The following is a 71349-nucleotide window of genomic DNA, read 5'->3' as shown; positions in this document are numbered from 1 at the left end:
CTCACATGTGGCCTGAAATAAAACAAATATATCCTTTTTAAAAGAGAGACGTTTCCACAAACGTCTCTGCTTGGCCACCAAGAAACTACTCCTGCGCCCCACGGATAAAGCTCCACAGGTAACGCCAGCTATTTACAACCTTGGCGCATATGCTACTCCGACCCATGTGAGGCGAGCTTTGTGAAAGCAAAGGCTGAAGTCCCCAGAACAGATGTAAGAGCCAGGGATGGGGTGGGATGGAGTGAAATCCTGTTTGTGCACTCCAACACTATAAATAATTATTGTTCACCTCCGAGACGTCATCTGCTGCCAGTTATTTCTTTCAAAATCAAAGCTCTTCTCCCAACCCCCCCCCCAAAAAAATCTGTCTCTGACCATGCACTCAAGACATGTCGCTATTAAAGTGTACATCATTTCAATATCTGAACCTCTAGCACAGGGTTGGGGGACCTTGTTCACCCCAAGGGCCACATTATTCTTCCAGGGGCGCCACATGGTAGTGGGGGATGGGGCCAGAGCAACCAATGAACATTTTACCTTCTAGGTAGGTTCTACACCTACACACACACACACACACACACACACACACACACCACTCAATCCTCCAGCCAGGCAAGCAAATGGGATTATCCTAGGACACATTCTAGCCAGGCAAAAACACCTGAGGAAGGAACAAAGCAGAGCCAGTGAAGGAGGGCATGGCATGGGGAGAGGGTGTGTGGCTCAGGAGGGAGTGCAGAGTGGAGAGAGTCCCATGGGTCAGACAGAGAAGCTTGGAGGGCTGCATTTGGTCCCTGGGTCACAGGTTCCCCACTCTAACAAGCAAACAACACCTGTCGTAAGAAATCTTAGTTGACTGATCATACAAATTTACGAATATTTAGATGAGAAAGTCCCACTGTTCAATTGGGCTTACAAGATATTTAAATAAGAAGAAGAAAACAACAGGTTTTTTTGTGGGGGAAATATACTCCTTGTCAGTGCTATTTTTCTAGAAAAAGAGGTGCCAGAACTCACCAGGAACACCTCCCTTGTTCTCTTATGGAGTTCTGGTGAGCTCCAGCTAAAAAAAAGCCCTGCTCCTCGTTTTTAAAAACACTGTACTCATATTACTTCCAAGAGGCATTTCTTCATGTAAAACAGGAAAGGGGGAGGTTGTTCTTGTAATGCCTTGTATTATAATAAATGGATTGAAACTGCAGACCCATTGAAAGCTACAGACATGACCAACAATTTCAATAGGCCTGCTCTGGGTATGGCTTAGATACAATCCATTAACTTTTGTTAAACTCAGCTAATAAAAAAAATTAAATGGCAACACTTTTCAGTCGATTAAAATGTTTAAAATTGATTAACTGATTAATTGACTGATCACCGCAGCTTTCATTTTTCTCCCAGGAAAACCAAGAATTCAAAAGTGGCTCAGCACAGCCATATCAATCTTCAAATTAGGTATGCATGCAACCTTCTTTTAATATAACTCTTTGGGACATCAGAATAACTGGCTAGAACATGTGCACTACTTAAAACTGTTTCGGCAGAAAGAAGCATTACCACTGTAGATAAAACAATAATAAAACTAACCATACTATTATAGTCACTATCAAGTCAGAGTGAACTCTGCACTGTACATAGTTAACAGCCGGGTTAAGATCCAGGGGAAGGGCTATAGAAGGGAAGTAGAAGAGAAGGAAGCCACAGATTCAATCTCCAGGTAAGACTGGGAAAGTCACCCACTTCAAATCCTGGAGACCCACTGCCATCCAGTCACTGCAGACAATACTGACGTAGATGGACCTACGGTCTAAAGCAGACATGGCCAAACTTGGCCCTCCAGCTGTTTTAGGACTACAAATCCCATCATCCCTGACTACTTGTCCTGTTAGCTAGGGATGATGGGAGTTGTAGTCCCAAAACAGTTGGAGGGCCAAGTTTGGCCCCCGCTGGTCTAAAGGTATGGAGGCAGCTTCCTAGGTTCCTAGTCACTTAACTTGTATTTTTTCCCATACTGCACAAGGCTGGTTCCTCCATATCCGATTGTTGCAGGTGTTATTACTGCACAAGGTTCTCTTAGCATTATATTTCTCTATATAATAAAAATGTAAGAATGTCATCATGCAGCCCCCGTTGGAGGATTTGTAGTGCTGCATCACAATCCTGGAGTTGCATGAAGTCAGAGCTCAATAGGGGAGCAAAAAGTGAAGATAGATTGCATCATGGCATTGGCCATGGCATGGAAACGAGAACGGTTATTGAGAAGGTGGAAATGGCAGTTTAAGACAACAACAGAAGTTCGAATAAAGCGGAGATGGAGGAAACCGAAAGGAAAATTGTAGTTTTAAACCATGACATTGGTTCGTTGTATGGAAGAACTGAGGCATGTGCCCAGTATGCTTTACTTAAAGACTAAAATATTTAGTTGGTGGGTACAGGAAAACTCAGGTTAGGTGATCACAAAGACAACTGGCCAATAATAACGGTAACACTGTCTGCTCTGCAAGGCAATGGCGCTTGGTATTTTTTTGAAGCTGGGTTGTTCACAGGGAGTCAAGTTGTATTCTTCGTTGCTATCAACCAGGGGCGCAAGCCAAGCAATTGGCTTTTCCCCTCCTTTTTAATTAAAAAGAGATTGCATTTGGACACCAGGGAGGGAAGCAGCTTGACATTTGACTCTAAAAAGAAAAGGACCAGGCTTTTTAGATTTTTCTTTCTTTCTTCCCTCCCACCCTCACTTTGGTTAAGGCTAGATACAAGCAGGTAAAGTTTCTCAAGTCATAATATGTAGAGTATTTAAAGGAAAAACTGTCCCAAATTTACAAGCATTCTAGGTTTTTGCATCAATATGTCATTTAATACTATTCACTGCGTTCTACAGTTCAAACAATGTGTCTTTTTTCTAATTTGTTGTGGTTGTTTTGTGTTCCTTCTTATTTCTGCTGGTTCACAGTTTAAGCGTATACACATCTACTGAAACTGAATCCCACCAAATTTAAAGGTCCTTACTCCCAGGTAAGAGGGTCTATGATTTCAGCATCAATATCCTCCCCCCCCCCCGGACACATTAATGTGTCAAGCAAGCCATCCTTCTTATGGCAGCCAGATTTCTTCAGAGTTAAATCAGACCAAACAGCCTGCGTCACATGACTTAGTGCAAATACACAAGTTTAGTGTGAATGCACAGGCGCCTAAAGAGAAGACTGCAGCTGCTTTGCTTCATCCCAATTGTTCTGATGCTGCACTGTGCTAAACTATAGCATGGTTTGTCTTAATGTGCCCTACAAACCCTGGGCTCATGGTTTCGATCTCCCGCACAAACCATAAGCCATGTGCCAAACCTTAATTATAGCTCATGTAACATGTGGAAAGAGCTGCCAGGTGCTAAACACCTCTCCCCCTTCCCATTTTGCAACATGAAGTTATTTATTCTGGGGCAACAGATAAAACGGTGACATCCACAAATCAATTGAACATTAATATTTAAGCATCACCACCCATAGCTTGGTTTTATGACTTGAAGCAGATTTGATGGGACTGATTTCCAGGTAATTGTGCATCGGATTGCATCCTTGCGACATAACCTTAAACATGCTCACTTAGAAGAAGTAATTCTCGCTATTTTTAGTAGGTTATATTGCTTAGTAAGGCTGGAAAACAAGCCCACTTATCTTGAAGTGAGCCTCACTGGATTCAATACGGCTTATTTCTGTGTAGACATGGTTAGGGCTGCACTGTTAAGTGTGTTTAGGATGGTAGTCCTATACTAACATCTACTCAGCAATAATTTCCACTGGGTTCCACTGGAGTTGCTCTATATAGGGCCACAGCACTGCAAATTAAAACCAATGCTTAATTCGGGTTTACTGTAACCCACCTGGGCATGCTTTGTGACCCAGGTTAGGATCCACAGGTTAGGGAACACTGTTCTAAGGTACCAAAATGCTTTTCCCTACTGACTAGCAATAAACAATGCAAAACCTATAACTTTCTATTTACTTCTTAGGCGCTGCCAGTTTTATCCCTTCAATGACATTGCAATGAATTTGTAAGTTGTGTTGTTTATGCAGTGAGCCATGTTAAATCTAAAGGGATCAGGCACAGCAGAACACTATTAACAAGTATCTGCAAGAAGTGCCTTCTGTAAAGCTCTACAGAAGTACCAAGCAGATTTGTCAATACGTTGAAACAGGACCAGACTTGCTGAAGATGACCTACATCCCTCTTACTGCCACTAAGGAAGTCAAGTTTAACAAAACACAACCACTTGCAGGCCACTCCCTCTATGCATGCATGCTAGGATGAAGATGGAAGTTGCTTCTAGGTATCATGGGTGCACTTAAATAGGATTAAGAACTAGTAGAAACATGTCTACCTGCTTCTGAGATTTTAAGCATAATATATGAGAAAACAGCACAATTCAAACTACTTAATTAAGTCGCTAAAATAAGTTTGGGCATTTTGCACCATTGTCCCTAAGCAGCTTGGAATATTAGAAGATACACTGGTACCTCGGGTTAAGTCTTTAATTCGTTCTGGAGGTCTGTTCTTAACCTGAAGGACCACTTTAGCTAATGGGGCCTCCTGCTGCTGCCATGCCGCCAGAGCACGGTTTCTGTTCTCATCCTGAAGCAAAGTTCTTAACCCGAGGTACAATTTCTGGGTTAGCAGAGTCTGTAACCTGAAGCGTATGTAACCTGAAGCATATGTAACCCGAGGTACCACCATATATCCTTTCTAAATGTACCTCCCTTTGGTTAAAAAAATAAATTAAGCCTATCAAGAAAGTGTTGCATCAAGTTTTCTAGATACAGAACCATTAGATGGAGAACAGAAAGGTTAAGGATTTTTAAAGGTAGCATCTGGTTCGCATGACACAGTAAGTCAAACTATGAGTTTACTAGAACTGCATGAACATGCAGGCCTGATTAGATATCATTTGGCTTGCTGCATCATTCAAAGCAGTGTGCCCTGTTATCCCCCCCCCCTCAATTTTGGTATAGGAGGTCTACAAAGGCACACCATTCACATGTACTTATCTATACAGTACTACCTATCCAACAACCAAGATCAATGCTTCATAAGGCGTCATTAGCAGTCTTCATTCTATGTGTTGGTTAACAATTCTCAACACACACAAATAAGTGCATTGAGCTTAACGGACACCTGTTAATGGCAAAATTCACCCACCCAGAAACCTTAACCTTATTTTTGACGGGTCTTTGAAGAGGATTGGCATATCAAATAAACCTCCACATGAGGAATGTTTGTACTGGGAAAGGACACAAGGAGGCAGCTGTTAACCAATCTGTTTGCAGTAACACAAAACTTTCTGCTCAAGTGATAACTTAATGACTGCTTCTATAAAAGTAGATGGGTTGAGATTCAATCCTAAGCATTGGTTTAAAAAAAGAGGGAAGGAAAAGGGTCTTAATGACTAATGTGAAAGAATCTTATGTACAGTACCATACTTTGGGCTTATTCCCAGATTTAGAAAGCAAAAACTAAAATGAATCACTATTTGTGAAATACATGGTGAAATTTGATGACCAGTCATACAAATCATACAAAAACCTAGCCAGTTCTGGCTTTGAATGCTTAAAAATCTGGCCGCTTGTAACACAGGCTGAACTGAACACTCTTTCACTCTGTGCTTCCCTACAAGGGGTTGTGAAAATATCATGATACTCTGCTAAGCACTTGGTTAAAGGCTATATGTAGCTGGCTCAACATACAGTTTGAGCAGGAACATAGTAAAAGGTTTTTAAGATGCCACTGCACAGGGTCACGAATCTATCTTCAAAGAGCAACATATCTATCACCACTGCTTCCAGGCTGAGGACCTGACCTCTTGCTTCTCAGGTCTCAGGTGAGTGAGGCTTGATGAACAATCACTCCTTCTGTGGGAGTGCACAAACATCCACATATACATGTTCCAACCATGAGTGCACCAGGAGCCACAGAGAAGTCTAGCTTGGCTAGCCAGCCATTAGATACCTACAGGTAAACCTTGCATCCTCTCACTTCCTGTACTGCTTCTCCTGTGGTTTCCTGTTGAGGTTAAACAAGGATCCATGGTCCCATTGCTATAGTAGTATTATTCCTTCATGCCAGCTTCAATGACCTCAAACATCATTGCCATGGTGACAGGAGATGCAGTAGAATTTTAACTAGCAGCCTAGAGTTCCGGATGGATGGCAGATGCAACGGATAGTAATAATCATAATCATAATTTACTACTTATACCCCGCCCATCTGGCCAGGCCTCCCCGGCTACTCTGGGCAGCTCCCAACAGAATATTAAAAACATGATAAAACGATGTGAGGGATGCCTCAGTTGCCCCAATAGAGGCCAGCCCTGGCAACAGGCAGATATAAATACTCTAGGCCAGAGCATATGTTACTCTCACCTCAAGAATACAACTGGAAATAGCTTCCCTGCAGTTCCGACACCCACCCACATGCAAGTGCCGGTTCTAGCATAAACAATTATTAACCTCATGACTTGCAACCACTGAGCGGCCAGTTCCTGAAGGCTGGTGGGGCAGCGAATGTGGAGAAACTCACAAAGTATGTAAAGGTACATGGTCAGACCAGGAAACAGACTGTCACTGAAAGACCTTTGCTGCCAGTGTTCCCATGGCAACCACAACATGTGCTTTACAGAGATGTAGTTCTCCTGAAGTGCTCACTCTGCCTAACAGTAGGGCCAGCCCTGCATTCCATTCATACTCTTTCACAAGCACACCCATTTTATACTGCCTGCAATAAATCAATAATAAGGAGGAGGAGGAAGAGGAAGAGAATTAGTTACTATTTACCAACTGGAATCTAGAAAGAACACCCAGACAACTGATTTGGGATGGACCACTTAAAAAAAAAAAAGAGTCCTAATCAAAGTTAATAAATAAAATAAATAAGTCAACCACTTCACAATTTTCCCTATGAGGCTATACTGTTGAGGGGCCTCTCATTTCTAAAACTAGAAGTGCTAAGGCTCAGCCTCGCGGAATTTCCCCTTGACCCAGATATGCTGAGACATGCTGGGATTATTCAATTGGGGAGAGAGCACTTAGCCCATGTTCACAGCACTTCTGAGTCCACATTACATGTGGCGGGGAAGCTGACCCCCAGAATCAAAACAGATTGTGGCTCACACAGCAACGTAAGGGGAAGGGCCAGTACTACTCCCGCCCCACTAGTCCCATCTATGGATGCGAGTGGAAACCTGTGGGTTACATCCAAAACAAAGCAAATGCGAGGGGTGCTGAGCATCAGCCACACCGCGAGGACAAAGCCTTCTGCACATGATCGGAGGCGGCCTCGCCTTCTTCACACCTGTGCCACATGAGCCCCTTGCATCGACAACAGGTTCTGGGGCTGAACCAGGCTCGGGGTGGGTGGGGAGTCGAGACAGAACCCTAATAAAGCCCCCTGCCTCTTAGGTCCCTATCACGAGGCCCCAAAGAGTTCCAGGAGGAGACTCACAGTTTCCCGGTCGAGAGAAGAGACCCTGCTCCTCCTCCGAGGCTCAGCCACGCCGCCGCTGCTTTCCCGGGGACTCTCTCGCCGCTTGGCCTGGAGAGGGAGGCGGCCGGTGAGGAGGAGCAGCAGGAGGAGGAGTCCCCCGGCAGCACCTCCCCGAGGCCTGGACCGGGCTCCCCTTTCCCCCTGCCGAGCACGACGCCGCCCCCGGGCTTCCCAGGCGCCCGCAGCCCAGCGCGGGAGCCCCGAGGAGAAAGGCGCTCGGCGGCTCCGAGGCAGCCTGGCGCGCACCGGGCCCTGCGGCGGAGGAAGCTTCGTGGCGAGCGGGAAGGAGGCGCGCCGCCTCCGCCGCCGCCACCACCGGCTCCTGCGCTGCCCAGCTGCGGCCTCGCGCCCGGCAGACCCCGCACGCCAACCCGCGGCTCCGCGAGGCCCAGGCACCGCCCGCCTGCGCGCAGAGCATCCGCCTTCCCCGCGCGCAGCACGGCGGCCTCTCCGCGCTGCGCGCAGGGGCGACCACCGAAGCTGCGCGCCGCCCTTACCTGGCTTCTTTTCCAGCCCGGCACCTGCTTAGTGAGTCCGCATGGGTTTGCCTTCCCGGCGCGGCGCCTCTTTCCCCCCGGGCGACGTCTTCTTGCCGAGGCGCGGAGACGAGAGGCCCCAGCGCCTGCCTCCCTTTCGCTGCAGCTGCTGCTTTTGCTACTCAACTGCTGCTGCTGCTTCTCCCTCCCTCGCCGCTTCCTTAAGGCGTGTCTCCACTAACCGGCTAGCGAGGAAGCAGGTTCCCGTAAGGTCCCGGCTGGGCTTGGCGCGGGAGAAAGAGAGAGAGGAGAGACGTCGCCTGCCTTTGCAAACACGTGTGGAAGTCCCGAGGGAGACACCAGAAGAAGCACTTCTTTTTTGGAAACGTGCCCTCCTCCGAGGCCTCTCCTCTTACAGGCTCGCCTGCCAAGGCTAGGGTGCCCCCCCCCCCGAGAGAAATGGGACTCTGGGGTTTTCAGAAATGGCAAGGCACTGGCAAGGGGTTAGAGACGCACAGAACGGTTCCTCCGCCAACCAACGATCAGGTGTCTTTCTTTAAATGTGCAACACACTACTTTTTAAAAAATGTTTGTACTTGCTAAAGTTTTGGCAGGGATGGAAATGGGGAGACAAGATTGTCTTCCAGGCAAAAGAATGGGGAAATTGAACGAGGACAGTGTTGAGTAGTGGTTAGAGTGTCAGACTACGACCAGGTCATAGGAGAATAATAGAGTTGGAAGGGACCATGAGGGTCATGTAGTCCAACCCCCTGCAATGCAGGGATATTTTGCCCAACATAGGGCTCAGTTCAGTGGCTGCCCGTGGGCCATTTGCAATCCGTGAGCAAGCTACTCAATAGCATCCCTCAAAAAGAAGAAGAAGAAGAAGAAGAGTTTGGATTTGATATCCCGCCTTTCACTCCCCTTCAGGAGTCTCAAAGCGGCTAACAATCTCCTTTCCCTTCCTCCCCCACAACAAACACTCTGTGAGGTGAGTGGGGCTGAGAGACTTCAAAGAAGTGTGACTGGCCCAAGGTCACCCAGCAGCTGCATGTGGAGGAGCGGAGACGCGAACCCGGTTACCCAGATTACGTGACTACCGCTCTTAACCACTACACCACACTGGCTCTCAAAAGGAGGCAAGACATCATGCCTCCATCCCCAGCATGCCTTTTTAGAGGGAGAATGAAATACAGTGGTACCTCGGGTTAAGAACTTAATTGGTTCTGAAGGTCTGTTCTTAACCTGAAGCACCACTTTAGCTAATGGGGCCTGCTGCGCCGCCGCTGCACAATTTCTGTTCTCATCTTGAAGCAAAGTTCTTAACCCGAGGTAATATTTCTGGGTTAGCAGAGTATGTAACCTGAAGTGTATGTAACCCGAGTTACCACTGTAAAATGTAGTTAACCATCACAGAATAGCTTGTTGCCAGGAATTGCATGTGTTTATTTACTTCAGCCTTGTAAATAAGCCCTCAAAAGTTACTAGCCTGCCAAAAAAAAAAAGTTGCCAGCTTGCTAAGCAGTTGGCATTTCCATGCTGACCTTGGAGAAACAACTACCATTGAAATGCAAGCTGGTCACAGGTTAGGGGTTTATTGGGAGGGCGGGTTAAATGTACTCCCAAGTTCTACCAAGGCAACCGGCACAGAAGGACAGAGCAATCCACCCCTCCAACACTAGCCCACTGTTTCCATGCTGGTCATGAAGAGTTGTGTTTTCCTTCCTCTTCAAGTAGCATGTGGACTGTTGAAGAATGAATGGAGATACCCTTTCTTCTTCCCTCCCTTTCCTACATGAAATTTCTGTTTGCCTGTGAATATCGAACTCATTTTCACCCTTACATAGCCCCCAGGCCTGAGGTTTCCACACCCTTGGTATAAACTAATAGCAAGCTCCCTGGTGTGAATTTATGTTTGCAAAACATCACCAAGCACAAGAGGGAGGTAGCAGGTTTGGGGAAACAGGATTTCTGGAAGTACAAAAATAATGGAGTAGGAGGGCACTAAGGAGGTTAAAAGCCCAAGTGCAGCTCAGTGAGAACTGAGCATGTGTGGTGGCTACAAAATGCTGGCAGGGGGGCGGGGACAACTGGAAAATCAGTGACTGGCTGTGTCATAAAACAGGACCTGGCTGGTTGAAACCTTGAACAGAAGCAATCCACCCACTACAACATTTCCTGCAGCTTCCACTTAGATAACTAAGTTCAAAATCTGAACAGAGGTAAACTTGCTGACTATACTCGCCCTGCCCAGTGCTTAACCTTTCCTACAAAGTTCACCCTACCATTTCCACCCTTTTCCATTGTTCCCTCCCATCCAAGGGAGAGTTCCACTCACTTCGGTCAAGATGGGGAGGGTGCTGCGAAATTAGAAAGTTTGCAAAGCACTGGTCTGGTCTGGAATGGGAAGCAAGCCCAGGGATAGTCAAAACAAATCCTAGCTGGAATAAGCCCTGCCTGACTTCCCTGTCCATTGCCTTGACTTTTAAAATTTACTGTTTTTAGCTATGGTTTTATTTTATTTTAAAACTTCATGATTTGTTGTCTTATGCTTTTGAACACCGCTTTGAACATTATTTCCAAAGCAGTGTGTGTATGTGTGTGTGTGTGTTCTAAACAGACCCTGAGATTTAGAGGTATAGGGCGGTATGCAAATTTAATTTAAAATAAATAAATAAATACAATAAATATTTTGAATACTTCTTCTTTCTGCAAAGAACAAAAGCAAATTCAAGCCAGAATATCCCCAGACTTCATGGATATTATGTGGGCTGCATCCCTGATTCTAAGTACTGCACATTCACTTGCAGTCCAATCCTATACATGTGTATTGAGCAAGAACGTAGGAAGTGGTCTTATACAGATGAAATAAATAAAAAAATTGTTCAGTAGCACCATAGAGACCAACTTAGTTTGTTCTGGGTATGATCTTTTGTGTGCGTGCACACGAATATTTATACCCAGAACAAACTTAGTTGGTCTCTAAAGTGCTACTGGACAATTTTTTAATTTATTTCGACTGCGTCAGACCAACACAGCTACCTACCTGGGTCTTATACAGAGTTAGACCCTTGGTCCCTTTAGCTCAGTATTGTCAGTTCCAGTCGTTCCCAGCCATTTTTTCCCCATGGACCATTTGAAAAATTTTCCACGGACCACTTAATGATTTTTCTGTAAGGTGCGCTATACTTGATACCGTATGGTTTTTCACCATATTTCATTGCTGCTTTTCTTTGTTACATTTTTTATTTTATTATTCCATATACTGGAATTCAATAAAGTACAATATAAGAATTAAAAGAAGCAATAAAAAAGCAGTATGAATATTTAACATGGTGGATGTGCCATCTCATGACCATAAATCCACAGAGACGCATTGCACACCACCTGAATGAGGCTTGTGGACCACTAGTGGCCCACAGACCACAGGCTGGGAAGCCCTCATCTACTCTTGATGGGCAGCAGCTATTTAGGGTTTCAGACAGCCCCCTCTCCCAGCTCTTCCTGGAGATACCAGGGATTGAACCAGGGACCCTCTCCATGCAAAGCAGATGTTCTACCGCTGAGCCATGGCTCTTCCCCATTGGGGCTTCCAGAAAAGCGGACATAAAACAGCAGCCTTAAATGCAGTATGCCTCTGAATGCTAGATGCTGGTGGGAAACAGAGGAGAGCTGCTGCCTTCACGTCCCAACAGTGAATGCTGGATTAGATGCACCTTTGATCTGATAACAGGCAGTGGGGCTCTTCTTGCGTTCAATCTCATCGGCCTCAGCAGAATATTGCCAAAGCTTACAGTATAGTGTCATTGCACCAGATCGCAGCCATATCCTTTAGAAGTGTAGTGTTTTTAATGCATATTTTAATTTTGATTCCTTTCTTTACAACTCTCCAGGACCTTATGTGCAAGAGAGAGGAGGGGGGGGAGTAATGGAGTGTTTTTCAGAACAGTAGAAAATCCAAGAGCAGGTAATACCATGGGATATTCAAGGCCACCTTTAAAAGGCCAGTTCCCTTTGGAGCAGGGGGGAAAGCCCTGGAGACTTCTAATGTGTCTATAGCAATATGTTTTGCTTTAAAAAAAATAATGTGCAGGTTGTATCCTGGGAGCGCTGCTGAAAGCACGTACAGATAGCACGTCCCAGGAGCAATGACGAGGTCAGGGAGTCCCTAAACCAAACTAGTTCTTTTCATAAGAAAATATTATATACAGTGGTACTTCTGGTTGCGAACGGGATCCGTTCTGGAGGCCCGATCGCAACTCGAAAAGCCTGCAACCTGAAGTGCCGTATCTGTGCAGGTGCGTGGCGCAATTTGGCGCTTGTGCGCATGCACGAAGCACAATTTAGCGTTCATGCGTGAGCAGGGAAACCCAGAAGTAACCCTTTCCGGTACTTCTGGGTCACCGCAGGACACAACCTAAAAAAAGTAACATGAAGCAAACGTAACATGAGGTATCACTGTATATATATACACAGTGGAACTTAATTTGTTCCGGAGGTCCATTCTTAACCTGAAACTGTTCTTAACCTGAAGCACCACTTTAGCTAATGGGGCCTGCCGCTGCCGTTGCACCACGGGAGCATGATTTCTGTTCTCATCTTGAAGCAACGTTCTTAACCCGAGGTACTATTTCTGGGTTAGCGGAGTCTGTAACCTGAAGCATATGTAACCCGAGGTACATATGAGGTACATAGGAGAGAGAGAGAGAGAGAGAGAGAGAGACACACACACACACACACACACACACACACACACACACACACACACCTGTCTCCAAACTCTCTGAGCTGCTCCAGAGCCAAGCCAGGTAAATGTTCTCAGGCTTGACCTCTTGAGGAGGGCTGTGGTATTTAAATTTGAACAAATAGCTTCTATACACTAAGTATATTTGTGTCCTTCCTTCCTCCAAGGGTATTGTAATGCCCTTGGGGGTTGGACTAAATGGTTTTTTGGGGGATCCCCTCTACTCCCATGATTTTATAGTGGTACGGTAAGATTATGCAGAAAAACAGGACTGCTGGGGTAGTGAGTTCACAGGAGTTAAAGAGCTAGAGACATTTTTGGAAGCCCAGTATAAAGGAGTATTTCTTTCTTCCACTCCTCTTGTCCAGGTTATGATATCAAGGTGTGTGGGGAGGGGGTCGTTTAAGTGTGTAAGAAGGAAAAAAGTGCCAGTCTTGGGGCTGGGGCCCAAAAAAAGATGCAGATGCCTGGCTTTCTCTCTGCACAACATCATAAGCTATGGCTCCAGAGAAACCTAATGAGGAATCCGAATCTGTTGGGAGTGCCAGTGTTATGAGCCTTCCATCTTACGCCCATCAAATACATTGTAAAAATAATCTTATACTGTAGAAATTCCATAAGTCTCCAGTGACCTTGATCTCAAGGACATTGAACCAAATGACGTGCTGAAATCTGTCGCCACTATTGAGATTGAGGTGCTCATATCAGTGCGATCTTATTCTGCCCTCACAACAACAATGTGAGAGGGTATTAAATCAGGGTAAGAGGGAGTGATTGGCCAAAGCTCAACCAACAACCTTCATGGCTTAGTACAGATGTGAACCTGTCCCTCACAAGCCTACATCTGACATGCTGTACACTGCATGAAGGGTGAGGAACTGGAACTGACCAGCGGAACAGAGCCTTAATGCCCCCAGCTCCGTGCACCACCTTTGGCAGGTGAGCAGCTATGCCCACCTGTCAGAGTTCTACAGGGCTCACTGGAGCTGCCAGTCAGCTGATCAGTGGTTGCAGTGAGCCCCTTTAAAGTCCAGTGGGGCTTGCTCTCCCCGCCAATCAGCTGATGGGCACAGACAGCGAGCCTGTTCAGCTGCACTAGGAAGATATTGATAGAGTGCACACTCAGTGCTGATCAGCAAGCCTTGCCCCACTCAAATGGGTGTGAATTTCAGAGGTTGGCTGTGTTTCAGTGCACTTGCTGTTTCCAAAAGTGTGAGTTACGTAGCTTTGCCCTTAAATGTGAACTAAATCAGGTTCCTCCCCCATCCCTAGCTACTAAACCAGGGGTCGGCAAACTAAGGCCCACCAGCTGGATCAGGCCCAATTGCCTCCAGGATCCAGCCCACAGACTGTCTGTGGATCGGCGTGGGGATTCTGTTCGTTCGGGCTGCGCTATTCCATTCCTGCCCCCCTCACACCACGGCAGCGCCTCCTCCCTCCCTCCTCCTGGCTTCTCCCCGCCCTGCCTAGAGGAGGAAGGGGGCTGGCTGAGCGCCATTTTAAGCAGCCCCTCTCCGGAGCCAGCCCTTTCGGGCCACTCATCTTCCCTCCACCGCCGCCCCGGTGCTCCTGTGGGCCAGAGAGTGGAGCGGACGCACTCGCTTTGCCTACCCACAAGAAGCAGCCGCAGTGGCGGCAGCGGCTAGGGTTGGTGGGTGGGGAGGAGGACTACTTGCCCCCCTTGTCTTTTCTTCCAGCTCTTCCCCCCCCCCCGTGCCACTTCTCCAGCACACCATAAGGTCTGAGGGACAGTGTACCGGCCCGCAGCTTTAAAAAATTGCTGACCCCTGTACTAAACAGCACATAACTTGGAAAAAGAATTCCAATATGATCAAAATAACACCATTTCACGATACAGCTAATGGTGTCACACAACAAAAGTTAGCTGAGGCTTGGTTCAAGCCAATATAGGGCTTGAACATTCAGAAATGTTCGCATCTTCTGGGTGGAATGTAGCATAGACCTTCCTACGCACCTGACACCATGGTAGGGAGCAGAGTTTGGATAAGGTTTGCATGCATAGGTGTCCGATAATCCCAATTTCAACAATCCTATTTCAAAAAAGGCAGGAAAGCATAACAGAAAGGCAGCAGGGGGGATTTGCTCCACATTCAGAAGTTCCTATATTATTATTATTATTATTATTATTATTATTATTATTATTATTATTATTATGCCCATCTGACTGGGTGGCCTCAGCCACACTGAGTTGCTTCCAACAAATTAAAACACAGTTAAGACATCAAACATTACAAACTTTCCTATACAGGGCTGCCTTCAGATGTCTTCTAAAAGTCAGATAATTGTTTATTTCCTTGACATCTGACAAGAGGGAGTTCAGCTACTGAGAAGGCCCTCTGCCTGGTTTTCTGTAGCCTCACTTCTCACAATGAGGGAAAACCACCAGAAGGCCCTCAGAGGTGGATCTCAGTTTCTGTGCTGAACAATGGGGGTGGAGACACTCCTTGAGATATGCAGTGGAATTTGTATACAAGATATTCCACCCATAGATTAACAGATTTCTCTCACAATTGTGAATACGTCTGTGTGCAAGACATTAAGCAATGCAGATATATGGGATGATAATTAAGATTCCCTCCCTTTCCATCCATATAATCATTTTGTTTTTGTTTCACCATCAGCCCTGAACTAAAACATGGTATCTAGCCAGCAATCAGAAGATGTTTTTGTATTACAAAATATTACAAGAAAGAGAAATGGGAGGCTTGCCTTCTGTCAACATCTTGTTATACAATAATAAGTGGAAACAATTTTCCTTGATAAATATTAATTTATCAGCCCCAGAGCCACATGCAACCACAAACCAGTGTGTTTAGAGCATCCCTGTATCTAAAATTCCACAAGCCTCTCTAATATCCTTGCTTGGTATAAGTGGCAGCAGCACTTGTGACAGAATGTGCTTATTATATCAGTCCTGCTTTGCGACCTGTTTTTGGCTAATGACCCTGAGCTATGCAGATCTTGCTTGTACAAACCATTGTTGCTGCTTCAGAAATAGACTTTAAGATCTTAAGACTGAAACCCAGTGTCCATATACCTGGGAGTAAACCCCACTGATCTCAGTAGGACTTAACTTTGAGTCTTAATTTAGGATTGTACTGCAACACAGAGTTAATTGAAGAATGGACCCCTTTAAAAAGGGATTCCTTTAAAAAGGAATTGCACCAAGAGTCACAAGATGAAAATAAAAAGAAGCTGCAGTTATTTAATCGTTTAATGTAAAATGCAATTTTGCCAGTCTTTTTCACATGGCTGCATCACAAGTTGCACATACCCAAATCCCTCCCCTACTTAGCTGTTTTAGGGTACAGCCTGGGGACCAGCCTTCCTTCTGGTCACCACAACCATAGCCTAACCTAACCCATGGAAATTTAACATTCATCAGCACATAATTTAGGTTGTCTTGATAGAGACTTTATTTGTTGTTTCAGCACACACACAAAAATACACAGCCTGTCTAAAACTACCTAAAACAAATATTTTATGCTTCTTGACAATTTCTTTTTCGTGACCTTTAGCTTTACAGCACGATGCAGCTAAAAATAAATCAGAATAAGGAAATCCCAGTGTCCATTCAGTGAATCTTTGTTTTTTCTGAGAGAACTACAAAAGCAATTGCACAGAGAATGTCAATAGTAACATTTTTAGGCAGCGTATTAATGTATATGGCTCTTCTTTGAACTTTGATTCTTAGCAGTATATACCTGTTAGCTCTCTGACAAAGAGAGAAAATTCATTATACATTCTATTATACATTATACATTCTGTCATTCTAAGGCTGCAATCCTATATATATTTCCCTGAGAATAATTCCAATTGAATTCAGTTTGGCTGACCACTAATCAGACATAGATAAGATTGCCCTGTTGGCAGGTGTTAAAATATACCACCAGAAGACATACATATTACTGGTATCCAGTCCCAAAGCACGTTGATTTCAGTAGGACTTCACTTTCTCAATTTCATTAGAATTTACTTTCAAATAATATGTTTCACTCTGCAGTACAACACTGCAATCGTACACATTCTTAGTTGGCCCTAAGTTGCACTGAAACGCAGGAGTTGTTCCTAAGGAAGTGTATCTGGGACCAGGGTGTTTCTGACCTTTAACTGTTTCATAAGCCTCTGTGCTCTCACTGTGCTTTAAGGGACACCGTCAGAACAGGTAGGCCTTAAAAAGTTTAAACCACACTGACAAGTTTTCCTCATGATAAATTTTTGCTGTAAACGTTTGCTGCAATTGTTTTGCCGGTTCCCTTTGCAAAACCAGGCTTTACTACAGGCTCTGCAGGGTCTGTTTATTGTATTTTTGTCTACACGGATAGATACCTTTAAAAGCCTACCTCTCTTGATGAGCTGTTAAACATGAAATGGGTGTACCTGTACGGGAGAGAGGTTATTATGGTGTAGCTTGGTATTTGTGATTTCCACGAAACCGTGTCAATATAATGTTCTCGTGGAGGCCTTGAATAAATCTAATCACCGCATAACATCTGTGTCGTCTTGTTAAAAGATTTTATCTAGTAACTGTCTGCTTGAGCTTTGTAATGTGTGTCAGATCGAAGTGTCAAGACGGGAGAATTAATTAAACAAAAACAACAGATAATTAAGCTAGACTTTCAAAACACCTGCTACTCAGATATTGTTTCCAGTAGCAGGCGAAGTGCTCTGAGAACATCCCAGAATACCCACAAACCAGTGCTGTGCATGGGCAGGGGGGTTGCCAATCTTGGGGGGCCAGTGGACACATTTGCAAACCAGAGAAATGGTTGTGGGCATTACATGGGTACCACAACTCTCCCTTCCATAGCTGTAACACACACATACACACAGAGAGAGAGGGGGGGACCAAAGAGCACAATTAGACTTGGGGAAAAGTCTTCTTTTGGCTGCATCTTTCAGTGGAGACAAGGTCATGGGACCCTGTGGGGCCAGGAAAGGCTTTCGAGAACACATGTACCCCTGTAGTGCCACTTGGTGTCCAGGTAAAGGTAAAGGGACCCCTGGGGTTGCGGCGCTCATCTCGCTTTACTGGCCGAGGGAGCCTGCGTACAGCTTCTGGGTCATGGGGCCAGCATGATTAAGCCGCTTCTGGCGAACCAGAGCAGCGCATGGAAACACCGTTTACCTTCCCGCTAGAGCGGTACCTATTTATCTACTTGCACTTTGATGTGCTTTCGAACTGCTAGGTTGGCAGGAGCAGGGACCGAGCAATGGGAGCTCACCCCGTCGCGGGGATTCGAACCGCCAACCTTCTGATCGGCAAGTCCTAGGCTCTGTGGTTTAACCCACAGTGCCACCCACATCCCGATGGTCCAAGAAAACATGGCACTAAAGGCAGCCTGTAGCTCTGCAATCTGGCTGGCAAGCAAACATCACCTTGGCTTCCCTGTTCACGAGTTAATCTTCCCGTCTCCTAGTCTACCTGCTAGTTATTCTCTGTTGGCCCCTGTCTCACATCCTTTCTACTTCAGGGCTTTCCCCTTTCTAAGGCCTCCCTACTTCTCCCTGGCCTCTTCCCCTTTTCTCTCTCTACCACTTCATTGACCTCCCACCTCTACTGTCACAGTCTTCCCTCCTCTTTCCCCCCCTTTGGTTTCAACTTAGCTTTGTGGCATTTGTAAAGAGTGAAATAAAGGGAGACCTACCTTTGAATATTATCGTGGGTTGTAGTTATGATGTACACGGAATGTTTTATAAGTGAATTACTATTTGATAACTATATGAATCGGGTTGTCGGAGGCGTAGGTGGGAAGCACACCCGTGCTTGTGTGAATATACAGAAATGCAGAAGAGCAGGCACAGCCTAATTTCAAAATCCTAGTCTGCACTGTGCTGCTAGTGCTATTTGAGCTTATGAACGCTAAAGGTTAGATAATATATGGTCCTATGGGGAGGCACAAAACACCACTCAAAGATCAGCTCCTTGGAGCCCAAACAGATGTGATGATGCCGCATATCTGTGATCCGTCCCAACAATTTTTATTTTTATTAATAACAGGTTGAGGAAGCTCCCATTTTGATTGGATCAGTGGCAGAGGGGAAGGGAAGGGATGATTAATCCTTCTGTGCCATTTTCTACATCTATTCCCCATCCTGATCTTTATTGGTCTCACTAGGAGAAAATACACAAGTACCTGTGTTCTTTTCCCCAAGTGGAGCAAATAGTTGCTTCTTGGGGGTGGGTTTACACTGGGAAAGCGGTACAGGGAGGGCAAGGGTTAAAATTGCCTTCCACCCCTCCACCCAGTGGCGAAGCTGCATGCTCTGCTACCTAAGTCAGGCAATCCCATCATTGCTCTGCCACATCACAACAATGGCCACTAGTCATGATGACTAAATTTCCCAGGGTTAGAAGTGACATGCTGTTGAATAGTAGTTTCTGGGGAAGAACAATGGATCCTCCATGTTGTTAGGTTCTGCGTCAAACTTGGGAGAATGAGCAAATGCCATTCTCCCTCTTCTGCTCCTGTCATAGGCTGAAATTACATTTGCCACTATCACACACAACCCAGGAATTTTTCCAGTCAACACAGAAAGATTCCAAATAAAAATACCTAACCCAGTTTGCTGTGGGGTTTGGTTTGAAGTCATATAAGGCTGCTGAATTTGTACAGTGGTACCTCAGGTTAAGTACTTAATTCGTTCCGGAGGTCCGTTCTTAACCTGAAACTGTTCTTAACCTGAATCACCACTTTAGCTAATGGGGCCTCCTGCTGCTGCCGTGCCACCGGAGCACGATTTCTGTTCTCATCCTGAAGCAAAGTTCTTAACCCAAGGTAATATTTCTGGGTTAGTGAAGTCTGTAACCTGAAGCGTATGTAACCTGAAGCGTATGTAACCTGAGGTACCACTGTATAGAATTTAAATTTAAATATATACATAACCATTTCAAATAAAACTGGTGGCATTTTTTTAATTTACAAAAAAATTACATTTGTAACTTAACATAGTTTTTGCTATCCACATGAAAATCACTTTCATTTTTTTCTTTACTATTTTCTGTTTAGTTTTATTTTTTTCATTTGTCATCTTAGCACATTTTTTTTCCTGTCAGCTCTTCAACTTTTATTACTTTTTTTTTTTTTTTTTTGGAGGGCAGTTTGCCTTGCTTCCCATCGTGCATCTGAGGTAATTTCCCCTGTTATCTTCATGTGGAAAAGCCTACCAGGGCAGACTTCATTTAAGCAAGTAGCACAGCCCTTTTGTTGTAAAAGGAAATTAATACATCTTCAGGAAAAAGTTGAGCTGGAAAAAGCATCCTGCTACTTCATTATAATGCAGCGTGATCTGACATTGTAATGCCTTATCTCACAAGAGGATGTCTGTTTACTATGTGATTTAGATATGACAAAAAAAATCAGCTTCAATAAGATTTATTCTTACTAGATGACTCTGTGCCCCTTACAGTCTTATATCATTCAAGCCACAATTATATGGACATTTAACAATGACCAAATAAATAAAAAACCCTGTCTGAGTATAGTATATTGTTTGTACAAAATAACATCAGGTCGTTTCTCTCGATTCAGTCTATCCTATGCTATTGACATGGGGTCTGTAAATTAAATTAATTAAAATTAATTATTGTAAATACCAAACCTTACATGTACAGTAATGAGAACGGTATTTTTAAGGTTTGCATACTTATACAGCTGTAATCAGCATTTCCCCCACCACCATCTTGTATGTGTGTCCACTTAATTCCAGTTGTGATATTGGCCCTTAGCATTTCTTTTGATCTTTCTGAGTGTTCAGAGTACCTCATATATTTTATCCGAGTACAGTGGTACCTCAGGTTAAGTACTTAATTCATTCCGGAGGTCCATACTTAACCTGAAACTGTTCTTAACCTGAAGCACCACTTTAGTTAATGGGGACTCCTGCTGCTGCCGTGCCGCCAGAGCACAATTTCTGTTCTCATCCTGAAGCAAAGTTCTTAACCCAAGGTCATATTTCTGGGTTAGTGGAGTCTGTAACCTGAAGCGTATGTAACCCGAGATACCACTGTAATCCAAACCTGCAAGTATTATTATTTATTCTCTGTATACTACACATTAGAGGCTGAAGTCTAGCAGCTAGCCTTTGGGTTCCCAAGTGGATAATGTGAAATTTGAACTGGAAACTTTCTCCCTCACTGCTCAATATAGGCTGTTTGTAGCCTTTTTTGCTGGTGTTTCAAATATACGCAATTTCACTTAAACGCATGGCGCTGTGGAATGTAACTGCCGTGTAAATTGACTGAAAACTGGGATGCCACAGAGGGAAAACAAAATGGTTTCATGGATCAGCTAAGTGACTCACAGAATGCTGCTTGTTCATCCCTAATATAGGCAATATCTGCCTCAGCATATTCTAAAGCATTCTGACCTAGGTAAAGGTAAAGGTAAAGGTACCCCTGCCCGTACAGGCCAGTCGTGTCCAACTCTAGGGTTGTGCGCTCATCTCACTTAAGAGGCCGGGGGCCAGCGCTGTCCGGAGACACTTCCAGGTCACGTGGCCAGCGTGACGAAGCTGCTCTGGCAAGCCAGCACCAGCGCAGCACACGGAAACGCCGTTTACCTTCCCGCTATAAAGCGGTACCTATTTATCTACTTGCACTTAGGGGTGCTTTCGAACTGCTAGGTGGGCAGGAGCTGGGACCGAAAGACAGGAGCTCACCCCACCGCGGGGATTCGAACCGCCGACCATGCGATCGGCAAGCCTTAGGCACTGAGGTTTTACCCACAGCGCCACCCGTGTCCCTATTCTGACCTTGATTTGTGTAAATAAATAGGTTGTGTACAGTGGTACCTCGGGTTAAGAACTTAATTTGTTCTGGAGGTCCGTTCTTAACCTGAAACTGTTCTTAACCTGAGGTATCACTTTAGCTAATGGGGCCTCCCGCTGCCGCCATGCCACCACCACACGATTTCTGTTCTCATCCTGAAGCAAAGTTCTTAACCCGAGGTACTATTTCTGGGTTAGCGGAGTCTGTAACCTGAAGCATCTGTAACCTGAAGTGTCTGTAACCTGATATAATAATAATAATAATAATTTATTATTTATACCCCGCCCATCTGGCTGGGTTTCCCCAGCCACTCTGGGCAGCTTCCAACAAAACCTGAGGTACCACTGTATTCCAAAAATTCATACACTACATAAAACATACAGGTGTGACCACCACACTCTTTTGTGCATGGGTGTGTTTTTATGTAAGGCAGATGACAGGGTGACCTTTGGCCTCATACACATTTCCCACAGCAAATGTGTGATATCAGATCAGGGAGCTGATATCATAGGCCATTATGGATGCCATCACAATCTACTAGGCAAGACTTTGCTTGTGGTGTTCTTTCCTATGCCCTACACCCAATCCTCCTAGCCCCCAACTTTCAGAAACCATGGATTGACTCCAGCCCTGGTCCTCCCTCAGCAGTGGAAACCATGAGGTCAGTATGAGAAAGCTTCCTGTGTAAACTTGTGTGTTGGTCAACTCTGGTCATGTGTCATGCTGAAAAGGCTGGTGCTGCTCACCCACCTCTGCCTCAACCTTGATCCCAGGCATACTGGACACTGTCTTCGTTATCTGCCAGTTCTTTGCATCAGGCTCTCCATCTTTCTTTCACCCCTTGTTTCTCAACCCCGGAAAAGAAAAGCTTGCTGCTTTTGCCCCTTGCTCCATTACGTAGTAGTACTCTGACAGTCATCTACAGTGGTTTAATGATAAAAGTGTCTTCTCCTTTATTCCCTACATTTCTGCAACATGTTACTCAGCTTTGGTGATGGATTATTATTTTGTTTATCTAAGACAGATACTCCTTGCTACTGCGACTGTCTGCCCTCTAATTGGTTTGCCCCTTCTATATCAATATTTCCCTCTTATGTTTGTTTGATTCAACTTAGTTCATTTGTAACAAAGGAAAATGTAGTTGGCTTGGCCAAAACAACAAACTTCTAATTTCCGTAGTCTCGGCAAACCATATAAGCATTATAAGCTCACAGATGGACCCAATCTTGTATGACGTCTATAGACGTTGTACTGAGTTCAGATGCTTTTCAATTCAAAAACCCCTAAATTTCTCAATCTGCTTACAGAACATATTTTTTAGAAACCCTTATCCAGTATTGTTGCTGCTTAACATAACACACAGAACTCCCAAATGCTGCAAGGTCATTATTGTCTGGAATATCTCTCACTGCATCACCATCTTCCAGATGTCTGGCAGGAAATTCACTGTTTTATAGCAATGAGCAATTTACTCTCTCTCTCTCTCTCTCTCTCTCTCTCTCTCTCTCTCTCTCTCTCTCTCTCACACACACACACACACACACTTCTGTATACCACAGCACAAACCTAACATTTAGATTTCTCAACAGCGTTCTTATGGGTCAAAACTGACCTCTTTGTGTCTGGGTTTTGATACTGACATCAGAAGAAAACTATGTCTCTGCACTGAGCTGTAATCTCTACAGTTCCTTCCTATGATGAACACATTCCTGGCTGGCACCGTAAAAATATTTGACAAATGGTCAATGAATATTTGGTTTTCCTCGAAGGTAGGATTAAAAAACAAAACAAAAAACATGGCTAGCAACTCAAAGGCCAGGGTCTGGATCCAGTCCTCCAATGCAGGCATTAAGGAGCATCACAAATCCTGCCAGTAAAGGAGAGCATTTCTACACTCAGGAAGCTAGTGCAGCTGGCACTGTTCACAGAGCAGCATTAAGGGCAGAAAGGAGGAAGCCATTGGGTATAGTAAACCCCATTCTCCCTCTGCAATCCTCAAGACTAAAAGGAACAAACACAGGGGTAACCAAGGCGTTATCCTTCAGATGTTGTTTGACTACAACTCCCATCAGCCCCAGCCAGCATAACCAGTAGTTATGGATGATGGGAGTTTGTAAACCAGCAACATCTGAAGGGAGCCAAGTTGCCTACCCCTACCATTATACCGTATTTTTCGCTCTATGAGATGCACTTTCCCCCTCCTAAAACGTAAGGGGAAATGTGTGTGTGTCTTATGGAGCAAATGCGGGCTGCGCAGCTATCGCTGAAGCCTCTTCAACGACATTTGATTCAGAATATATATTTTTTTCTTGTTTTCCTCCTCTAAAAACTATGTGCGTCTTATGGTCAGGTGCATCTTATAGAGCGAAAAATATTGTATATGCCTGGGAAAGTTAAGCTGTTGAGGACTTGTGCTTACAAGACTGAAGTCTGGCTGCTAGGTTAGAAGTTGTGAAGTTTTTATCTTCCAGATATATTACAAGTGCATGGAGATCTGCGAGTAAAATGCAGAGGGCTGGGCCATGGCCCACACATTTTAAGAAATATGGAGGAATAGGAGGGTTCGTGGGGCGGGGGGGGGGCATTCCATGAAGGTGTTCTGCTTGAATCCATCAAATCAGGTAGCAATGTGTCCTGTTAGTCCCAGCTATAATATTGGAGCCCCCACATTTAATAAGGAGAGAACCAAAGAGAAGAAATGCAACCAAACTGGGGCGGGGAATAGCCTTTGGATGAAAGGTTATCCTTGCCCAGAGGTGCACTGAGTCCTTGACACACTCTCTCTGCAGGTCGAGAGGTGTTTCTGAGGCTTGTTCTGCAGCGGAGCTGCCCTGGAATTCCTTCTGCCTTATCTTGCAGATAGCGCATGGGCTAAATTCTGAAGCCCAGCCCCCAGTTTCTTTCAGCATTTTCTGGTATCAACAGAAGGGACATGCTGCTCCTTCTGAAGGTGGGAACCCCACCATTCCTTCGGGCCCTGCCTTCTGCGTGGCTCCTAGACATCTTCTGCTGGATCTGCCCAAAATCATTTGTCCTCAAGTAATACTAACGGGTATGGTTTCTGCTCTTGTTCTTTCCTTCCTTGGTAAGTGCAACGGCCTCGGTCCAGTATATCTGAAGGAGCGTCTCCACCCCCATCGTTCTACCTGGACACTGAGGTCCAGCACCGAGGGCCTTCTGGCAGTTCCCTCACTGTGAGAAGCCAAGTTACAGGGAACCAGGCAGAGGACCTTCTCAGTAGTGGCGCCCTCCCTGTGGAACGCCCTCCCACCAGATGTCAAAGAGAACAACAACTACCGGGCTTTTAGAAGACATCTTAAGGCAGCCCTTTTTAGGGAAGCTTTTAATGTTTGATGTATTATAGTATTTTTATATTTTTTTTGGAAGCCGCCCAGAGTGGCTGGGGAAGCCCAGCCAGATGGGCGTAGTATAATAAATAAATTATTATTGTTATTATTATTATTATCTGGTTGTTTTGCCTGTGGCATCGGAGAATGCTAAGTCCACAGTCTGGAGCAGCTTTCCTCCAGTGCCCTGTCACAGCGGTGCTTCGCAGATTCCCATGCATGCATCTGTATGGGCTGAATCAGGGAATCCCAAAGCATCCTTTTTCATTGGGGATGATGTCATTCACTGTCCAGACGTGGAGCAGATGAAAAGGATCAGTGCTGGACAGGAGCAAGGCAGAGTGAATGGATCCATATGGTAGCCAACTTTTTCTAGGCATGCTTCAGCCCCTCTTACACCACGTTAGTGTCCTCAACTAATCAGGAATCACAACTATTAAGAAAAAAGAATCTGAGGCAAGTTCACCCAGAGCAAGCAATTAAAAGAGTCAGTGAAGAGAACTCTTGATTATTCTTCTACAGGATAATAATAAAAAGAATACTCTTACCATTGAAGTCTTAGCTACAGAAATATTGCTGTAAAAGTCACATATAAAGAGGCTGGGATAGTTACACAGATTTACACAGATTATAAAGCAAGAGTTTCCAGACAGTTAAATGATACTGCTTTTTTACAGGCCTTTAATTTATAATCCCACATGTGAAGGCAAAAACAGAAGCTTACTTGGAAGTCAACACAGCATTCCAATTATGATAGATCATTAAACAGGACATTTCATATTTGATTGGAGAATACCTAATTAAAATACGTGGCGCTACACTTTACACAAATCTTAGGGAAGATATACAATTATTTACAATGTGTAGGTATCATTTTTTATATATAAAAAACACCATCAGCTCATTTTATTGATATTCTTAAATCATATCTTCCCAAAATGGCATACCCACCATACAAGAAGTATTTTAAAGATATACTGCGGGTTTTTAAAATGAAAAAAGCTCATCAACATGGCATATGTGCAAAAGTTTAAATAACCATCTCAATTTAAAATAATATTTTCCATTTACTGAGCTAGTCAACCAATTTCATAGATAGACAGATAGATAGATGATAGATAGATGATGATGATAGATAGATAGATAGATAGATAGATAGATAGATAGATGATAGATGATAGATAGATGATAGATAGATGATGATGATAGATAGATAGATAGATAGATAGATAGATAGATAGATAGATAATAATGATGATAGATAGATAGATAGATAGATAGATAGATAGATAGATAGATGATAGATAGATAGATGGATGGATATGGCATCCGTCTGTCTCGAGAGACAATGAAATGCACCCCCATAAGTGAACTCAAACTCCTGAAGAATCACAGCGCCTGCTTTGGCTGCAGAGACTGGCTGCCTCCTGTGTTGCTTTTGCTGCAATAACAGCACACCAAAGTGACTGGACCAGTCCAATCATGGGTCCAATGGTCAAGAAGGCAGTTGGTGCACGTGCTGCCGAGAGAAATAAGGGGCAGCTGGGATTCGTCAACCTGGGAAGCTAGGAGAAGGAAACCCAGTCCTATACCTCCACTTCCTTGCAACTATACTCATTCATGAGAAAGGCTTTGGGAGTAAACTTGGAAAAATCTGTACCCCCTAGCTTTGCGGGACATCTTTTTTTTGGGGGGGAGATGGCTAAAGAGTAAATCCTCCACAAATCAGGCACTGGTGCACAAAACAATTCGTAGAGACGAGGTAACAAACTGCCTTTTTATATGTTAAAATGAAATACATATACAGTGGTGCCTCGCAAGACGAAACGAATTCGTTCCGCGAGTCTTTTCGTCTTGCAATGTTTTTCGTCTTGCGAAGCACGGTCCGTCGCAACTACGCCTCTTCAAGCGGCTTTTTAAAAAAAGCGCAAGATGTTTTCGTCTTGCGAAGCAAGCCCATAGGGAAATTCGTCTAGCGAAGCAACGCAAAAACGGAAAACCCTTTTGTCTAGCGAGTTTTTCATCTTGCGAGGCATTCGTCTTGCGGGGCACCACTGTATCTACACTATTTTTGGATTTGGATTTGGATTTGATATCCCGCCTTTCACTCCCTTTAAGGAGTCTCAAAGTGGCTAACATTCTCCTTTCCCTCCCCCCCCCCACAACAAACACTCTGTGAGGTGAGTGGGGCTGAGAGACTTCAGAGAAGTGTGACTGGCCCAAGGTCACCCAGCAGCTGCAGGTGGAGGAGCGGAGACGCGAACCCGGTTCCCCAAATTACGAGACTACCGCTCTTAACCACTACATCACACTGGCTCCTTATTTTGCACAAGACACACATACCTTTACAAGTCCATAACTGTTGTATCATGGGGAATGGCACTGAGAGTGCTGCTGTCAGGCTCTTCTCTCTTTGGAAAGTAGCCATGTGTGTGCACAGACAAACAGTAAGTTTCAGGAGAAGGTCCTTACATCTATACACAGTTGGGGTGCAAGTTAAAACAGGGACAGAGGTTTGGGGGCTGCTTAGGCCAAATTGCAAAGGAAACTGCACATAGTTATATAGGCAATATGACTCACTCAAACCGAGGATCACCTGTAGTCCAGTCCATTCCTTTCCTCTTTAGGTTCTTAGATGGGTCCAGAAATTTGGCGATAGAGGAAACTGAGATCAAAGTTTATCGGCAAGAAAAATGGTATTGTGTTTACTTGGGAAGCTGCCATGCTTTCATCTTGGTTGGCTTCATGTGTCAATTGAGAATGGGGCCCCAAATCTTCTGTAATATGGAGATGATTCTGGGACGGGCATCTGGATCATAGTTTGCTAGGGCAGCCATTAACTAAAACAATTGTGAAAGGACTGTGATTTGGATAAGCTAGCAAAACTTGAATATATTTGTTTTCAGTTAGTACTGCATTTTGTTTCAAGTGATGCAATTTCAAATTTAATTTCCAATATGTTAATAGAAGCCTAATTAGGAATAATATGGTCCCATTACAATTGGCTTTTGTAAAAAAATAACAGTTTTGATTTTTGCCTTCTAATAATCTCGAGTATTGAAATTTTGTGATAGGCAAACTAATGCATTCACATTTGCTTATCATATCAATAGGGTCTAATTTTGTTGGCTCTTCTATCGAATTATCTGATGAATATAACAAGCAGTTTTGATTTAGTGTCATTCATTTTTTTCATTTATTATACTTCTTTGGTCTGAAGAGCAATATGTTTGCTTTCACTAATAATATTAAATAGGAATCAATTTTCATATCATCATTCATCTATTTTTTCATATTGAATAGCCAGAGCTCATTAGCTGAAGTATAACAGATGTGAAATAAAGTTCTTGCTTAATTCTGCATACATTTCCCCCCTAATGTGTACTGCCATCAGAATGGCCCGTTGGTGGCAATATTTGCTGTCAAAACAAAATTACATTACTTGCCGTGCCTCTGCATGGGGCTTTATTGGACATGGAACATCCAATCTTCCCAAGTCACACATGATCTGAGATGATCATACACTGTTCTTGCATTCCTCCCCCCCCCCCATGCATGAGATAGTGGCCATAATTGACTAGTGTGGCCTAGATTCTGGCCAATTCTTCTCAAACAGGTGACCAATCCAGTACTCTACATTCTCACACCAGCAGCTAGCTACCTGTCATGTTAAGTAGATACACAAAGACACACAAGTGTTGTAGCTGCACCCCTTGACCCCTCAGCTGTATATCTTTTGGTCAAGACCTACATCTGGCCTGCACCACTCATGACTCATCAAGCTGGATGAAGGTCTCACAGTGTTGCATTTTGGCCAAGAGCTGCTGGACACTTCTCCTTTATCTGTGGTCACAGGCAGATAACAAAACCAGGGGGTTTAATAACGTCTTGTGACTCACCCTACCCAACTAATGGGCTGCAGCCAGATTAGTAGTAACAGGTTGTGCAGGCTTGGTCTCTAGGAACTAATGTTTTCGTGTCTTTTTTCTGTAATTACCATATATCATAGCACTTGAGGGACAGACATTAACATATAAAGAAAGCCTGCCGCACCGTTGCAATTGAACTGAACAGACACGCATACAGCGCAAGTCCCCTCCTCCTCACTTCCACGTTGCCACCACATCCTTCCCCCCCCTTCTGCTTCATGCCGTTAATGTCACATCTTGTGGCTCTAAGAAATGAAGTGAGTCTGCAGTCTAAATTTAGAGAAAGGAGAGTTTAAGCAGAGGCAGAGCAAGTTATGAGTTGACTGAAGCAGACGTATCCTTGCGGCGCAGTTCTCTGCGGTAACATGAAGCAGGACTAGAAGATGTGCTAACTGCTTATAGGAGACTATTTGCTTCCACTGTGTAGTGTTTTTATACGTGTAAATAAATGGAATACGATTGAGTAGCAGCCCTTTCTTCTTCGTTTGCCTCTCTCCCTGCCGTACAAAGCTTTTGCTTATCACACTAAGATCCACCATGATCTACCCTCCTTCAGGCTGGCTGCCTTTTTACATAGACTCAACCTACCTGCCCCCTCACAACCACGTCCTCCACTCCTTAAGATACAGGCTCCAGGAAGTTTGGAACTTTTAATTTTCCCACCCTCACATGCATAATGGAGTTCTACTGCCTTCACATTTGAGCCCCAGGACAGATCAGGCTTTACAAGTTAAACCTGTAGTCCCCAGTGAACAAACGTGAAATGAACACATTCTATATAACACACATCAGTCCATTTGTAACCTGCTCTGAGGTTGCTTGCTTGGTTTTTACAATCAAGCTTTATATAAATCTTATGAACTAAATAAACAAATAAACAAAACAAAGTCCATACAAGCAGTCAAGGACATTGAAGTCCACTTCCTTCACACCCCACGCCAAGTATTTAAAAACACACACAAACATTTCGATTGCTAATCATGCTAACATTATGTATAGTTAGGCTTATAACAACCAATTCACCTGTTTGCTTTTGAAGTGACCAAATCTATGTGTGATGACTTCGCCATACCTTTGTTGCAGGGAGAGAGCCATTTGTGTGGGAAAGCCTACGCATGAAAAAATAAGTGTGTCAAAGGAAGCACTTGACAATCAGAAGTTCAACGTGGACTTCTTAGCTTTGTGCCTATTTGCATTCGAGGCAGAAATGCACAACAGGAAGGGGGGGAATCAATATTGTGCCCAACTGCCACACATCGGAGGTACTGTTTCCACTAGAACATATACAGTTACAGTAAATGTAAACATGAGTGTGTTCCCCACATACAGTCAGTTTGCAAGTTGTTAGGAAACAACAATTTGCTTTGCTGTGAATGACACCGATTGCTTAGATCCTTTCCAATCTAAGTTCAGGCCTGGCCATGGGACTGAGTCGGCCTTGGTCACCCTGACAGTTGACCTCTCTCTTTCATCAGCTTTTGATAGCATCGCCCATGCTATCCTCCCAGATCAACTCTGGGGAATGGGAACTAGGGGCCCTGTATTACAGTGGTTCCAATTCTACCTTCAGAAGTGAGTCCAGAGAATAGCATTAGGAGAGTGCCTTCCAGCCCCTGGGCAGCTATGTTATGTGATTTCACAGGGCACTATCTTACTTCCAATGCTAATTAATCTCTATGTGAAGCCGCCGGGAGTAGTTATGAGGAGTTTCAGGATGAGGTGCCATCAGTATGCTGATGACACTCAGCTCTGTTTCTCCAGGAGTGGCCACTGGGGTAGCCAAGGAGGGGCAGAGAGGGGCAGCTGCCCCCCCATCAATAAAAATTAAAAAAATACATAGCAAACTGAAGTTCTGCTCTCCAGCCATGGTGAGACAGGTGAGGAGAAACAAGCTGAGCTTGAATCCTGGTAAGACAGAGACACTGTGGGTGAGCAGCACCCGTATCCAATAAATTGGTCAATTGCCTACCCTGGATGGGGTTGCACTCCCCCTGAAAGAGAAAGTTCACAATTTGGGGCAAGGGGTGCTTCTGAATCCAGCTTTCTCTCTGGAGACTCAGGTAGCCTCTGCATCTTTTACCAACTGCAGTTGGCAAAACAGTTACAACCATTCCTGGACCAGGACAGCTTGGCCACAATAGGTCATGCTATGGTTATTACTTCACGACTGGATTGCTGCAATGCACTCTACATGGGGCTTTCCTTATGCTTAATCCGGAAGGTGCAGTTAGTGCAGAATGCTGCAGCGTGATTGCTGACAGGAGTGAGATCTGTACAGCCATGCTCAGAGGTCTTCACTGGCTGCCGATTTGCTGCCAGGCCAAGGTCAAGGCGTTACTATTAGTATATAAAGTATTTAATAGCTTGGAACCAGTTTGCCTGCGAGATTGCCTTACCCACTCAACTACTTCGATCTGTGGAACTGGCACTCTTACAGGTGCCACCTAAGACTTGTTCTGCATTTATAAGAAATCATTCCTTTAGTGCATTTTGGAACTGTCTGATGATATCAAGCAGGCATCTTCGCCATACTCTTTCTGGCACCTGCTAAAAACATTTGTTTAGACAAGCCTACTTAGACATGTTGAAAGTTGTGGTTTGTGTTTTAATCTGTGTTAAGTTTAAATGCTGATTTTAATTTTTAAAAATGTTTTAAATAGCTGTTTTAAACTGTTTTACTGATAATTTGTTTTACTCTCTTCGTAAACCACTTTTAGGGTTTTTAACAATCAAAAGGTGTAAATATATATATATATTATAAAAAATAACAGTGGATTTGGGTCTTCTTGTTTCAGTTCACAATCACTGTCTTGTAGTGTTACCTTTGGAATAGTCGCAAGTTCCCAATTCTTTCACTACCACCCATTTGAAAACTGGGAAGAAAAAGCAGCTAGCTTCTGCAAATAGCTTACAATGGGATTCTTTTCCTTTTTATTTTCTTGACTGAATCAACACCTCAAGAATTATTGTAATTTGTTTACCAGAATGCCATTTCCATGACTAGCTTTTGGGGCATCAAGATAAGAGAACTATATATATCAGCAATGTGAAAATGTCCCCTTTCAGATATATTACAGTTGGCTTGCTAACCATTTGCGGAAATTTGAAGGATCCATTTGCTGTTTGAATTGCTTGTCATCAACTGAAGAAATCTGCCGGCAAGGTTATGTTATCAGTGGGGGTGGGAGAAGGAAAGAAATAAGATGGAAAACAGTAAGAGAACTTGAAAAGAGTAGCTGAAGATATTCGGCTCTTTAACTGCAAATAGTGTCTATTCTCTCTAGACTAGCTTTGACAGCACAATTCTGATATATGTCAGGCCCCTGGCCATAATCTTCTTTACATCATTCTATCCTGAGTCACAATCAAGTGCCATTGCTTATATACTTGACTACATTTCCACTAGATTTTAGGAGGACCCAAACACCCAGCCCGTGTCCCTAATCCTGAAGTCATTTTAATAAGCATATTTAATCCCCTTGATGTCATTGCTTATTGGGGATCAATTAAATTATTCCGTCCAATAGAATTCTAGAACATGGATGTGGAAACTGAGGTTCCCCATATATTATAGGACTAGCACTCCAAACATCCCTGACTATTGACTATGCTGACTAGGGTTGATGGCAGCTGCAATCTAACAAAAGGGCCACATTTCCACCATCTCTGCTCTAAAAGACTGCCTCCTTTTCTGTGTCCCCCCATTTCCCTATGTCTCAAGAAGGTCATTATTCAAGCTATATTATATGGATCCCTAGAAAAACGTTCTTTTCTTGTTGAGTTTCTTCAAAGACAAGGGCAAATATTTCCCAAAAAGTAGTGGATATCTGAAGGTAAAATTTATTGCATTGTACCTTTTTGCTTAGGGACGCGGGTGGCGCTGTGGGTTAAACCACAGAGCCTAGGACTTGCCAATCAGAAGGTCAGCGGTTCAAATCCCCGCGACGGGGTGAGCATTGCTCGGTCCCTGCTCCTGCCAACCTAGCAGTTTGAAAGCACGTCAAAGTGCAAGTAGATCAAAAGGTACCACTCTGGCGGGAAGGTAAACGGCATTTCCGTGTGCTGCTCTGGTTTGCCAGAAGCCGCTTAGTCATGCTGGCCACATGACCCGGAAGCTGTATGCTGGCTCCCTCGGCCAATAAAGCGAGATGAGTGCCGCAACCCCAGAGCCGGCCACAACTGGACCTAATGGTCAGGGGTCCCTTTACCTTTACGCTTATTTAATGAATCCAATCCAATATTTGCAACTTTCCCCTCAGCGATCAGTTGAAAAGCCACCTTTTTTTATTTTACATGCCAGCAGTCTGGCTCCACTCTGGTTCAAGAAGATCTCATTTTCTTGCACAGTTTGTATTACATATCTGAGTCGTGACTAATGTTGGAACAGAAACCTCAAACACTTTATGGCTTTTGAAATGAAGTGGGGTGGGAGTGCACACCAAGGAGTATAATCCAAGTGTGATAGGTGAAGTGTAGGTGGGTTCCCACAAGGCAAGGCATAGCAATAACATCAAGAACCTTTACTGAACTACATAACTGAGAAACAGGGGCAAAGCAACTGCTTATACAGTATACATTCCTGAAAGCCTGAGCCACTCCCGCTCCCAACGTGATTGGCTATCTAAACTTCCAAGCTGCCAATCACAACTCAGAGTTCAAGGGCCAATGGCAGAGGCCCAAATCCTGAAATGTTCTGTGATGATGTGGCTCCCCAAATCAACACAGAGTGTGGAAACTTCACACTGGACTTCAAGCATCTGGCATTGTGTGCCTCCCCATTCTTCCTCCAGACTCTGGGTGCTTGGTTTACAAATGAGATGCAAAAGCTGCTCTCATCAGAAAAGAGATTTGGGGAGCCATGTCATCAGCCGGTGTTGGTCCACTGTGCTTCATTAAGTCCAGGGTCAACACAGCCATCTACCAGGAGATTTTGGAGCACTTCATGCTTCCTTCCGCAGATGAGCTTTATGGGGATGCTGACTTCATTTTCCAGCAGGACTTTGGCACCTGCCCACACTGCCAAAAGTACCAAAACCTGGTTCAATGCCCATGGGATTACTGTGTTTGATTAGCCAGCAAACTCGCCTGACCTGAACCCCATAGAGAATCTATGGGGCATTGCCAAGAGAAAGATGAGAGACATGAGACTGAGCAGTGCAGAAGAGCTGAAGGCTGCTATTGAAGCATCCTGGTCTTCCATAACACCTCAGCAGTGCCACAGGCTTATAGTATCCATTCCACGCCGCATTGAGGCAGTAATTGATGCAGAAGGGGCCCAAACCAAGTACTGAGTATATATGCATGCTTCTACTTCTCAGAAGTCCAGTATTGCTCTATTTGCAATCCTTGTTATGCTGATTTCATTTAATATTCTAATTTTCTGAGATTGTTAATTTGGGGTTTTCATCAGCTGTATGCCATAATCACAATTATAAAAAATAAAGGCTTGACATATCTCACTTTGCATGTCATGAGTCTATCTCATATATTAGTTTCACCTTTTCAGTTGAATTACTGAAATAAATGAACTTTTCCACAATATTCTAATTTTCCGAGTTTCACCTGTAAATCTCAGAGCAGAGAAGGGATTTCCAGTGGGAGCAAAAAGCTGCCCGTTCTTGCAGAATGCAGTTGTTTGCCACAATTCTTAAGAAACTGAAATATGGATTTTTAGAGATGACTGACAGCTCAACATCTCTGAAAGTTCTGTCTACCCCAGTCGCAGGTGCACAGTGGTGACACACTGTCATGAGGGCAGCACTTTCAAGCAACAATTCAGCTCTCTCTTCAGAAATAAGCTGGCGACTCAGCAAGGCTGGGTTTTTTCCCCAACATTTTGAAGTAACTAAAGCAATATAACATGACCATCAAATGGTGGTTTGTTTGTGTTCACTATTAAATCCTGTTGCACTGCAGCTGTCAGGGTAAAGAATCCATTCTTTGCAAATTTTTCTATCCGATGCAGTTTGACATAAAGGCCACATAGGCACTTCCCAAGGCACAGCCTTTATAAGCAGGAAAATGTTGTGTAGCTTCCCAATATGGACTCTGGTGATGCGGGATTAGCTGAAACTGTAATAATAAAAGCTAATAAAGTCCTTTAAGAAAAAAAAGGAAGTGGGAAGGAACTCTTGTGCAAGCTGAAAGCACTTTCTATATTTCTCCAGTCCGCGTCTTCCAGGGTGCACGTCGGAATAGGTTCAGAGCCGTGTCTACCCAAACTTTTCTAAGTAAAGGAATTAGGAGCAGATTGTTTCAATGTTTTCGATGTTCTCCCCCCCCCGCGCGCCCTTCCCTTCTCTTTAATCCACGAGGCCTTGCAAATCACGAGAAAAGGAGAGGTTTGCGCGGGACGGAGAGGGGGCGAGCGCGCGAGAGAGGAAGAGCGCCCTGAGCGCGAGCTTCGCTTGTGGCGGGAAAGCGACAGGCCGGGGAAGCCCTGACGGCGACGGCGCTGGCGCAGAGCCAGGCGCATTCCCCGGGTGGCTGGCCTGCCCGGAGCTTGCTTGCTCACTCGCTCCTGCCCCTAAAGCCATTGTTTCCTTTCCTGGCGGCGTCAATGGAAAAACCTCCCCCCTCCCCGCCGCCTCCCTCCAGCTCCCCGGGCTGGGCCGGGCTATTTATACAGCTTGGCGCTGCCGTCACGGAGAGCAAGCTTTGCTGACGGGGGAGCTGACGCTCTTGGCTGGCGGAGTCGGGCTTGCGGCGTCGCTGGGGCGGCTACAATGGACGCTCTGTGTGCGGCGGCGAGGGGGCTCGGAAGGAAGGAAAGAAGGAAGGAAGGAGAGAGAGAGAGAGAGAGAGAGAGAGAGAGAGATGGGTGGGAAGGAAGGGAGGAAGGAAGACACCCCCCCCCCACTCGAGGGCGCGCGCGCGCTTTTCGCTGCCTGCTACCAGCAGCACCCCAGAAACACCTCGCCACTGCCAGAGCCCCCTGGAGGTGACCACTCTGGCGGGCCCAAGGGAGCTTTAGCCCCACACCTCCGCCAGCGCGCCTTTCACTGACAAGAAGGAAGCGGGAATTAGCAGGGAAAAGCCCCAGAAGCAGGTAAGTGTTGCATGCAGAGGAGCCGCAGGAAGCGGTCCTCAGTTGCAACGACCAGAACTTCTGAGAGCAGAAAAGAGAAAAGAGGGGAGGGAGGGAGGAGGGGCTTGCTTTCCTTGTCCCCACCCTTATTTCTTAGATCGAGGAAGCCTTTTCTCTTGGGGGAGGGGGAGCTTTTTGCAGCCACGCGAAGGATCCGTTTTAAGATCCACTGCACACCGGAAGGCGTGAGCGTGCTCTTTTCTTCCCTGGATATTTCGCACACCACGTATCAATTAAATTTGCGCACAAACCTGCTCTCTTTCCTCCCCCTCCTTCTACCTTTTCTCATTTCTCAGTAAAGCACTATCTGTATTCTGCTAGTGTTCAACCTTCTCTCTCTCTCTGTGTGTCGTTTTTCTTTAGTTAGTTCAATTTTGACAATAGTTTTCTGCGCAGCTGGATTTCCGCTGGGTGCAGATGCTGCTAATGGCAGCTTAAGCACGGATGGGCAGATAACATATGGAATGCAACATGTTGCCATATGGTCCCTTTAGCCTTTCACCTCCAACAATATCAATCAAATATATTCTGGGAGGAAATTTAATGACTCTGAACAAGAAGATGAATTGCTTGGTACAATTTATATTCCTTGACCTGAGACTTTATAAGACAGTAAGCAGATCTTGCAGGCTGTCTAGTAAGGATGTGAACTGAGATGCAGGAAGACTCCAAATGCTGAAAACATCTCTTATTTGTCAGCTGGGATCCTGTGAACTACCAGATATGTCACATGGCCTACTCTTCCGTAGTATAAATTGACAGTACAAGGAATAACTATGTTAAATGTAACTTTCTATACAATATTATTGCCATCCTGTTCTGTGTATTTCTTTCCATGTACAGTTTTCTGGAAAGGGGAAAGAGCAGAAAGAATAGTAGTAAAGAACAAGAGCAGGATATAAAGAAATGGAATAGATAGCAAATCTTTTGTGTTTTCATTTAGAGCTACTTTTAAAGGGTGTTTTTAAAAATAAAAAATACATATATCTTTTGTTTAAGAAGGACAAATATGCTTATCTCATCTAATCATACAAATTTAACTTTACAGAAAGGGGCTAACTGTCCTCATAGAAGTATAAAAGGTATGTAATCTATAGACTTTAGTGAGCCAGACTTGTTCATTAGCAAATATATCTCAGCCTATTAAGTATGTTAAGCCTTTCCAAAACTTTTCTTGTCAGTGGTGATATCCGTACTCAGAGTAAACCCATCAAAATCAATGGACTTAAGTAAATTGTTGATTGATTCTCATTAGTTTACTCTTACTTATTCAGATATTGCCCAGTGTTTATAGGATAACATTCCTTAGAATCCTATTGCCTTGGACAGTATTCCTAACATATCTGTTTTTTGTGGCCCTTGTCTGCCACAGCTTCTATGCACTGACGTACAATGAGAAGAAAAATACTATTCAGTCTTGAAATAAAGGTTTTGCAGAGCTCAAAGTCTGAGTTGCATGGCTGTACTCAGTCAGGTTGTCGAGCTTGCCAGGGCAATATACTACCCAAAGCTGCAATTGATTGCAATTTTTGTCTCTGACAGGCTGTATAAGAGAGAGAAGAAGAATATTTTAGGAGTAACAGCATTTATAATTATTCTTACGTTGCTGCACATTTCCTTCCATTTATATTTTCAACGCAGACAGTTCCTGCCCCAACATATAGAAATGAAATAGTTGTTTACATTCTTTTCCACGTGGTAATTTATTACAAGGAATAGTATAAAAGTTGTTCAACATTGTATTATATTAGACTTAGCCAAACAGGATATTCATGCTTACTGCGATACATGTCTCCAATCAGTATCCAGTATGTTTGGAGAATCATAGATGCTGAATTCTGCTGGTATGGTCTTAATAAGGAAGGGAAAGTCATTTTCATTTTCAAAGTCCGCTATGTGACTTCAATAGGAGAGTGGATGAAGTTGTCCTGTTAGTTTGCAATCAAGTGTTCTTTTGGACTATTACATATTCAGGTTTGTGGGAACTGCCCCACTCAACTACAGTCACTCAAAGTCTGATTGCAATGCCTACATAATGAACTATGCAAATAATTATTTCACACCTACAGGTGTAAAAAATGGACGTAGTAATGCCTGTCCTGCTAAAAATAGCAATATAGATCTGGTTTTAGAAGCACATAATCTGTTCACATGAACACTTGTATCAACATCTTTAAACATTATTTCCCTATTTGCTCCATAAGAGTTTAAGGCCCAGTCCATGTGTAACAACAGCCTGATGGCTTCCTCTCCATTGCAAAATGCCCTCAGGAGGAAACTGTGCAGCAGAGGAGGGCTTGGAACCCCTCCCCCCCACCCCCGGCCTTCTCTAGTGAGGATGCTTTGCAATGGAGAAGAAGCCCCTGGGCTCACATTGCACATGGTTGCAGTGTAATATGCAGTTTAGTGGAGAAACCCCTTTGGGTAAATATCTACAACTGAATTGGAGCCAATAAAAGCCTTTTGAAGAGCTCTGATGTCATGTATACAAACAATGCAGGATTATTTGTCTCAAAAGCCCTACTTACCTTTCATGATCATAGTTGTGCAGTCCTGACATAGATAAAGAATTTTGTTAATGAGAAGTTTTTCTTTAAATAAGAATAAGATTGGCTTGGCTGCGGAACCAGTCATTTAAAGGAACAGAAAACCATTATTGGTTGGAAGCATCCTAACAAGCTGAAGAGGAAACTGCTCTTAGTGAAACGTCAGAAAAAATAGTTATGATTTTAATATGGACCTTCCAAAACAGATCTTCAGTTGGCCCAGGAAATTTCATCATTCATGGTTTTTATCTGCTAAACTGTCAGACAGGAATGCTGATGACACCATTGCTTATGTCTTTCATCCTGAAGGGAAGCAGAGCAAACCAGAAAGAATCTGAATGTTGCGTATTGTGGATTCTAAATGCACAGGTTCACCCGTAAGCCTTACTCTGATTTCATTACAACCACAGCTGCTGTCTTCCTGATATATTAATATTTCAGCATTCCTGCTTTTCATGTTGATATATTAGCTATCTTAATAAGTGATTGCATTTGTGAAAGATGCTAATGTTGTAGTGTTCTCTCCCTCCTCCCAACAGAACAGAATATATTTGCATGTAGTTTTTACTTCTAAAGTTGTTCTAAAACATCATTCCACATATGACCTGTAAGGTTACAAGTGCTTAGGCAATCTCTCTCCCTTATAGAATTATTGGATTTTTAGTGGGGGAAAGTTATGGACTACGGCACAAAATGTGAAAGTACAACAGATGACTGATATTTTTAATGTGTCCTGTGTTCCAGTATTTAGATCCCAAAATGTAGCATTTTGCTGCATCTATAAAACTGTTTGCATTTATTTAACATAGGCTTCTTTTTGAGCATGGAGCCATGAATGTTTGTTCTCCCTCTCTTTTTTTTCACATCATTACTCTGATACTGCTTGATTAGCTCCCTCCCCAGTCATGATTGGTAATTAAAATAGGCATTAAAATTAGTCACTTAGCAATTTTGCTGTTCAATTGGCAATTAAATTACTTAATTGCAATTAAAGTCCTAATTTTAATTGGCAAAATGATAGATGTAGATTTAAGATAATATGTATAAATACTTTAATAAGTGTCTATATAAGGATTACTTAATTACCCAACTTCAAGTTTATGTTGTTAACTTCAGAACTTTAAAATGAGCAATGAAATTTTATATTATATCTATTCTAAAGATGTGGTAATTAGTATGTGACTTATCACTATAAGGGCCCAGCTATAAGTAAGTTCTAAAATGTACAAGAAGGGCATAGGATAGCCTATGTAACAAGCATCAAGGCCCAGGTATGCCTTTTGCTTGGAAGTGCCATTTAATCAATAGCGCTTACGTATTAGTAATTATGTCTAGGATGTAGGGGTTACACAAAATCTAGTAAATTTCTCATTGGAAAGAGAGGTGGGATTGCTGAAATACAGAGCATTCCTCTCCCAAATAATTTATATAATGCATTAATAATTTGAGATATTTTATTAGCTGCCTTTTTGTTGGTGTTCAGCTTTGATGTGCTACTGAGACCCAGGCACGGGGGGGGGGGGGATGCAGTTGAGTTCTAAAAGCAAACCCTGCAAATGCACCATGTCCTGGAGTGTTTGGATACAAAAGAGGATATGGTGCTCTTCATTTTAAGTAGTGCAGAATTAGGAACTTGGCAGATGCCTCATTTTCTGCAGGGGTAAAGGGAGGGGGGTAACTTAATGAATTTCTCTTTTATACATAACTATTAAAGACGCAGGAGCTTTTTCTGCATTTTCATCCATCACACACAACTTTCTTCTGAAGACTTGCTTTTATCAGTCTCACTTTATGCTTCTCACAAATAAAGCTTTAGATAAAATATTGGAAAGAAAAAGCCATCATAATTTGAAAATATAGCTTTGTCAGTAACAAGAACTAGAGTTTTTGGGTTTTGGTTGGATTTTCTTTTTTAGAGTCAAGTAGCACCACATCTAACATTCGTCAATGGTGTTGTTAACTCTGTATCTCATGTATTTCTGCTTCATGGAAATTCTGCTTTTTCATAATCTGCCCCCGGGGTGAAGCATAATTTGTAATGCAGTATTAGCAGCTAATGCAGATCAGGTAATGTGTATCAACTGTACCCCATAAAAATCTTTCCATAAAGCATAATAGAGTGTATTTGTTTGTTTGTGTTGAATGATTCAAAATAAAACATGTATTACAAACTTCAAGTGGAAAGTTGCATCTTCTGTATTGAGTCATTTATATTGGGCATATAAATTGTTTTTTATTCTTGTAACAACTAGTCATTTTGTATTCGTTTTCACATTGTGAAATTTCCCAGCGTACGAAAAATAACCCCATTAATGCCTTAGTCCTAAAAGTGTTTACATTTTAAGTGAAATTAATGGAACAATAGAGGTCAAATAATGGTGCTTAAGATCTGAGTGTAAGTTAATACAAAGAAGTATGTGTTACTCAGATGGTAAGCAAATATGTTGGCAGTTGGATGCCAGGCTGCAGTGAGGCCCATTTTGTTGTGATTGTATCCAACCAGCCTTACTCAGAGTAGACCCATTGAAATCAATAGCCATGGCTAGCTTCAGCCCATTTATTTCATTGGGTCTGCTGACTTAGTCAGATACAACCCAAACTGCCTAATCTTGCAGTCCACTTAGAAGTAAACACACTAAATTCAATGAGGGTTGAGTAAATATGCATAGAGTTGCCCTGCCACACACTTTATCAAACCCACCATTACAAAAAGCCACAAAATGGTCTGATCTGAGAGCATATGTTGGTGTTTTTTAAGTTAAGCTGGCCACAGAAGGATCACAGTGTTTGGATGAAACTGCTCGGATTTCCCCCCAGAAACCACTCTGAATTTCCTGAAGAATTAGCATAAAAGAAAGGCACAACCCTTGTGAGGTAAGGAAGATATGCGCCACTGAAATCAGTGAGGCTTGGTATATGGAATTGGGGTGTAAATTCTGTAACAATGGGGGAATATTTTTCCTTCTTAATATTTAATATTAAGAATGTAACATACACACTCGAAATCCCTATGCTAGATTGTCAGTCAGTCTCCAACACAAAGAAGTACATTTACATTTTAAAAACTAGTATGACCATATTTTGCCCATACTGCATTTCTTCTGTCAGTAAAGAGATATGAGCTGTCTTTTTCTGGGTCTCATTTGCAGGGTTGGAAATTAGTAATTATGTATATTAACAAAATGCTATTGCAGGGTCTTTACACTGAAACATGATAGTCTGATGTTGTAGCGATTCCTTTGTGGTGGAACAGGAAGCCTTGACAGCATAAATGTTTAGGTGCCAGATCCCACAGTCACGCTGATAATAGCATTTGTTGTTATAACACAAATATTATAGCATTCCTTAACAGTTACTCAGGGCAATATACACCCCTCCCCCACTTTAAATAATTATTTAAACTAAAATTTAATACCATATCATAAAGTACATTGACAATGGTGGGTTATCCCATGATATAACACAGTAAAATAATTTTTATAACATAGCAAAATAATATTTCAAAATGCTTGTGTAGACAAGGTTTTCATAAATCCAAAAGCACTTATTGCCATTCATTTTGTATTATAATAAATGCTTCTCTGATACTTTTATTAAGTATTCTCAACCAAAACTGATTAATCTACAAGTCAATAACATCCAAGGAAATACGGTAATACGAACTCTTTCAGTAACCCAAAATGCAGGCATTTGATACTGAGATACGTAATATCTCAGCGGCCTTCCCTAAAATAGGAATGAAATGCAGTAGAGATTTTATCTTCTGGAGAACGTATTCCAAGATTTACCAAAGCACGTTAGAAACCTCACTCGGATTTTATTAGGCCGTTCCAAATACACTTGCTTGTATTGATTGTTAAGCCGAGCCCTCTACCGCCAGGATTGCAGAAATGCAGTAGCTAATGGTTGTAATTGGCCAACTTCAGCAGGGCTTAAGAGGGAAACGCGAGAACAGGTTTAGCGACCTTTTGTTTGTTCCGGGTGAACTCCCCTCCCCCCTCCCCGCTTAAAAAAATAAAAGGTTCATTCTGTGTGGTCCTATGCTACAAAAAAAATAAAAATCAGACTATCCAAGAAAGAAAGAAAGAAAGAAAGAAAGAAAGAAAGAAAGAAAGAAAGAAAGAAAGAAAGAAAGAGATGCTTAATTTGTGAAACCTTCGCAGTGGGGTTAGGTGCCAGCCCTGATGGATGGGTCAAACTTCAAGCAAATGTAAAAGATACTGTTTCTGTTTTTAAAAGGGCTGCTGAAGATAAAACAAGTACCGATCATTTCCACTATAAACAAACATAAAAAGATGAAACTTTCGCCGGCTAGAGTTGGCCCAATACAAGATACCCAAGTCATAAGGTGGAAGGACGGATGGGTATCTATCTCAATAGTTTTTTGAGAAGGAGTTGCCCCAAAGGGAGCGAGCGCAGTGTAGTTTAGGGCCATATAGGCAGAAAGTTGTAGAGCTGAGGTTCAGGTCAAGCCCTGAGCCTGGGTGCCCGGGGTAACCAGCTGCTGCTACTGCCAAGATAAATGCGCCGTGCCCCACATCGGGAAGAAAGTTGATGATAACAAAAGAGGTAAGTAAACAGCGCTCGCGCTGATAGGCACACAGGCATCAAGGGCTGCTGCCGTCTTTAGAGTCCCATCTGCCAGATGGAAACTCTTTAACTCAAAAGGGGGCAGAGCCATTGTGCCCAGCTCCTTGCACACACACACACGCGTTTTTTGGAGGTGGGGAGGGCTTGGGCAAGCAAAAGAAAAGAAATAAAAATAAAAGCAAGCAAGCAAGGGGGGGAGGGCGAAGGTTCTCAGTCTCTCAAAACCAGGAAAAGGTATAAAAATACCCCATTTCTCTGGCTGCTGCTGCTGCTGCTTTCGAGTTTCCGATTCGGGGAGCCTTAAAATAGCCCAGCCCACTGGCAGGCTGTTGCTTCCCCCTCTCTCCGCGCAATGGAGCAGCAGCCACCGCCGGGCCAAGCTGCCTGGGCTCTGCCGCTGCCGCCGCGGCTATTTTTGGCGCATCCCGACCCTGTTGCGTCAATGGCCCCGTCCCCTTGCGTCACGCGCGGCCCCGCCCCCTTCTGCCGGCTCTCCCCTCCCCACTCTCACTTTTTCCCTTTCGTTCGCTCCAGCCCACGGCTGACGCGACTGGGCTCATGCTAATAAGCTCGTGCTTCCCCCCCCTCCTTCCTCCTCCCCGCCCCGCCCTCTGGCTGCCTCTCGCCCGGGCCAGCAGCAGTAGCAGCAAAGGGAGGAGGAGAACTTAAGGTGGCCGGTCAGCGTTCTCCCCCCCCCCGCGCGCACGCACACTTCCTCCCCCTGAGCCCCACCACCACCACCACCCTGCGAAACTCCCTCGTGCTATTTATAGAGTTCCTAAAAATAGCACGGAGTAAGGGTGGGGGGGGAGGGGAGGCTTGGCCCGTCCGGGAGGGAATCCCGCTGGGCTCATATATCCTTCACCCCCACGCTCAGCAAAACAAGGGAGGGGAGATTTTCAGGCCGTCGGGGATATCCTTCCAATTCCAACTTGGGGAAGGGAAAAAAATAAATAAATTTCCAGGTCTTTTTTTACTGCGGGGAAGACCGCTGGAAGTAGCCATCGGGCGACCAGATTGCCCCCAAGGTAAATAAAAAAGGACCAGGTCGGTCTTCTTAACCAAAGCTGAGGATCTGCTCGAGGCGAAGCTTACCCTGCGCAGGATCTTTCCGGAGATATGGCCATTAAGTAGCCGATTCCCACAACTCTCTCTCTCTCCTCTTTAGTTTGTCTCAGGTTTTCACACACAGCGCTGCTAAGCCCCCATCGTCACACTTCCCACGTGCAAGATCAGGTCAAACCTTGGCAGTTTAGGAGCAAGTGCTTCGTGTCACGCCATTGGCAGGGTAGATATGGGTGTGGCCAAGGGGCGGCAGGGAGGGCAGCTGCCCCCCCCAATAAATACAAACCAATACGAATTTCAGGTTCTGCCCCCCCTAGCAAAAGCCTACCCCCACCCTAACAAAAATCCTGGCTACGCCCATGAGGGTAGAATAATAGAATTGTACAGTTGCAGTGCTGGAATATTTGGGGGCTCGAACTCATGACCAACTGAGTTATCTCTCAGGGGTGTAGGTGGGTGGGTGCGTGTGGGTGGGTGTTTTGGGTGGGGGGGTTGACACTTTTTGGGCATTTTTCTCCGCCTGGAATATTGAGGAGGGGGTGGGCCCGTGGGCGCAGGGGGAAGGAAAGAAGAGACGCCTGTGAATCGCCCCCCCCCCCCATTTTTTGGCTGCTTAGGGCTCTGGGAAAGCAGGGGGTGGAGTGGGCACGGGGCTCCCTCGACGAGCAACTTTTCCAGCTCAGGAAATGATGGCTTGTGCCCTCTCCTTCAGCCCCAGCCCCGCCTGCCCCTGCTAATACTTACTCCCTGGGCATTGGCACTGCCCACTCGGAGAGCATCCGTCCCGGTGGCTCACTGTGGCAAGCAAGACCGAAGAAAAAGTGCTGAGGAGCAGGCAACCCCTATATTTCCCACCCCACCCTTCAAGGCAGCAAGTCCCTAATTGGAGAAGCCCTTACTCACAAGCAAGCCTCGCTGGGGCACGTCCAGTGCAACCTTAGACGTGTTTCCTCGGAAGTAAGGCTCGCTCGCGCTCCCTTCAGCGAAGCCGGAGTGTGCTTAGTTAGGGCTGCAGCCTCGATCCCGAGGAAGCATGTCCGGATCCTGAGCATCGTCCCACTTTTCCTTCACCAAACACACACGCACGCACGCTCCTCCCTGTGAATCCTTGCCCTGCCTCTGAACTCAACCGCTGTGCGTGCAATAGTTGCAAACGGGTCTCTCCCCCTCCCCCGCAGGATCTGCATAATATTGTGTCATGTGTTTGTCGTTCCCCATTTATATAGTAAGGAGGGAAAGACGCCGCATGTTCTTCAAGCATGAACTTTCCCCAAAGACCGATGGATTCCTCCTCTCCACATCTCTCTCCTCTCCCCCGCCCCCTTGCGCGCGCGCGCGCTTCTTCAGAAATGATACATTTTGCAAAGTTAAGAAAAGAAAGAAGAGCAGCTCGGAGGAGTGATGCTTCGGGACGTAAATCGGACTAGGGACTGATTGTGCAACTTGTTGCATGCGTTGTCTCAGCTTTTAAAAAGGGATGGACTGGCTGCGTCAATGCATTCCTGGTTCTTTACCTGTCAAATGCCCCGCTCGCAGAAGCGGCACGGGGAGGGGGAGGGCGCATCCGGGATAAGAGAAGCTACAGAATCTCTGATAGAAAGATGGGTCAGTTAAAGATGGATGGACAGAGATGATAGAGATAGATAGATGATAGATAGATGATAGATAGATGATAGATAGATGATAGATAGATAGATAGATAGATAGATAGATAGACAGACAGATATGCAGAGCAGCGTTGTGTGTGCTCACTCAGAAGTTAAACCCCGCCTTAGGAGCCAGCTCCTAGGGACTGAGGTCCCTTCGCCCCCCACCATAAAATATTTGACCCCCCCCCAAAGTTGATAGGCATTGCCATTCAAACAGTGTGTGCACCACATCATGTGACTGATTATGAATATTTCATCCGAGTTGGCACCCCTAAACCACGACCCCCAAATTCAGTGGGACCCCCTCCGAGGAAAGTGGATTTCCACCTCAGATCTGGAAGTGGGCATAGTAGATACTCTTAAATCTCGGGGACGTGGGTTGGGGCCCCCACGTTGAGCAAAAGACCCCTGCCTTGCAGCGGGTCGGACTAGATGCCCTTCGTGGTGCCTTCCAACTCTGCCATCCTAGGATTTCCTGTGAGATAAAATGAACACGCGTTGCAGCGAAGGGGCGGGAGTGGGGGAGATCTCGACTGACAGCTGTCTGGGCTCGGTCGGTGACAACAGGGGGCGGGGAGAGGGAAGTAGGCTTCTCTCTTTGTTTACAATCTCGGACATCGGGGGTGTACCAGAAGAGGAGGTGTGGGGGGCAGAAAGAGAGGGGAAAGTGGCGAGCCCTGCCCCTCTTTTGGCCCAAAGCAGCTCCCAGCTTGGCAGGCGGGAAAGCAAGCAGGCAGGCAGGCAGGCGAGCGAGGCGGCGAGTTGCTTCCCACCTTAAAAGCGCCACTCTTGGTGATGTCACGTCGGAAATTTACCAAAGCGAGCGCTAGCCAACGGTACGGAGCGATCCAGCCCCTGGCCCGGCTGATTGGGCGGGCGGCACTGACGTGCACTGACGCTTGGAGACTCGAGGTGCATGTTGGCTGGGCAAAAGGGAGCCCACATAAACAAAGGCACATTGCAGGCAAGGGCCAGTCCGTCCGGCTTGCTCGCCCCGCGCTGCGCTCTCGCGCCGCACTTCCTGGAGAGAGAAGGAGTGCGTGGCGCCCGGCGCCGAGAGGAGAGGCGAGGCGGGCGCGGAGGGGGCGCGCGTGCGGGAGACAGGCAGCCCGGCAGCCAAGCAGCCAGCCAGCCAGCCAGGCAGGCGGAGAGAGCGACCGAGAAGACGCCGCCGCCGCAGCAGCAGCCGGGGATCGCGCGCTCTCGCTTGCTCTCCGCTCGCTCGCTCGCTTTACCTCGCCCATCCGCCCCTGGGAATCGGAGCTACTACTCCCCACCGGTGAATGAATGAAACAGCCACAGCCCAACAAGTAAGTGGATCGCGCCGGGTCTGGAGGTGGGGGGGCACTCTCGGCTTAACTGCCATCTGGATGCGCTGCCCGGGTTTCTCAAAGGCGAGGGAAAGTAGCGGGGGGGGGGGAGACTGGAGACGTGGGGGGGGGCAAGGAAGGAAATAGTAACACGTTGTGCAGGAGGTTTTCTTCCAAATGTTCTTCCTAGAAAGAAAGACCTCGCTGTTCGGCCTTCAGGTCGGGGGTTCTTCCAACCAGTGCCCTCCCCCCTATATTCCTAATCGGCTGTTTCCACTTATTATAAGGTGGGGAAAGTCAACTTTGGGTTTAGTCTGCTCGCCTCTTCTGGACTTGGTGCCGCAACCTTGCGGGTTAAGATCCTCGGTGTGTGGGGTTTTATATTATTATTTTCTTATGATTTTGGTCCAGGGTTCAATTGGAGAGGGAGAAAAGTTGCTTGGCGGATGTATGTTGCTTGGGAACGACTTTGATCTCCGCCAGTTGAGAAGCTTAGCCAGTGCGTCGTCGCCTTTCAAGGTTTTATTACTGCCGGAGGTTGGTGGGGGGTTTAAATTAGTGTAACGCACGCGGCTTTGTAACACCGGGAGGGGGGGATGCCGGCTCCCTGACCTAGCAGGGACGGCGCGGGAGTCGATCCGGAGAGGGAAATCCCTTCCAAATTCGGAAGAGAGCAGGAGGAAGGGGAAGAAGAAGAAGAGGAAGAAGAGGGTGCCAGGGGTTAAACTAGCTGACAGATGAAGAGACCCTTTGCTTCGGATGGAATTCGAATTAGGGCATGCCGGGGACACGGATCTGGAGTGGGCGCAAAGAGGAGAGTCCCTTTGGCGGGCCGCCTGCCTGGCTTCAGTTGTCGAACTTTCCGGCGCTGTTTTCATTGTAGATCTAGAGAAACTGTGTTTGGGGATGTAGTGGTCGGGAAAAGCCAGCCACCCTCCCGCCCCTTAGACGTGGGTCAGTTCCGAAAGCCATCCGGAAGAGTTGAGAGAGGGATCCCTTTCTCTTCAGATTTGCTACTTTGTCGGCGCGCGCGTCCCTTGGGCGCCCTTTCGCCCTGTTCCGCCTGCAGCTTCGGGGACTGTCATGGACGGAGCTGCTTTGCTCTTTAATTGCCTTCCTCATTGTGCGCGCGCGTGCCTTTTAATTAATTCGCTTTATGGCTGTTTTTCTCCTTTTCCTACAGTCCAGCGGAATTTCTAGAGGAAAGGGAAGGAGGGGGAGATGTGGGTGTCGCCATTTAATGTGTGTGTGTGTATGTGTGTGTGTATCTATCTATCTATCTATCTATCTATAATATATACACACACACACACACACACACACACACCCTAAGGACATTTTCGTAAGTGTCTAATTTCCTAATGACTGAAGTACTTCCGAGTAAGCTGTGTCAATCTTGGGGCATTTGATAATCTATCTGCGTGTATATATGGATAGACTTAGACATACACTACTAAGAAGTAAGAGGAGGAATCAAAGCAAATTTCATTGCACTTTTGTTATATACAGTGAGGAAAAAATGACACGCGTGACAGCTACTTTAGATTTTTTAACACAAAGCAAGTTTTCTCCTTACATCTCCACCCTCATCTGCTCACACATATTAAGGTTCTAATGCCCCCAAACTTTCGGTGCCCCCTGCCCTGCCTTGGGCTTTGGAGGAAGTCCTGCTCTCTTCCCAGGGGTTGGGGATCGAGTCCCTTGGCAGCCGCATCTTCCCCTCCTAGTCCTTTCCAAGTGAGGCTGAAAGAGTAACAAGTTTTTTCCCCCTCCCCTCCTCTCCTCTCTGTGTTTGTTTCCCTCCCGCTCTTCTTGTGCTTTCCAGGGAGCACCCGGGTCACTCTGGAGTCCGCAGCGCTTCCCTCCCGTCTTGGCAACCTGTCCCTCCATTGAATTCCGACGCTGTCCGCCTTTAGCCCCCCCGAAAACGCCTCTCACTCGGCTGAAGGTGGGTGAGTCCCTGGCTATTTGCATCCATCCATCGTCCTCCTCCAGATCCCCAAACGCTCCTTTCCTGGGGACCTGAAAACTGAGACATGGGGCAAGTCCGGAGAGATGGGCTTAGGCACAATTTGGGGAGGGGGAGGGGAAGGGGAATGGGAATGGGAAGGAGAGATCTGATGTGCAGGGAGAGAGGGAGGGGGAAATATATTGGGGCGATGTGGGGGGGAGGGATATGCGGGCTACACCTTCCGCAGCCCAAGCACTGGCAGCTATCAGACGGCCCTTGTTGGGCTTGCCTGCGGGGCTTTTCTCTGCTTAGAGGGGATCGTTCCCATCCCTCTTCCCCACGATCAGTCCTTCCTTCCCCCTCTCTGCCCCTCTTCTCTCCCCCATCCCCACCTCTACACGCCACGACCTCTTCCCTACCTCTTTCTCTGCCTGACCCACCTCCCCATCGCCCAGCTCCCTGTCTCCTCTTCTTCTTCTTCTTCTTCTTCTTCTTCTTCTTCTTCTTCTTCTTCTTCTTCTTCTTCTCCTACTACTCCTACTCCTACTCCTACTCTCTCTGTCCATCTTCCCCACTGCAGCCTCCCTTTTGCTGCCAGCTTTTTTCGCCCTGCCGGTGGGCCGCGTCGAACTTCCTCCTTCCTCCGCTCTTCTGTCCTGCCATCTCAGCCCGGCTTTCTCCCCTTGCTGCCCCACTTCCCACTTCCCCTCCTCCTCCTCCAGCGCCCTTCATCTTCTTCCACCCGAACCCCATTCCCCGACGTGAGGGCGGTGGTTGGTGGGGAGGGGGAAGCGCAAGGAGGGAGCTTGGCGGTGTGGGCGGGCGGTGTGGGCGGCTGGGTTTTCCCCTTCGGGGGCTTGTTGCTGCGCAGCAGCTAACCACCCTGACCCCCCAGCTGAGCCATGTTGTTGTTGTTGTGCCGTGTCTCGTTTGCAGCCATGCCCTGCGTCCAGGCTCAGTTCGGGTCCTCGCCGCAAGGAGCCAGCCCGGCCACGCAGAGCTACGCTTACCACCACTCGGCGGCTGCCGGGGAGTACAGCTCGGACTTCTTAACGCCCGAGTTTGTCAAGTTTAGCATGGACCTGACCAACACTGAAATCACTGCCACCACTTCTCTCCCCAGCTTCAGTACGTTCATGGACAACTACGGCGCCGCCGCCGCCGCAGCCGCCGCGGGCTACGACGTCAAGCCGCCTTGCCTGTACCAAATGCCCTCGCAGCCGCCGCCGCCGCCTCCGCCACCCCCGCCGCCGCCCCCGCCGCCCTCCATCAAGGTCGAGGAGCTGCCCCTGCACGGCCACGCGCACGGCTATCCCCCTCCGCCGCCCCAGCAGCCGCCGCCGGCCGCCGGGCCGCAGCAGCCCGACGAGCTGGCCGTCTACTACAAGCCGTGCTCGTCGCCGCCAGCCCCGACCGCGGGCTTCGCCCCCGGGCAGAGCGTGTGGGACGAGGCGGGGCCCCTGCACGGCTTCCACCACCACCACCATCACCACCACCATCACCACCACGCGCAGGCCTACGGCGGAGCGGCGGCCGTCGGGGGCGGCGGCGGCGGCGGGATGCACAAAGCGGTGGCCCCGACGGCCGTGCCGCGCCTCTCGCTCTTCTCCTTCAAGCAGTCTCCGCCAGGCACGCCAGTGGGCAGCTGCCAGATGCGCTTCGACGGGCCCCTGCACACCCTGCCGCTCAACGGCGAGCCCGGCGGGCCCCACCACCATCACCACCACCACGACGGGCAGCCCTTCGCCCTGCCCAACCCCATCCGCAAGCAGGCCGCCGCCGTCGGCTTCCCCGGGCTGCAGATCGGGCACGCTTCGCAGCTCCTGGACGCCCAGGTGCCGTCGCCGCCCTCGCGGGGCTCGCCCTCCAACGAGGGGCTCTGCGCCGTCTGCGGGGACAACGCTGCCTGCCAGCACTACGGCGTGCGCACCTGCGAGGGCTGCAAAGGCTTCTTCAAGGTGAGATGCTGCTGCTAAGGAGCCGCGACAGGGGGCGGGGGGAGGGCTTCTGTGTAAGTGGTGATGGAGGAGGAGGACCAGATTTTGCGCCGGCAGTCTTTCCAGCTGCCGAGCCGCTAGCGCAGCTCTCCATCCCCGCATCCCTCCCTCCCCTGTATCTATCCTGTCCTCTGTGCCCATCCATCGCTCCTTCCTCCAAGGCACTAATGGATAGATCCCTTCTTCGCTCTCCCAATCTAGGCCGAGGCCCCGCCCCCGCAAATTGGAATCCACACCTGGCTGTTTTAGCCTGGTATGATAATTGCCACTCCGCATTAGACGCCCGGCCTTGGACAGCCCTGAAAGGAAGGAAGCCCTATGGCGGGCAGCCTCACACTTGCGCTCAGGGTTCATGAACCCAGAATAAACTTCAGTCCTGGTTCTCTTCCCTTTGCATCCTAAAGAGAGACAAGCTGGTAATCGCGCCAGGCGTCCCAGCGCGCATAGATAGGATCGGGCCCTATTCAAGCGGCATAAACTCTCCCACCAGTTCGCGACTCACCTGTCCCCAAATCTCCTTCGAATCCTTGACTTGAGAAAGTCACAGTTTAAATCACCTTTTTGGTCTCCCTACGTGGGAATATTGACACGCGCTTCAGAAACGCCAGACGCTTATATTCCTAGCTCAGATATTTACAATCGCCCCTTTTAGTCTAAACTCTCTGCCAAAAGTAGAGATTTGGGGTTCCCCTCCCCCACCCCGCGTTTCCCAGCCGTCGGAAGAGTTGGCCAAGCGCAACTTTATTTATTTATTTTCTTGTTGACCACGCTTTTGTCCTACTCTGTTGCTGAATATGTTAAGGACGGACAATCCGTTACGGCGGATAATCTTTATGAAAGTGGGAGAAGTGGGGAAGAAACCCCACCCAGCTCCTCTGTCGCCAGGGTTTATTGTTGGCACTGCAGAGACCACAAGGGCCAAAAGATGCCCGGTTGCTTGACCAAGGGAGTCAGGAAAAATCAGGATTTCGGAGACGTGCTTTTGGAATCAGGGGAGAGAAAGCGCCGCCAAGCCCCAGACCTCTTTCTCTGCTCCAACCCGACTCAAAGCGTACCAGGGGGATCAAGGCAAACCAGGAATTTAGGAGCGCACTCCGGCGCTGTTGGATGAGGGTGGGTTTTTAATATTTTAATGCGCTCGACGCTGCATCCTGAGGCCTGCTCAGAATCTCTACAGGCAGCCCATCGCCTGGGGAAAAGAGGAAGGAAAAACTGTGGTCCATGTGTCAGAAAGTCGCTGTCCTCCCCAGGCAGCTTTCGTCGCCCAACCCACTCTCTTTAAAACAACAACAACAACACCATTTCCCTCCTTCCTCTCCCTAAAGGAGAGGCGAACAGAGGCCGGGCGGGCGGGCGAAGGGAGCTATTTGCATGCGCTCGCCTTTTGCCTTCGGATTGAAATTGGTTAGGACAGAGAACCGTGTCTAAGCTAACCAAGTGGAACGGAATTCCCTATGGTCAAATTAAGTGATCTCTTTATTTCCCCCATTCTGATTGAATAATCTTATCATTTGAAAGAGAGAAGGTCTCGGAGGAATGTAAATAATATGAATGCCCACGGATTTGTATTTACCGAACGTCTCCTCTCTCCTCCGCTTGGCATATCAAGCATCGGCAAGAAGCTGCGGGGCCGGCGCGCTCGCTTCCCATTTGTTTCGAGATAAATGCCTTGGAAAAGAAGAAGGGCTGGAGGGGAAGGGGAAGGCGAGCGAGAGGGGGTGGGAGGGGGAAATGGCGAGGCGCTGTGCAGGGAATTTAACCGAGGGCGCCTCCTTTGGACTCCCCCACCCCAATCTCCTCCCCTCTTTTCCGCAGCGCACCGTCCAGAAAAACGCCAAGTATGTTTGCCTAGCGAATAAAAACTGCCCCGTGGACAAACGCCGCCGGAATCGGTGCCAGTACTGTCGCTTTCAGAAGTGCCTGGCAGTCGGCATGGTCAAAGAAGGTACCGCTTGCGGGGGGGGGGAGGGGCTGCCGGGATGACTGGGAGCGGGAGGGGGCGGGCTGGTCCTCGGAGTAGCCACCAGCCACAGCTGCGAGAAGGAAGCGCGGACACGCACACTTCCTTTCCCGTTCGCCACGTCGGAGAACGTCCGCGTCCCAGCAGCGTTAGGGCCTTATTCAGTCCTATGCAAATGCAAACGAGTGCAAGCCTGGGGAGGCTTTTCAGTAAACCTGCAGAGATAGCGGAGAGCTCTGGGACCATGGTCCTTCGACGGCCACAGTCGAGCGCCTACACACACTGACTCGCAGGGGAATCTCCCAGAGAAGTAAATAAACAGGCAAGCAGAGACCTTAACTGCCCAGGGAGCTTAGGATGACATCGAAGAAGCAGAGGCAGTTGCTGGCCCCTCTCTGGAACCGGATGGCCTTCATCCTAGACGTGAAGGGAGCCAGGCAGAGGTTCCTTACGTCTAAGATGTGAAGGATGAGGCATCCCAGGGCAAAGAGAGTCGAGGCGGGGTTGGGATTTTGCCAAGGCTCAGATGCACTCTTTCCTAAACAAGAATGCCATTCATATCATGGCTAAGGCCAGGGCTTTTTTCCCCAGGGGTAAGTCACCGGAACTCTCGGGTGAGTGCCGGCACCTCTCAACTGGGAAGTGTTTAGAGTGAGTTTCGGCACCTGTTTTTTCTAGAAAAATAGCACTGGCTAAGACCGAACAAAATGCTGAGGCCCATTCCTGGCTCACAGAAGCTACACCGCTCCACCCCAATTTCAGAGTCGAGATTTCCATCCACAAGGATGTTTACTATACACTGGTGGTTCCATTTAACAAGCAACTTTTGCTCCCGCGCGCACATACGCACAAGACGAAAAGCAAATAAAGGAATATTCATTCAGTGGGAACTCTGGACACCTTTGTGTTGGAGGCTTCCTGGTGCCGTCGAAGAAATTATGGGCACTGCATTCCCGGGGGGCGGAGGTGGCGGTCGCGTAAGGGATGTCAAGGCTTCTTCGCTTTCCTGTTCAGAAGCTGCTCCCTCTCTGGCCGGGCGAGTTGACCAGCTCTCTCTTTTGCAGTGGTTCGCACAGACAGTTTAAAAGGCCGGCGGGGTCGCTTGCCGTCGAAACCGAAGAGCCCCCAGGAGCCCTCTCCCCCGTCGCCCCCGGTGAGTCTGATCAGTGCCCTGGTGAGAGCCCATGTCGACTCCAACCCGGCTATGACCAGCCTGGACTATTCCAGGGTAAGCTGGAGACAACATTCGCCGAAGGGTCCGCCTCGCGGGGGGACGCGCTGAGCACGCGGCTAGTCCGTAGCGAGGCCATTTCTCTGTTGCCAAGAAACCGCAGGGATGTTGGAGGACTGCTCTTAAGATACATCAGGGCCCAGAGGCCGAGGATTGTGGTGTGGGTCGGGGGCAGGGGTGGATGTGAGGGGGAGGTTTACGCCTTAGAAGCAACGCCTTGCCCACATCTGCTTCTAAGAGAGGCCTTTGATTCCGGCAGGATTTGCTTAGGATGCTTAGGGAAGTGAATCAGGAAAGATCTACTCTCGAAGTAACGGCGAGTAGGACCGACCTGTTAGGCCTGATCCTCAAAGTCATTATTGGAGACAGCACATACACTGGCCTTAGTGGAGTTCCTTATCCGAAATGCTTTGGGGAGCTCATTCAGGGTATATATTTTGGCTCATTCTGGTTTGTGGGGGAAGAGAGAGGAGGGTTTGCCGATTGGGATCTCCCTCTTTCCCTGTCCATACCGCATAACGCTAGCTTTATTATTATTATTATTATTACCCGGTCCTTCTGTGCTTCTGCACCCCAACAGGGACACGACACACGTGTATATGTCTGAATAATGAAAATTAAATAAAATGATGGGGACAGACACTTGCGTGGATGTGTTTTATCTTCTTAGACATATGTGCTTATACAAGTGTGTGTGTGTGTTTCACGACACATACGGGCCTGTGTGTACAAGAGGATTCCTTCCTAGTGTCACCATCGCACCCATCCTACGACACTCGCCTTTCCAGAGGCAAAAAAATAAAATCAGGGGCTGCTTGGATTTCCCCTCCTGGCGGGTCCTTCGGGGCGCTTTCCCAGGGCGCCTCTGCTAAGCCGACCCTTCTTGGCCACGGCAATTTCCACCTTCCTAGCACCACCCCTAATTGAATTAATTGCCCTGGAACATCTTAATTTCCTTACTGGTCAGAGCGAGGTTTAATTGTTATAAAAACCAGGCTCCCCTCCTCGGAATGGGGTTAGCAATTTCACGGGCGATATATTTTAGAGAACCTCATTAAATTGCTGGGGTCTCTTCCTCTCTCTCTCTCCTTCCTCCCCCACTTGCCTTCCCTTCCCATCTTTCCCCATCCGTTTCTCTTTCTTCTCCGGAATGGCGACTCCAGTTCCAGGCTAACCCGGACTATCAGATGAGCGGCGACGACACGCAGCACATCCAGCAGTTCTACGATCTCCTGACTGGCTCCATGGAAATCATCCGGGGCTGGGCGGAAAAGATCCCCGGCTTCACCGATCTCCCCAAACAGGACCAGGACCTGCTCTTTGAATCCGCTTTCTTGGAGCTCTTCGTCCTGCGGTTAGCCTACAGGTAGGCAAAAGGAGGCAGAGCCGGGACAATTAGGCAGGGATCGGAGGCGGCGCAGTCCTGGGTGTTTGCACGCGCCTATGGATGTGTGGATGGATGCCTGCCTGCCAGTCTGATGAGAAAATCCTGAGCCGTTCAAGGTCCGCTGAGCTGCGTTTTATTAACTCCTCGGTAATTAGGTGCCTCTTAAGCCCTCCGTTTATTGCTCGGCGAGTAATTAGTTGTTTGCCTCTTTCTCTCTGTCTGTCCGCCCCTGGGTGAACTCCCCCGGCAGATCCAACCCGGTGGAAGGCAAGCTGATCTTTTGCAACGGCGTGGTCCTGCACCGGCTGCAGTGCGTCCGCGGCTTCGGCGAATGGATCGACTCGATCGTGGAGTTCTCGTCCAACCTGCAGAACATGAACATCGACATCTCCGCCTTTTCCTGCATTGCTGCGCTGGCCATGGTGACAGGTGAGCTTTGGGCTCCTACCCCCCCCCATCGGTCCCCCCCTCCAGATTCATTAATTTGGAAGAAGTACTGCGTCATCCCACCCATCATTATAAGTGAGCCATGCAAATCAGAATCCGCACTTCGCTTGCAGTCTTACAATTGTATTTGTACAATTTGCTAAGGCAGAGTTAGAATTGCCATATATAAACCAGAAACCTTTCATTCAGCATTTTAAAGTCCACAATACTCACCCCAACACTTTCCACCTGATTCCTATGATAATACAGTATTACCATACATTCGTCATTAGAATTCCTCCTTCGCCAATAAACTCCTGCATTTTATGCTGGATTGAGCGAGGATATTTATGGACTTCTTATCCCTAGCCCCTTTCAGATCTGCCTTGAATGAATCGGGAATAACAACTCTGCTTTCACGATTGCAAATATAGAAAATGCAAGGCACAAAACCATCCTCAGACAGTGCGTGTGCGTGTTGAGCTATTGCTACACAGTTAGACCCTCTTGCACACTCAAAAGTGCTAATCTGGTCTGTTGACACCCGATACGGTGTGCCCAAGAAGTTGGACACTGCCATTTTTACACGTGCCTTCTCAAAAGAGATTCTCCGAGATTTACACCCAGGTGAAGTGCCTAGCCTTTGCAAGCTAGGGCACAGCTAAAGTGGAGAGTTGCTTCTTCCTGGTATTAAGGAGCTGCAAGTTTGCGTCTTCTAGGCAAGGCCTGATGGCCACACACACACACTGCGTCCAGTCTAATAAGCCCCTTGTCTCTTGCAGAGAGGCACGGCCTGAAGGAACCCAAGAGGGTGGAGGAACTGCAGAACAAGATTGTCAATTGTCTCAAGGACCACGTGACTTTCAACAACGGCGGCTTGAACCGGCCCAATTACTTGTCCAAACTGCTGGGCAAGCTCCCGGAACTGCGCACGCTTTGCACGCAAGGCCTGCAGCGCATCTTCTACTTGAAACTCGAAGACTTGGTGCCACCGCCGGCAATAATCGACAAACTTTTCCTGGACACGCTACCTTTTTAAAATAAAAGAGAGAGGGAGAGAGAGGGAGAGAGAAAGAAAAAACGAAAGAAAGAAAGAGACACAGAGAGAGAGAAAGAGAGGGAAGGACTCTTCTTTGCCGCTGAGCTTTCCAAGTGAAGAACTTTCAAAGCCTCGAAGCGAGGGGGAAGGAAGGAAGGAAGGAAGGAAGGAAGGAAGTAAACAGATGAAGGGGCCTGACTAACCCACCTGGTCCGCGAGGAGCACCTATGAGTGCTGCTGGGCTCCCATCCCTTCAGACTGTGGTTGGCCTCTCCTGAAGGACAGAGACTGGACATTGGGGCGGGGGTCTCTCTCTATAGGCACCCTGGATCCCGTTCCTTGGACTGCACACAAATCCCATGGTACAAGCTTTTTGTTATCGCCTAAAACAGACAAACAGTATCCTTCATACATCCCGGTCTCCCCGAAACAAAACAAAAAAAGGGAGGGGGGGGAACAGAATTTCCTACTGCTATTATGGTGGTGATGATGATGATGGTTATGATGAAGGACTTTTTGAGATAAGGAAGCTGAGCCTTAGCTACTGCGGAAGGAGAGTGTACTAAGGGAACCCACCTAAGACTTTTTTTATATATAAAAAAATCATTTTCTGCTGTAAAGGAAAGCTGTAATATATATATAGACGACCAGTTAAGGTGTGGGGAGGGAGACGGGGGCGGCATGAATCGACAGAAGGCGAAGGATTGTACATTTCACCAGATGCGGTTTGGCTTTTTCTTTCTTTCTTTTTAAAAGGAAAACAAAAAACTATTCTGTGCCTATTTATGAATAAGCTATTCAAACCGATTCTAATAATAATAATGATAATAATAATAATTTTTTAAAAAAAGAGAGTTGGGTTGGGGGGAGGAGAAAGTAAAGAATAACAAGAATCAATCAAAGGAGCTTGAAGAAATAAATAGATAGAAGTTGACGATTCAAGACCTAATCGAGAGAAAGCAGGGCCATTCTAGGAGGACCACGTTTATTATAGGCACTTGCTATTTCAGTAATGTCTATATTCTATAAATAGTAATTTCAGACACTATGTAGTCTGCTAGATTTTATAAAGATTGGTAGTTCTCTAAGAAGCCTCGAACGTTTTTCTCAATTGTAAAATAAGTGGGCACACGTGTTACACGGATCCAAACAGATTCTTCCTTCCTAAAACCCCAACCTGCCCACTTTCCGGAAAAAAACAAAACACCTTTCGCCAGGGACCCCTATTTCCCGTCTTTGTAAACACCGTCCGGCATTCCTTGTTTGTAAGTGTCGTATGTATTGTTGATGCTGATTAAAAGAAAACAGTTTATATCTTGATTATTTTGTTGTCTGAAGCGGAGCCAAGTCTTGCATGCCACAAGCGTTTTCACCGTTTCCAGAGTGCTTATATCTCATATACAGAACTCCCTGGAAATTAACTGAGCACTTTGAATTTTTATTTCGGGAGTGTTCGGGTTTAGTTTTTTTGGGTTTTTTTGGAGGGGGTGTGAGGGGTTGGGAAAAGGTGTATATTTTTCTTTTTGAAAAACAAATGTCTAAAATTGTCGGTTAATATATTATTTTACATTTCAGTAAGGAAGTTTTTTAATATATATCTATATATATAATGCCATATTCTGTAGTTTTTCTTTTTCTTTTCTTTGTATATTTCCAGGAGGGCACTTCCTTAAGTTTCTGCCTCCTCTCCACCCCACAACCCCACCCCCGCCCCTCTCCGTTATGGTGTATGACAGTTAGCCTTGGACATTTTATCCCTAAAAACTCTTTCTTTGAGAAAGACAATTTTAATGTTTACAGCAAATAAATCCATGTAAACGAACAGAATCCAGTCTTTTTTCTGTCTAATCAAAGGGCGGCCTCCACGCCCATATAGGGAGCTGGCAGTGACAATAATAATAAACAGCACCTATTTTTTTTTATTTTGCTGCTGGTGGGATTGTTGCTCTTGTGATGGTTATATTTTTGAATATTAAAAAGCGGTGCTGTGATTTCGGAGACGGAACTTGCAGTCTCAAGTGGAGACCGGCGAGGCGAGGCGAAGACCTCGCGAGCTGCCTTCTTCTTCCTCTGCTTGATTTCTCTGCAGATTTCTTGCCACCTTATTTCAACCCTGCCACTAGAAGTCTAGGGTCACATGCGCTGCTATTTAAATGGCCCGTTGATAAAGGGAAATAGATTGCGCTTGGTTAAATGGCTTCTGCAACGGAGCTTGTAGGTCTCTCTCTCTCTCTTGCGCGCGCCTCGTCATAGTCAGATTTGCAGCCCGATCCTAAGCAGGTCCACCAGGCAGCTGAGTTCAAGGAGGTTGTGCTGCAAAAATAAACGTCCTTAGGATCGGCTTGTATCTTTCTTCTGAGAACTTATTTAGAACTGGAGTAGTTATTTCCCTTTCCCTAAGGGTTAAATTTGGAGAGATGGATCTTGGAAACGGCATGTGCATGTGTGCCCGGGCCCAACGAAATGTTTAGCGTGTTTTACTCGGAAGTAAGTCCCACAGAGTTCGAAGGGGCTGGCTTTAAAGTAACTGTGAAACAGTTAACCATAAAGAGAATAGGAAATGAATGCTCCAGTTTCTTTCTCTGGAATAAAACCCCATTGCATTCAGCAGGATTTACGGCCGAGTCCATAATAAGCTTAGGATCGGGTTGCATCTCTTGTCGAAGTCTTTAGGATCCGGGTTTTCAGTAATCTGATCTGCTAAGCCTCTAGATGCTCTTAGTTTTAGCTTCTGTAGATTAGTCTTGTGATGTGCATTGCAATTCCTCCTAGAATAAAATGCTGCTATTATTTTTAAAAGAATCAACGCAGCTTATTAACGTGGTAGTGAAAGATTCTTCTGAAGGGAGCGCGCTACGAAGAAAGCAAGAAATGATTTAAATAAGTGACATCTTTGGGCATTTGAAAAGAAAACTAGTTGCGCCCTTCCTTCGCCCTCCCCTCAACCCTTTCTCAATTAATCAGAGTTCCGGGATGCGGTGGCAAGTTACTCCAGACCCTAAATAAGTCTCTGGGCGGGGGAAGCAGTATTGCGGAAAGAGAGAGTGGTTTTACGAGAGGATCTTGACCCGGGGAAATGTATCTAACCTAATTTTGTGGGGAGAGCTTTTATCGAACTGAATGTGGGTTATTTCAGGAGGAAGGTAAAGAAAGCCAGCCCCCTCCCTTCCCATCTCTCTTCTAAGGAAGAGAAGCCCCACAACCCTTCATCAATGGGCACGTCTGTTTTGGATCACAGGAGCAGTGGTCATTGCTTCCGCCCGCGCGCACTTTCTGGGCATGTCAGCCAGACAGCAAGCGGATTCTTCTCCTTTCACAGGAGAAAGGTGGAAGGTGGCATGTGAACTTTGGAGAGGAAACCTAGGGGCGGAACAGGAATAAATCCCATTCCAAGAGAGAGAAATCTGGGGGAAGGGACGTCGTTCAGTGGCAGAGAACCTGCTGCCCACATGGAAAGAGCCCCATATTCAATCCCAAGCAGAGCCAGGTAGAACTTGGAAGAGCCTCAGACTGACACCCTGGACAGCCGCTGCCTGCCAGTGCGAACAATACTGGGCTAGGTATGGAGGAGGGGTCTGGCTCAGTATAATTCAGATTCCTCTTTTCCTGTCTCCATCCTTGGTTTTGGGATGACTGGGCGCAGGAGCGAGGAATTTACCTCCTGAGCGCGTCTACTCGGAACCAAGTCCCATTGAGTTCAGTGAGGCTTACACCTAGGTAGGTGGGTATAGGATTGCACCCACTCACTTACCCGGGAGTGAGCTCCACGAAGTGCATAGGGTTGCTCTGTTTTCCTTGTTGGCCAATCCCAAGGCTTTCCTGCAGTGCCCTCTCTCCCGATTGGCTATGGGGACGTTCCATCCCCGATGGAATGTCGTCGAGGCGCTCTGTGCCCCGGGGCAATTCCAGCGCACAGGTTCTCTTTGGGGCGGCCGATCCATCACTTACTTCTCCGTCTATTTACACGGCGCGGGAGGGAGGGCAGCGAAGGAGAGACAGAGGCATCTTTCCCAGGTGCAATACCTTGGGGAGACAGCGCGCAGTTCCCCAAAACCCTGGGGAGGCGCTCCCGGTAGTCCCTTCTCCCCTCACCCCCTCGCAATCCCCTGGGCGCGCAGAGGGGAAACTGTGAAGGACTGCGGATTACATTTTCAGTTCCAGGGGTTCCCCTCCCCCAATAATCTCCCCCTCCTTCCTGGCCGCCAGAAAAGAAAAAGGCAATCTAACTGCACAACACATCTTAAGAGAGGGCAGCCCGCGGAGTTCCTCAATCTCTCCGGGGATTGTCCAGGAAGTTAGAGACCTGGGAGAATTTTGTTGAGTCCTTATCGCCATTAAATCTCCCCCACCACCATGCCACCCACCCTACCGAAAGCAGGGGTTCCTATTCAGAAAATGCCTGGCCGGCGTGGATACAGCACCCCCCGAAAATACTGCAGTAATATGAGCAAGGAAGGAAGATTATGGTGTGGTAAAGCGTGGTATTATTCCCTCCTCCCCTTTGCATGCAGGGCTTTTAGGTTTAAGGGGACTATTGCCTACCCTTCCCAATTCGTGGCGTGGAAGGTGAGCAGGTAGTAAGTATTCCGGATTAACTAATGCGGAGTACAAAGCATGTGAGAGCTCCTTTGCACGCGGAGATCCTTTCCTGTAAAAACAAACAAACAAACAAACAAACAAACAAACAAACAAACAAACAAACCCAAGGGATGCAATTGAACAGGTAAGAAGAAAGTTCCATTTCCAGGACGGGGCAGCCCTAGCAAGGCTAGGAGAGGACCCCGAGGCTCTTTCCATTGGGCGCTTCACCCCACCGCCACGGCCTCCTGGAGGCCAGAGGCTGAACTCTCCCGTGCCTCGGGGAGTTCGCAGCCTTACCTCTGGCGGGGCTAGAGGGGAAGCTGCTGCAAAGGGAATAATTCCCTTTGTACTTGAGCTAGCTTCTGTCTCGGCTCGGCCTGAAAGCTGGGGACGCAGCGAGGGGCTTCGCCTGAGCTTTTGATTTAAGGATCCACTTGTGCGCGTGGCTCTCAAGGCTGAAAATAAATAGGCCCTTCTCCCAGTCGCAGATCTCTCGAGGGAAGCAGTGGGTGTGCGTGTGGGGACTGCTTCCCATTATCTTGAATGGGAATTACCTTGGAAGAAGCGATAGGGGGGCACGACTGGTTCCCATGATCTTGAATAGGGGCTTGCCTCGGGGAAACGGATTCCCATTAGCCTGAATGGGATTTACCCCGAGAGAAGTTTTTTTTGTGTTTTTTTTTCTGGTGTGTTTTTTAGGGGTGCGAACTGACTACCATGAGCTTGAATGGGACTTAACCCGGAAAGGAAGGAAAGGGTTTGGGGAAGTGTATGACCGGTGAGTTACTCTCTCTGACCCCAAGCAGATTTCTGGATAAGGGAAACCGACTTCGTGGTCCCGCTGTCTGTTTCTTCCTGGGCAGACCTGTCCCTTGGCTCACGTCATAACAGCGGCGGCCCTCGGGCGGTCCCTGGGGACCGGAGACGTGACCATCCGCCCTCATCACAACACAGGGAAGCTTCCTTCCCCGGCGCAAAAGGGGGCCAGAGAGTGAGTAGGCGGGCGCTCGAGGAGCCATCTTCCTCCCCCCGCCCCCCCGAATGGGAGACCCGGTTGGGCAACTGGTCGCAGCTGAGGCTGCCCTACCTGTTGCGCCGGACGCCCTTCCGCCTTGCCCAACCTTTTCTGGCCGCTGGACGGCGGAGACTCCCGCACCTATCCCGACCCCCGCGGACCATTCCATTCTCACAGCCAAAGGGGATGTGCGTAATGAGCCACAGCACGCAGGGCGGGGTCGGGCCAAACGGCCTCCCTCCTCCACCTTTGAGAAATCAACCCACCTGGCCTTCTGTGAGGAAAGGGATTTTATTCATGCTGTAAGCAAAAAGGGCGCTCTCGCCCTGTGCCATTATGATTTTTATTTTAAAGAGATAATTTTTTTTATTTAAACACAGATAATTTCCAACACGATTGGGGGGGGGGGGGAAGCCTGCCTAGCTGAGGAAACCGGGTGGAGAGTTGATATCCGTATCTGACAGATTTGGATATTTTGTTTCCCTTTGTGGAAAGTGAAATCCTGGACCGATTTTCCTTCCTTCCTTTGCCACCTTGCTCTGACCCCTTGGCCAGTCTTTTGTTGAGTTCAACCTCCTTAAGTATACACCCCTAGGTGAGAGCGCTCCTTTCCGCAGAACCTGGCGCCGTTGCGCTTTGCTCAAAACTTGCGCCACAAGTGAATGGCTCCCCCATCGGCGCACAAACCACACGTGGACAGAAACTATGGCCCCTGCCACTACTTCAGGCGGGGGCGGGCAGTTGGGGCGGGGAATCTCCCAAATGCCTCAGCAAGCCCATCAAAAGCGGTGACTTTTTTTAAAAAAAAATTATTTTATTTTTGCTTTCTTTCCATCCACCGCATACGCGCAAGGATTTCCGCATCCCAGTCGAACGGCAGCGCAAGGTTTCAAAGCCCTTCCCAGTTACTGCCACCGGGAACCAGTCGTATGTGTATTTGCAACCTTTCTCTTCCGTGCGCCTACGAACTGCTTTGCATTTCCTAAATCACAACCTGGCTAGCGATCTCTCTAAAAGGCCACTTTGAATGAGTTTCACAGGTGAGCACCTGAGTCCTGCCCGTTTCCCCCTCTTCTCCCCGCCACCTCTTCTTATCCCACAGTCAGTGCGGAAGATGCATATAAATAGCCCCACTCTCGAACAAAAAAACAACTTCATTTTTGCTGGGCGCCACAAAACCCGTCCAGGTAGGGCAAATCCTCTTTTTTTTCAGACGAGGAAGTGCTTGAGAGATTGTGACAGCGGTGACATTCGGGCTGAGCCTGAGAGATAAGAGTGGCAGGTCTGATCTGGCGGCGGGTTCAACACCGGGCGTCTCTGTATTCACTGGACCACAGCGACAGGCAGCCAGTCGAAGCAGAAGATGGCTTTGTTCCGGCTCCCTTCACAGTTACGCATCTTGCACGACCAGCCACAGCCACGCTGAACACCCTACACAACTATTCGAGTTGCTGGGAGGGAGGCCTGTTTTCTTTCGCGTCTGGCCTCCCAAGTCTCCGCGCCTTCTGTTTCTGCCGCGGAACAACCGAGCTCTTTTCGAACAATTCGAATTGAGGAGGGGCGTGGCTTGCAGAGAGCGCTTCCAATTGGAGGTCCCGCGATCCGCAGCTGCTCTCCATCCGCCAGTCTCTCCTCCGCCCTCGGAGAACTGGCTGGATGCTGGCAGAACTGATACTACTCACAACACAGGGCCCAATCCACTGAGTTATGCCTCTTTTATAAATCCCGCTGAGTTCACCGGTGGTGGGGTGGGATGTATCTGACCTTTCATAGTGAAATCAACGGAGACTTAGGTCGCAATCCGAGACCCGCTTGCCTGAGAGTAAGTCCAGTTGAACTCAACGGGACTTACTTCTGAGTAAACAGGCATGGATTGAACTGTTGCAAAGAGCTTCACTTTGGCTGGATCCTGCATCAGTTGCCAGGAGGTCACCCCCTTCAGCTATGTCACCGTAATTTGGATGACCGCTGCAAGGGGATATTTGAAGGAAAATCCCAGTTGCATCCTCGCTTGATCTTATTGGCGTTGGTTAGGAATTTAAGTCCGACCGAGGCCCATAGGGTTTACTCTCAGGTAAGCGCGCCCAGACTTGCAGCCTGTCTCTGCAACCCTCCTAAACTCGGGTCTGAACTCGGTCTGAACTCGGTAGGGATGAGTCCCGAGTCAACGTGTTCAGGATCGCTCAAACAGCAGCGCGTCAGTCTCGTTGGACTCCCGAAAGTGCTTTAGGATCAGGCGCATCGGAAGGGCTGTTTGGGGATGGACGGGTTTTTGGAAAGGCGGACACCTGCCTGTGTTTGTCAAGCTTTTCAGCAAAGTAGCAGCCAGGAAAACCATATTGAAACCTTGAAATGCCAGGGAATGGAACTCAAGATGAAACTCATGTTCTTAGACAGATGGAGGCTTATTGCCTAGTACTCGGTAAGATGCGCAGCTGTCGGGGCCCGCGAAGGCTCGGCGAAGAGCGGATCGAAGGCTCTCCTTCTCCATCCATCCATCAGGCGTAACCACAGCCGGCGCAGGGAGCCCGGCTTGCCCCGGGGAGGCCTGCGCGTCAGTCCCAACTAAGCAGGAGCTATGGCTGCGGGTGAATGGCAGCCTCTGTTCCCCACTGGTTAGAAAAGGAGAGCGGGAGGAGGGGACTAATGAGGAAGAGCGATGCCACTGGAACCTCGGCTCACCTGCGGCCCAGAGGACCCTAGCTTTCTCTGTTTCGTCTGGCTGCACCCATTTTTTTAAAAAAATATTATTTTGCAAAAGGAGGCTGCAATTGTTACCAGGGGGGCGGGAGAAAGGCTCCTTAAGGAAATCTCCCATCCCCGACGTCTCTCCATTTTTAGCCAAATCGTGCCCCAATAGCCTGCTAAAAACAGCATCTAAGGGGCGCCCCAAAGGCGAATGGACCCCCTCTCTGTTATTCCACCAATGAGTTCTGCGCAATGCACACCGCACTTGAAAACCAGAAGAGGCGTATTTCTCAGCAACTGGGCATAGGATCGGGTCAAAGGGAAGCACATTTCCTGGGAAGGAGCTACCCCTGAAAAATATGAATGGGATTGGGCTGCGCGTGTGAAAAGCCCCCTGCCACACTGCTCTTGCGCAGGCAGTTCATTTCGATGGGGCTTGGCCAGGGGAGAAGTTCCTGCTGGGTACGCGGGTGGTAAAAGCCGCAGCGTTGGGTGGTAGATCGCCTGGTACTCCGTGGGATCGCCTTCCCCGTTAAAGCGCACAGGATCGGGCTGTAGCTATGTGGGTCACAATCCCACCAATCGCACCACATCTGCTACAAGAATATTTTTAAACTTAAAATTGTCTTGATGGTGAATGGCATCTAATTTAAAATTTAAATTTCAAAGGGGGAGTTTGCGACTGAGATCTTGTATCCGGGGTAAAAGTTCCACTGGGGAGAAAAGAGGAGACTTAATTTCTGCAGCGCGTAAGGTTAAGGAGGCAAAAGTGCTTAAGTCTAAAACTAGCCTAGGGCGGACATCACGATCGCAGGGGAAATGAACAGGAGAGATTCGCTCTTTTCCGTCCGGAACCCACCCCCACCCCGCCCAAGAATTTTGGAATAATCGTGCCCATCTGTAACTTTATCGCTTCCCCAAACTTTTGCCGCTGTCGAACGAATCAAAGGGGCGCATTCACCGAGCAAGCCATTTTTAGATTTCCGAAGATCTGGGAAAAGCTACGAAGTGGGACAGAAGAACCGTAGAAATGTCAGCAACTAGGTCCTAATATCTGCTCCGCTCAATGGGTCTTGCTCGCTCCCAAATAAGCCTCCACACAGAATCTGATGCTCTCTGAAAAGGGAACAAGCCCTGAACTGACTGGAATCCAGTTTCTGAATAAGCAGGCGGTGTTAGTTCTTGCAAACCCTCTGGAATCCTCGGGCGCCGATTCAGTCAGTTTGGGGACAGAAGAAGTTGCAAATCTCTGCCCCCTTTCCTGGAGTAAGGCTGCAGTTTTAACCACACTGACCTGGGGGTAACCCACACTGAATTTAACGGGGTTTATTTCTGAGTAGACCTGGTTAGGTTTTGTTAACCTGGTTAGGATAACACCCCCTGAGTCCCCTTTGAAATTACAGTGGTACCTCGGGTTACATACGCTTCAGGTTATATACGCTTCAGGTTACAGACTCCGATAACCCAGAAATAGTACCTCGGGTTAAGAACTTTGCTTCAGGATGAGAACAGAAATCGTGCTCCGGCGGCGCGGCGGCAGCAGGAGGCCCCATTAGCTAAAGTGGTGCTTCAGGTTAAGAACAGTTTCAGGTTAAGAAAGGACCTCCGGAACGAATTAAGTACTTAACCCGAGGTACCACTGTATTGGGATTCAGTTCTGGGCGAATATGCAGAGGCTTGTGCTGCTGGGTTACAGTTCCTGCGCATTGTGACTTTTGAGTAAGTCCCACTGAACAGAGTAGGACCTCCCCGCCCCCCCCCCCGCAATATGCATGCATAGGCTCGGATTGCTTGCCATGAAATTACCTCGACCGGGGTGGGGGGTAAATCCCATTGCAGTCAGTAGGACTTCCTCTCAAGTAAAGGAGGCGAGCGGATCGCTGCACTTTGCAATCCCCTCGCAACCCCACACCAGCCCCCCGCCGCTGCGCTTTGCAGCCCCCGCTTGGCTTGGAGGAGGAGACTCGGCTTTTGACCCGCTCCGGAGCGATTCTCCAAGCGCAGCGGCTTGCCTTGAACCTGCTTCACGTCCCTTGGCCCAAAAGTGGGAAGCTAAAGAAGGAACGGACATATACCAAATGGGAGTTGCGGGCTCCTTTGCGCCAAATGAAAGATGAAACCTGGAGCAGGTGGAGAACCTGCCGCGGGCGCTCTAAACCCAGGCTGCAGCCCTGTCCACACTGGATTTGAGAGTGTCTAGTGGGACACGCTGCTACTACGCGGTAAAACGGGCATTTCCTTTCTAGGGAATGACGGGGCTCTTGAGCGTTTAAGAGCAACACAGCAGACCATGATTTTTTTTTGGGGGGCGGCCCCCCAAAGCTGATGGGCATTGCCATTCAAATGGTGTGCGTGTCTTGAGATCGATTAAGTGGATTTTATCCACTCAATATTTTATTCATGTTGGCACCCCTGCAACAGGCTGAAAGTCCATAGGTTCAGCCTTGCCTGCTGCGCACCTGGGCGAAAGAGGAATCTTTTCCGCACACCAGGTAACCATGAAAAATACAGAGAACCGACCGGGCAGGGCGGGGCGTAAGAAGTGCGCCTCTGATTCACCTGGGATTCTCCGGACAGCCTCTGGCACCTTAAGGATGCTTTAGTTCAAGACTGGGAGTTGCCCGGATGTTGTTGGACGGGACCTCCCATCGTCCCCCTTGCCTATTGGGGCTGATGGGAGTTGGAATCCAACCAACATCCGGAAGGAGGTTGGTTGAGGAAGGCTGAGCGTCTTACTGTTTGGGATGTTCCCATTGTTATACTGATTCGTGGCTTCCTTCGGTTGTGTTAGCAGCTGCTGTTGCAGAGCACAGGTATGGCCAGGTCCTTGCCCGAGGGGGGTCTTAGTCTCCATCCGAGGGATGGGAACAAGGTAGGTCCTAACTAGAGAAGTGGGAAGGAAGTGACTGAAGGAGTAGTTCCATCCTCCCCATGGCAAATAAGGGCCCTTCTCCCACCAGAGGCCAAGTACTTTTGCCTACTCAGAAGTAAGTCCTCCTGATTTCAGGGGGATGCACTTCCTCTTTGCTGTAGGGTTGCCAACAGAGTTCTGACCTGCAAGGCTTGAGGATGCCAAGAAGACAGGAAGCAATTTGAACACCCCCCCCCAAAAAAAAATCAAAGATGAGAAGACTAATTCTGCCTTCTCCCCATCCAGAATTACCAGGCCTTGATGGATGGCTGGGTTTCAGGGGTGCCAACTTGATTAAAATATTGGGGGGAGGGCTGGTAATTCACAGAGGCACAGCAATACAGCTCAGTTGCCCAAATGTCTTGGGCCAGCCGTGCCTATAGCCCTCATTTCTCTAGCTGGCAATGGTCATCCTATTCCGAAGAGCTCTTTACTTTCTTGAGTGGGTGTGGTGGTGCTTGATGTTTCCTTAAAGGGCTCTTATGGTCTTCTCCTGCACAGGGAAGTGGTGAGTGTATGGAAATATTATTGTCTCTAATCAACATGCTAGTGCTTTTTCTCTTTTCAACCCAGATCTCTTGCATGTTTCCAGCATCTACATCAGGCACCCCCAAACTCGGCCCTCCAGCTGTTTTGGGACTACAATTCCCATCATCCTTGATCACTGGTCCTGTTAGCTAGGGATGATGGGAGTTGTAGTCCCAAAACCGCTGGAGGGATGAGTTTGGGGATGCCTGATCTACATCATCATGACTCTACATGGGAGGTGAGAAGTAATCTTGTTTCATCAGACAGCCAGTCAAGAATGTAGATGTTTAGGCATTATTAGTTCCAATGGAAACTGGTTCATTTGAGCAAATGGGGCATTGCCCTACCAACCTCTACCCTTGGCCAGTCCTTGTGCCTTCCTGCCTCCTTATTTAAAACCAATCCAGTAAGTGGTACTGCTTGCCACTGTTGGCATCCATCTGTCTCGGGAGACAATGGAGGGATGGACCTTTGTGGGTGATGCCTTTCTGTTGAAAGGTTGCAGTGCCTGCTGTGGCTGTAGAGAGCGATGCGGAAGAGACATGCTTTGTTGCAGATGAAGGTATTCATTTGTGCCGCTGCAGATGCACCAGGGTCATTTCTCCTCTGGTCACTGCTATGCAACCTTAGCCTGCCCTCATCCTGCCCCCGCCTTAGTCTCAATATTGCCCTTGTAGAAGTCAGCAAGGAAGAGGATGGGGACAAAGTTACTTGGCTGGGCCTGTCATTGGTTCGGGCTTCGCCTGCTGCTGGACTCCCTGGCTTCCACCCTATCGGTCCGAATGGGCAGAAGCCACCTTGGCACATAGCGCTAGGGCAAAGTTTCCCAAACTTGGGTATCCAACTGTTTTTGGACTACAGTTTCCACCATCCCTGCTCACTGGTCCTGCCAGCTAGGGATCATGGGACTTGTAGTCCAAAAAAAATGGCTGGAGACCCAAGTTTGGGAAGCTCTTTGCTAATGTGTAGGACTGAGATGTAGGCTTGCCTAAAGCCTGATCAGAGGGAAGAGGAATAATTCTTCCTGCTCTGCCTCATTAGCAACCCTACATTTTATACTTTGAAAATTGAGACTGAGATATAATGGACATTTGGTTAACCATTAAGGTGACTTAGTGAGTCAATTGTGGGAGCCCAGCACTGTCTCACTGTACAGGCCTCAAGGCTAAACACCTTTGTCATCTACCCACCACCAGAAAACTGTGGATGAGAGAGCACCTAAGGCAGTCATCTCCAACCAGTTATCCTTCAGATGTTCCAGACTCCAGCACCATCATGTGTGATCACTAGTCATTCTAGCTGGGGCTGATGGGAGAGGCAGAACAGCTGATGGGTACCAGGGTGTGAGAAGTCTTGGGTCTTCAAATAAGGAGATAATTTTCTTATGAAAGGGGAATGTGCATGGTATATCTTTCAGTGAATGTACTTTGAAACAGATAATGCAAGAGGAAGAAGAAGTAGTGTGCTTCCTTTAAATGGAGTTTCCGTGTTTATTGTTTATAGTATGAAAAGCTGCTGTGGTTGTATAACAATAAAAAAACCGATCTGATCAGGTGCATCTGAGCAAGGCTCTGGCTTTCTCCTTATATTTTGTTCTGTTTTTTGATGTTTTAGACTTGGAAAGAGAACTGCATGTGCTATAATAATAATAATAATAATAATAATTTATTATTTATACCCCGCCCATCTGGCTGGGCCTCCCCAGCCACTCTGGGCGGCTTCCATAAAAACCAAAAATACAATAAAATATCACACGTTAAAAACTTCCCTGAACAGGGCTGCCTTAAGATGTCTCCTGAATGTCATATAGTTGTTTATCACTTTGACATCTGCTGGAAGGGCGTTCCACAGGGCGGGCGCCACTACCGAGAAGGCCCTCTGCCTGGTTCCCTGTAGCTTTGCTTCTCGTAATGAGGGAACCGCCAGAAGGCCCTCGGCGCTGGACCTCAGCGTCCGGGCAGAATGATGGGGGTGGAGACGCTCCTTCAGGTATACTGGACCGAGGCCGTTTAGGGCTTTAAAGGTCAGCACCAACACTTTGAATTGTGCTCGGAAACGTACTGGGAGCCAATGCAGGTCTTTCAAGACCGGTGTTATATGGTCTCGGCGGCCGCTCCCAGTCACCAGTCTAGCTGCCGCATTCTGGATTAGTTGTAGTTTCCGAGTCACCTTCAAAGGTAGCCCCACGTAGAGTGCATTGCAGTAGTCCAAGCGGGAGATAACCAGAGCATGCACCACTCTGGCGAGACAGTCCGCAGGCAGATAGGGTCTCAGCCTACGTACCAGATGGAGCTGGTAAACAGCTGCCCTGGACACAGATTTGACCTGCGCCTCCATGGACAGCTGTGAGTCCAAAATGACTCCCAGGCTGCGCACCTGGTCCTTCAGGGGCACAGTTACCCCATTCAGGACCAGGATCTGATGAAACACCCTCTTTCACATAACAAATGAGTTTTCAGTTATTGCAGGCCTTTGTTGAGTTTTGCAATACAAGTAAGTGTTTGCTTTCATTGGGCTGTTGCACCCTTTACCTGGCAGCAGATTGGGATTTGTGGGAAAGGTCTCCTTTGGCAAAGA

General features: G+C 47.1%; 2 protein-coding genes across 7 annotated transcripts in view; one reads left to right on the top strand and one right to left on the bottom strand.

Moving 5' to 3' along the window:
* Positions 1 to 8190, bottom strand: part of GPD2 (glycerol-3-phosphate dehydrogenase 2) — an 86067-nt gene extending 77877 nt beyond the window's left edge. Inside the window, exon 1 of one of the 3 annotated variants that reach the window (XM_081187481.1) lies at positions 8022 to 8190. The gene's annotated coding sequence lies outside the window, so the exon portion shown is untranslated. Of the gene's footprint in view, positions 1 to 5995; positions 6119 to 7482; positions 7573 to 8021 lie in introns of those variants that run through there. The other 2 variants (XM_081187482.1, XM_081187483.1) reach the window with 2 other exon arrangements.
* Positions 8191 to 46696: 38506 nt separating this feature from the next.
* Positions 46697 to 58361, top strand: NR4A2 (nuclear receptor subfamily 4 group A member 2). Of its 4 annotated transcripts, none has more exons than XM_081171683.1 (8): positions 46697 to 47058; positions 48884 to 49010; positions 49946 to 50967; positions 52822 to 52951; positions 54031 to 54119; positions 55361 to 55563; positions 55835 to 56013; positions 56793 to 58361. In XM_081171683.1, exons 1-8 carry the CDS (start codon positions 47032 to 47034, stop codon positions 57047 to 57049), a joined length of 2034 nt encoding a protein of 677 aa, XP_081027809.1. In that variant the 5' UTR covers positions 46697 to 47031; the 3' UTR covers positions 57050 to 58361. The 4 variants fall into 4 exon arrangements, with proteins under 4 accessions (XP_081027809.1, XP_081027808.1, XP_081027810.1 ...); XM_081171682.1 differs by having other exon boundaries at positions 54031 to 54194; XM_081171684.1 differs by lacking the exon at positions 46697 to 47058 and having other exon boundaries at positions 48881 to 49006; positions 54031 to 54194.
* Positions 58362 to 71349: the final 12988 nt, after the last annotated feature.

This window comes from Podarcis bocagei, assembly GCF_964188305.1.
Source record: "Podarcis bocagei genome assembly, chromosome: 1".
Lineage (NCBI taxonomy): Eukaryota > Metazoa > Chordata > Lepidosauria > Squamata > Lacertidae > Podarcis > Podarcis bocagei.
The sequence above is the reverse complement of the archived record's forward strand: the minus strand, read 5'-3'. Positions and strand labels throughout refer to the sequence as shown.

Bases quoted from the DNA above. Each gene is read 5' to 3' on its own strand.
- NR4A2 (XM_081171682.1), top strand. From the start codon at position 47,032: ATGAATGAAACAGCCACAGCCCAACAA. The intron at 49,011-49,945 runs GTGAGTCCCTGG...TCTCGTTTGCAG, and splicing joins TCTCACTCGGCTGAAGGTGG to CCATGCCCTGCGTCCAGGCT. The intron at 52,952-54,030 runs GTACCGCTTGCG...TCTCTTTTGCAG, and splicing joins AGTCGGCATGGTCAAAGAAG to TGGTTCGCACAGACAGTTTA.